This window comes from Hyperoodon ampullatus (assembly GCF_949752795.1).
Source record: "Hyperoodon ampullatus genome assembly, chromosome: 18".
Lineage (NCBI taxonomy): Eukaryota > Metazoa > Chordata > Mammalia > Artiodactyla > Ziphiidae > Hyperoodon > Hyperoodon ampullatus.
In genome coordinates, this window is record NC_136931.1 from 43,274,987 (window position 1) to 43,347,075 (window position 72,089).

Sequence of the window (72,089 nt, forward strand, 5' to 3'; positions counted from 1 at the left end):
AGGTCCTGAGTTCTCTGGCTACAGGGCTCTGGGGTTCCTGGTGGAGCTGGTGTCAGCCCACTAGTGTGTGGGGCTGAATCCTGGGGCAGCTGGCTGAGGGGCTCAAGGTGTGCCAGAGCTGTTGTTGGTGGGCCAGGCTGGGTGATCCTTGGGGTTGGTGCTAACCTGCTTGTGGGTGGGATGCATCCTTACATGGAAGGCTGAGGGGCTGCCGTGGTACTGGAGTTGGTGTTCACCCACTGGTGGGCAAATCTGAGTCCTGGATTCTCTAGCTGCAAGTCCTGGGGTTCCTGAAGCTGGTGTTGGCCCACCAGTGTGTGGGGCAGGGAACAGAGGATCCTGGAACTGGTGCCTGCCTCCTGCTGGGTGAATCTGTGTCCCCGGGTTTCTGGTTGCAGGGCCCAAGGGCTCCTGGGGCTAGCGCCAGTGTACTGATGTGTGGGGCCATGTTCTGAGCCCTCTGGTGGACAGGGCCAGGTGCCAGGGTGGCTGTGGGCTCAGAGGGTCTTAAGGAAGCCAGCCTCCTGGTGGGTTGCCTGGACGGAAACTGTTTCACCGACCAGCTAGTTGCTTGGTCTGAGGCGTCCCAGGACTGGTACTGACAGGTTGGTGGGCAGGACTGGTTCTCAAGCTAATAAGCTAGAAGGAGGGTTCCAGAATGGTGTTTGCCAGCACCAGTGTCCACATGGTAGAAGGAGCTCCCAAGATTAGCTGCTGCCAGTGTCTATGCCCCCAGCATGAGCTCCAGTTTAGCAGGAGCAGATTAGCAGGTGGGGCTGACCGAGGCTCTTTTCCAATATTGCTTTTGCCCTGGGTTCTGGATCACATGAGATTTTGTGTGTGCCTTTTAAGAGTGAAACCTCTGTTTCCCACAGCCTTCTGGGACTCTGGAAAGTAGGCCCCACTGGCCTTCAAAACCAAATGTTCTGGGGGCTTGTCTTCCCACTTCAGGACCCCTGGGCTGAGGACCACTATGTGGGGCTTGGACCCCTTGCCTCTCGGGGATAACATTTGTAATTATCATAATTATTGCAATTCTTCCTCTTTGTGGGTCACCCACCTAGGGGTGTGGGTCTTGACTACACCACATCTCCGCCCCTCCTACCATCTCACTGTGGCTCCTTCTTTATATCTTTAGTTGTAGATTTTTTTTTTTTTTTGCTAGTCTTTCAGTTTTTCTTATCAATAATTTCTTTGTAAGTAGTTGTAGTTTTGGTGTGCCCATGGGAAGAGGTGAGCTCAGGGTCTTCTTACTCTGCCATCTTGGCCACTCCTCTGTTGAGTGTATCTTTGATCATCCTTTTTAGTAGTTGTGCTTGGTTACATACATATCCATGTCTACTGGTGTCTACATTTTACCATTTCAAATGAAGTGTGGAAATTTTACCTCCTTTTACATCCCTTTACCTTCTCCATTTATAATATAATTATCTTAAATGTTCTCTCTCTATATACTGAAGTCACATTAGACTGTATTCCCTTTTCCTTCAGTGATAAAACATTATTTAGAGAACACAAGAGAAGTAAATTTTATTTTGTTGACCTATACTTTTGCCCTTATCATCTTCTTTCTTCCTTCCCAATATTTCAAGAGTCCTTCTTTTATTATCTCCTTTCTTTTTAAAGAACTTCCTTAGCCATTCTTTCAGTGTAAGTTTGCTGGCAACAAATTCTCTTAGTTTTCCTTCATTTGAGAATGCTTTATTCCCTCTTCATTCCTAAAAGATATTTTCACTAGATATAGAATTCTGGGTTAACAATTATTTTATTTCAGTTCTTGAAAAATATTGTGCCACTTCCTTCTGGCCTTCATGGTTTCTGATAATGAATCTGCTATAATTTGAGGTTTTTTCCTCTATAGGCAATGCACTGTTTTTCTCTAACTGGTTTCAGCATTTTTTCTCTGCCTTTAATTTTCAGATGGTGAATTATAATATGCTTTGCTTGGCATGGATTTTTTTGGGTTTATCCTATTTGGAATTTACTTAGCATTTTGAATCTGTAGGTTTATGCTTGTTGCCAAATTTGGGAGTTTTTCAGTCATTAATTTCTCCTAATACTTTTTCAGCACTTCCCTCTTTCTCTTCTTCTTCTGGAACTCCAGTGACACAAAAAGTGGACCTTTTGTTATGGTCCCATTCACCACCAATTTGATGGCACTTCGAACGCTAGTCTTATTTCCCAATATGCATAATACTATTTACTTTCAGAGTCATGAAAAAGCTGCTTTGTGCATTTTGTATAGATTTTACATTTGCAGTCAGTGGAAGAAGGAGGATAGGGTGTGCTTACTCCATCTTATCCAGAACTAGAACCTCCTCATTTTATTTTGAGAATATTAATCCAATTGGAGAGTCTGAAGAGAAAAAAAAAAACAATTTTATTTTCTAATCCTGAAAGTTCTTGCCTTTCTATGTTCTGTCTCAGTTTTGATTGCAAATTAGCTAGTGTTTACTTTAACTCTTGTCTCTCTTTTACGATTTTACCATATACAACTAGGTGTAATCAGCTAACACTTTCAAAAATCTTGCTACAAATCATTTTTCCAATGTCAAAAACAAGTTAATTTTTATCTCCCATGTTACTACAAGAATCAGTTTTTAACAGTTGTTTGGCCATTTAATAACATAAGTTGCCATTTTCCTGCTTTTGTTATGGGTTTCATTGTTGCTTTTCCAGATTTACTCTCTACCCAGTTCCAAAACTGATGCTACACATTCAGGGTTTTGTCAAAGCAGGGCCCCATTCTTAGATACTGATTTCCATATTCATTTGCTTTTGAGGTGTGACCACTCCAAAATTAAGTGGTTAAAAAACAACTGTTTGTAATTTCTCATGAGTTTACAGCTCAGCTGCATGGTTTTGCTTGGTGGATCTTAGCTGGGTCTGCTAATGTGTCTGTGGTCAGCTAGAGGGCCAACCAGAGGTGATGTAAATAGAACATCATTGATTTTTGAGGGCAACAGAGGGACACACAGGAAGAACATGGATGCCGCTCAGCAGGTTTGCATCCATGGGAATCATGTGGTCATGGAGAATGCAACATCTCCTGGTCCCTTAGAGTCCCCAAATCTTAAAGATCTTCTTACTTATTAAGGGAATACATTGCAGACTCTTCTGGACCTCTCTTGGTGATAAAATATTCACGGAGACATTCTAATCCATTTCTGGGAGGCTGTTAAAACCCATTTATTTAGTCTTTTGTGACTCCTGTTAGCTCACTAGGGACTATGTATTTGGAGTCTCCATGAAGCTGAACATGGCAGTTAGAAAGCTTTTGTCCTAATGAGGTCCTAAGTTTTTGTGCTACTGGCTTGAGTTATGCAGCTTCATATAATGGCCCTAGACACCCTGGGGTTGGCAGGTCCTTCTGTAGAGATACAGAGATAATAGAATCACACAGGAATGGTAGTAGACATATCCAAGATGGGGTTGGGTGTCAGAAAGTGTTCAGGGCCTTGGAGCAGGGAAGCCGTCCCCAGGCAGTGGGCTTCGAGAGCCACTGTCCTATAAGTAAAACACATTGTCCTTTTTACTTTAATTTGCCTGCTTTTTTTTTTTTTAAGTGAGATTAGGTCATTGCTTCTGCACTGCTTTCTCGAGAACTGACACATCCAGTGCGAATGAAGCTGATGATGAGAGACAATATTTTAATGTTAATTAGATATTCCATGTGTCTTAGTTCATAAGAGAACTATTGCTCTTTTATGTACCAGATGAAAGCACAGCTCTTGCTTGGAGGAAAACAGAATACACAGAAAAGAAAGTATTTTCAGTTTTCTAATTATTCAAATTATTGTTGCTCTTTAGAAAAATTCAGAAGACTTTGAGAGGGCAGAAGGATACTTAGCAATAACACAACTGCATGGCAGGCAGCCACTGCAGAGCCTCAAAGACCCTCTTCGTTCTCTTTCAGAAAACATTGTTAAAAGCTGTAATCTCCAATTAGGAAACAAGCTCTCCAAGAATTACTCAGAGTGGCCTTGTTAGACAAACAAGAGGTGGTAGAACCAAGCCTCCTTCTGAATGGATCTACCCAGGAGAAAAGAGCCAAAAGCATGCCAAAAGCCCCCTGGGGTCCTTTGGACTCTTAAGGTGTCAACATACAAGTTGGAAGAAAGACACTGGCATACACATGGTGAGTAAATACTTCTTTAAGGTCACTTAAAAATAATGATTGGAAAAAGAATGAAGGCAATTCTGTTCCCTCTGTGATTTCCATTTTCCCATCAATAAATGAACATTTTGGACTAACTCAGGAATTCTAAATAAAGGCTGTAGACTTTTCTTCTCTAACCTCTAAGATGTATAGTACAGTCACAGGGTCAGGGCGGGGTGCTTTTAAATTTCATGTGTCCAAATGAGCCCCTGTTACTGATGGGAATATGTTGCACCCTTCTGGCAGGTTGGAGGAGCAAAAAAGTTTAAAATCAGTGTACTGGGTTATCTAATTGTCCTACCAACTCTTTCCTTCTGTAACCTGAGAATTAGCTGACCTCACTTGATAGGTGAATAAATGAATGAATAAATGGTTGGCGTTTATGAATAAAACACTTATTGTTTTCATTTTTTACTTTTGAAATTTTTTCAAAAATTTGGAATAATTTTAGATTTACAGAAAATTTGCTAAGAGAGTCCTAAATACCTTTTACCCAGTTTTCCTTAATGCTTATATATTTTACATAAATATGGTAGATTTGTGAAAACATTGGTGAAGTACTATTAACTAATCCAAACTTTATTTGGATTTCACCAGTTTTCCCACTAGCATCCTTTTCCTATTCCAGTATCCAATCCAGGATACTACATTGCATTCAGAAAATATTTATTTTTGTGTGTAAATTTCTATGCCAGGTATTGTTTGCTTGGGTTTATGAATCAAAAGATGATTCATGGCCCCCACTCTCTAGAAGTTCATTAGTCTGGGAGGCAAAATCATGTGTGCAGAAAAATTCATGGGTCCTTGTCCCTAGATCTTCAAAACATAATGCATGAGGTTTGGGGGCAGGTCATTCGGCCTGGCCAGCTAAGCCTTATGTGCTGGCAGCCTCGGGATGTGGTGGGTATGCAGGATGCTCTCACCTTCCCTTAGGATGCTCTGACCAGAACCAGTAACTACCTGGGGTAAGTCAGTCAAATGAATTACTGAAAAAATAGTTAAGCAAGTTACTTTTTGTCATGTATCCAATACTTTATTTTTCTTTTGCTTCTTTGCATTAGGCAAACTCAACTTGAGATGCGTGGATAATTATTCATCATCAGAAAGAATAACACAAATAAAATTGGTAAAACTTTTAAAACGGTTAACATCTACTGTAATGAGGGTGTGGGAAAATGGGCACTCCATTGAATTGCCATTGGGAGAATGAACTGATGTATTCTTCAAGGTTATCAGGGAATTTGTATTTCATGTCATCAAATTATGCCTACTCATTGACCCAGTTAGCCAAAAGATACTCGGTACAGTGTTGTTTACAATAGCAACAAATTAGAAGCAAAATAAACCTTTAACCAAGATTGTTTAGACAAATTATAGAACGTACATATAAAATTAATACACAGCTTAAAAAAATAAATTGTAAAAGAATACTTCATGACACAGATGGTTATGCAATACTACTCCAAAGAAAGAACTTTACAAATAGTTATGTACAGTATGACATATTTTTGTTTATATATATTTGTATGTTGAAAGTTATTTTTACTAAATATATCAGTAGTGGTTTTTTCTGGGAAGTGGGAATTGTCAAAAACAGCTTTATTGAGATAGACTCCACATATCATACAATTCCTCTATTTAAGTTGTTCAATTCAGTTTTTAGTACATTTACACAGTTGTACACTTACCATCACAATCTAATTTTAGAACACTTTCTTCACCCCAAAAAGAAATCCTGCAATGTAGTCATTCCCTATTACACTTTTTTACAGCTCCTGGGAATGTGAGCCACTAACTTACTTTCTGTTCCTATAGTTTTGCCTGTTCTGGACATTTCATATCAATGAAATCATACAAGATATGGCCTTTTGTGATTGACTTCTTTCACTTAGTATAATGTTTCTAACTAAGGTTCAGCCATGTTGCAACATGTATCAAGTAATTCATTCCTTTTTTTATTGCTGAATTATAATATTACATTTTATGTATATACCACATTTTATTTCTTCATTCATCATTTGATTGTTTCAATTTTGTGGCTATTATGAATAATGCTGTTATGAATATTTGTGTACAAGTTTGTGTTGGAACCCTACATTTTTAATTCTTGGGTATATACCTAGGAGTAAATTGTGGGGTCACATGATAATTCCATGTTTAACTTCTTGAGGACTTCCAAACTATTTTGTAAAATGGCTGCACCATTTTCCATTCACACCAGAAATGCATGAGGGTTTCAATTTATTCACATTCTCAACACTTGCTATTGTCTCTTTTTAAATATAGCCATTGTGGTATATGTAAAGTGGTATCTTAGAGTTTCAGTTTATATAATACTTCCTTAAAGTCTAATGATGTTGAACATCTTTACATGTGCTTATTGGACATTTGTATATCTTCTTTAGGGAATTGTTTATTCAGATCATGTGTCCAATTTTTAATTGGGTTATTCATCTTTTTATTATTAAGATGTATGAATTCTTTATATATTCTTGCTATAAGTCCTTTATGAGATATATAATTTTCAAATATTTTTTTTCTCATTCTGTAGGTTCCCTTTTTACTTTCTTGATTTGCAACACAGAAATTTTTAATTTTGACAAAATTCAGTTTATTTTTTTCTTTTGTCCCTTTTGCTTTCGGTGTTGCATCTAAGAGGGCATTTCCTAAGACAAATTACAAAAATTATTCCATGTTTTCTTCTAAGAATTTTATAGTTTTAGCTCTTACATTTAAATTTATTACCAATGTTGAGTTAATTTTTGTGTATTGTGTGAGGTAGGGGTCCAGCTTCATTCTTCTACATTTGGGTATAGAGTTGTCCCAGCACCATTTGTTGAAAAGATAATTCTTTCTGCATTGAATGATCTTGACACCCTTGTCAAAACTCAATTGATCCTTGCATTTATATGCAAGGATTTGTTTACTGGACTCTCAATTTTATTCTTTATTCCACTACCACACTGTCTTGATTAGCACACTTTGTAGTAAGTTATGAAATATGTAATTCTGTAGTATGTTATGAGATGTGTGAGTTCTTTTCTAAGATTATGTTGGCTATTCTGGGACCTTGCATTTCCATATGAATTTTGTGATTATTCTGGATCATAAATTTCTGCGATTTCTACAAAATGTGGCTGGATTTTGATAGGGATTATATTGAATCTGAAGATCAATTTGGACAGTATTGCCATCTTAATTAACAACATTAAGTTTTCTTATCCATGACCATAGGATATCTTTCCATTATTTAGATATTCTTTGATTTTTTCAACGTTTTGCACTTTTCACTATACAAGTTTTGTACTGTTCTGTCCAATTTATTTCTAAGTATTTTATTCTTTCTGATTTTATTGCAGATGGAATTGTTTTCTTAATTTCATTTTCAGATTTTTTATTGCTAGTATAGAAATTAAATTGGTTTTTATATATTGATCCTATATCCTACAACCTTGCTGAACTCATTTATCAGTCCTAATAGGTTTGTGTGTGTATGTATGTGTGCATGTGTTATTCCTTAAGGGTTTCTATATGCAAATAGAAGCAGTTATGCCTCCTCCTTTCCAATCTTGGTGCTTATCTTTTCTTTTTTTAAGCTAATTTTCCTGGCTAAGACCTGGGTAGCGTATGTTGTGGAGAACTGGCAAAAGAGTCTTGTCTTATTTTTTTCTTCATTTTTCTTATCTTGATCTAAGGGTAGAATGCATTCCTCCTTCCACCATCAATTTCATTATTGCTGGTTTTTGAAAACTTTTTCTTCCTTTGCTTATATGTATTTGTTAAATTTTTCATAATGTACTAATCATTTTTGCAATTTAAACGTTAGTAAGAAAAAGGAATGAATGTCAAAGATCCTAGCAACTAACGTTATCAGGGTTTGTGGTGGGGCAGATATGAAAGGGGAACCCAAACGACCTGCTTTTGTTGTGGGGATCATGTGCTCAGTGATTTCACACTTCTGTTTTCCTGCTGATCCAAGGCAGCCAAACCACAAGTAGAAGGGGAGAGAGGAGCAGAAGCTATTCATAAATTTGAGAACCGTGCCACACTTTCCAAGGAACCAAAAGAGAGGTAGTCCCAGCGTAAGGAAAGATATTGCTAAAAAATGAATGGTCATAAGCAAAGGAATTGGGTGATGCCCAAAGCAAGTTGGGTTTCCCCAAAAGCCAACCTTGAACTAAGGATTTAAGTGCAAGTCACTTATATGGGAGTTGATCCTGGGAAGCACCAGTAGGGGAAAGAGGAAGTGAAACTGGGAAGGGAAGGCAGGCAATGCAGTGTGTCAATGTGTAAGATAAGTCAGTGGGCAACTGGGGACTCCAGAAACTGTGAAACACACCTCAGGGTTGTCCCATCTGAGGGTCAAGGAATCTGGAGTGTTGATATATCCTCAACTACCACTTGTCCTTTGAAAGACAGGTGGCATATACCTTGCCCAGTACATCAGGCCTGTCTGAGGGGCCACCATTCTCCTGCGGCCAGCAAGAGCCTGCAGGCAGAATCACGGAGCTGACAGTGAAAGCCCTATTCATGTTTGGGAACTGGAAATACTGAAGGGATATGCCATCTGCTAAGAGGATATCTACATTTGTTCAGTAGTCCTCTCTGGGCCCCCTTAACCAGCTGGGTTTTTTTTTGTTTTTTTGTTTGTTTGTTTTTTTGCTGTATGCGGGCCTCTCACTGTTGTGGCCTCTCCCGTTGCGGAGCACAGGCTCCGGACGCGCAGGCCCAGCGGCCATGGCTCACGGGCCCAGCCGCTCTGCGGCACGTGGGATCTTCCCGGACCGGGGCACGAACCCGCATCCACTGCATCGGCAGGCGGACCCTCAACCACTCTGCCACCAGGCAAGCCCCAGCTGGCTTTCTAATGAATTTAAAATATAGTGTGGTTTCAGTAGTTTAGATGATCATACTTCTAGCAAACTTTAAGCCTCCAGGGAAAGGGACCATTTCTTATCTAGCTCCCCTCCCCACTCCTCTGCATTTTGCCTGGGGTCAGAAATAGAATGGGGACTCCATAGAGTTTTGTAGAATTGATCAAGGAAGTACAAACGTGTCCAGGTCACACCTCTGTATTTGGCAAATGTGAGTCTGGGGCCACGTTTAGGAATAATGGTTTTAACTAAAACAGGCCAAGCACTGTGTCCCAGCAGCTGGGATGGGGATGGAGACAAGTGGGAGCACAGGCCTTCCAGCCTTTAAGAAAGGAGACCCCTGTGTGCTATATCCCCCTGGGGAGCTAGCCTTGTATTCATTAGGGCTCTTTCATAAACAGACCATAACTCAAACTCACCTCGAAGAAAAGGGAGCCTATTTGCTCATTCCACTGGGAAGTTCCAAGGATGCCCTCAAGCAGAGTCATCAGCAAATTCACTAGGACCCAACGCCTCTTGCTCCTCAGTTGTACTTTCTTCCCTGCGGGCTTCAGTCTCAGGCAGATTTCCTCCTGTGGTGTCCTCTGTCAAGTGCAGAATGATATGCTCCAAGTCTATCAAACCCAACTGGAAGAATGTCTTTCACATTAACTTCAACAAAAGGCAAGTTTTAAGTCACCTTGGCCTGGTTTGTGTCCTGTGCCCTTCCTGCAACAACACCACCAGCCAAGGGGATGGTGTTGTCGCACAGGACTAGGTTCTACATCCATTCCTAGAGGGAAGAGATGAGAGAGGTGAGGTCAGCTGAATGAAAACCATATGCACTGAGAATAAGAGAAGACATCCCCACCCCACAAAAATTAAAAGGGCTGCTGTCAGATGCACAGTTGACACTGAGCTCCCAAATGACTGAGCTCCAGGTTGCAATCAATGCCAGTGTTCTCTCTGCCTATGGATACCCTCTTCTGCATTTAAGACCCATTAATCCATTTATTCTTCATTATCTATTCTCTCTCTCTCTCTCTCTCTCTATATATATATATATATAGAGAGAGAGAGAGAGAGACTTAAACTTATATATATATATAGACTTAAAGCCATTATGTAACAGGCACTGAGCTAGCCAGAGAACTATCAATCATATTATCACATGGCTAAGTGTATATTTAAATGCAAACGATGCATAGAGATCAGAAAGCTGATCTAATGACTGATCACAGAAGTTATTCCTGTTTGCCTATTTAGGCATCCAGCTGATGGCATCCGGCTGACCCACCTCCATCAAGAGGGGTTGCCCTCAAACTCAAACTCATGGGTAAAAAGTCCCCAAGGTCTTCCATGGCTGGGCAGCTGACATATCCTAGAAACTGCTCTAAACAATACAAAATAAATATGCAAAAGATTATTTATAAGAGGTTGATAAATATACAATCATAATAAGCTATTTAATGCAATTCCCAATAATTGCAAAGAAAGCAACACAAAATATTAAGGATATAGGGCATTTGAACAAAGCTGATATGTTCATGGTCATATATACAGAGAACCCTAAAACCAACAAAAATAGAACACATAGTATTTTCAAGCATACATGAAATACTAACCAAAATGACAATATTCCAGTTCATGAAGTTTGTCCCAGAAAATGCCAAAGTGTTAATATCATAGACGCAACATTCTCTGACTATAAGGCAATCAGTTTAATAATCAGTAAGGAAATAAGTTAAAAAACAGTTTTAGGGGGAAAATACATGTTTCTAAATAACTCATGAGTCAAAAAAATAAAAACTTGACAATATTTAAAGTTGAACAAAAATGAAAATGCGACATACTAAGCCAGAGCAAAATATATACTCTTAAATATTTGTGTTAGAGAAGGAAGCCTGGAACATTATGAGGTAAGCACCATACTGAAAGAGTTTTAAAAAAATGAACAGTAGAGTAAATCAAAGATTACAGAAAAAGAAGCAATAAAGGTAAGAGAAAAGATTAATGAAACAGAAAACAAAGAAATGATAAAGGGAATGAAATCTTATCTGTTTTTTTGAAAAGACTATAAAAATAGACAAACCTCTGCCAAGACTGAGCAAAGCAAAAAAAGATCAAGTACAAATAATTTTAGGCCTGAAAGAGGAGCCACAACTACAGATATTGTAGAGATGTAAAAAATAGAAAATACTTGGAAATTTTATGGCTCTAAATTTGAAAAACCATTTTCTAGAAAAAAATAGACTTCTGAAAACTGGCTCAAGATGGGAGAAAATCTTCACTATATATCTATATCTATATCTATAAATAGATGATAGATTAGATAGATAGATAGATAATAGATAGGACTGTGTGAGGAATGCACAATTAACTCTTACAACTATTATTATATAAGAAGACAGCCTAATTTTTAAAAAGGCAAAAGGTTTGAACAGACATGTCAAATAGGAAGACATAAATGTCAATAATTACATGAAAAAGTGCTCAATGTTAGTATCTCTGATGAAATGCCAATCAACACAACAATGAAATACAATTTCATACACAGCAGAATGGCTAAAATTAAAGTTCCCCAAACACCAGATGCTGGTGAGGATGTGGAACAACCAGCACTCTCATGCATTGCTGGTGGAATATAAAACGACGATAAACCACTTTAGAAAACTCTTTGGCAGTTTCTTATAAAGTTAATCATGTGCATATCATGGGACTAAGCAATTCCACTCTGAGATATTCATCCAAAGAGTTGTACACCAATGTTTATAGTAGAAGTACCTATAATAGCCCCAAACTGAAACAACATAAATATCTATTGAGAGAAATGGATAAACAAATTGTGTATATTCATACAATACAACTTTACCTAGCAAGAAAAAGAATGAACTACTGATAAACCAGTAACACAGATAAATCTCAACAAAAATTATCTTGAGTGAAAGAAGCCAGACATAAAATAATGCCTACTATATGATTTTTTAAAATGATGTTTTACAAGAGGCAAAACTAGCTTATGATGAAAGAAATCATAGATGTTACTGTCTGGGGAGACAGTGGAGAGCATTGGCTGAAAGGGCACACAAAGGATTTTTCTAGAGTGATGGAAATATTCTATATCTTCATGGGGATGTGGGTTATGTGGGTGTATGCATTTGTCAAAATTCATCAGATTATATACTTAAGAACCTGCATGTCACAGTCTATGTTATACCTCACTAAAATATCTTAAAAACCAACTGAACGAAAGAGAAAGAAAATGAATCAGTGATCAAATATCTGCATACACAAATCCGTACACATACATACATACGGCTAGCAAAAAAATGGGCCTAAATGGTTTTACAAAGATCTACCAACCTTCAAAGGACAGATTTCCTCAGTGGTAATGATCTCACAAGCTTGGGGGACTTCCCTCCATGCCAATAGCAGGGGTCATGGCACCTCAGTGTGTGGGGTGGCTGAGGTAAGGAAAGCTCTTGGACCACAGAAAGGTGGGGGGATAGTGGACAAGAATGAGGCTGGAGGACTCCCGGGGCCATACCTGATGGGTCCTGGAAGCACATGTGGCAGACAGACATTGGCAGTTGACTACGAAAGTGTCACATTCCCCTAATGTCCCTTCTTTCTTGCTAATGAAACAATTTCATTGAGGTAGGAGTCAACATTGAGATTCAGGGAATGTTGGGCCCTACCTCACCTCCAGGAGATGAGTCTCCATTAGTATAACCAATGGAAACACCATTCTCCTTACCTTGATTGGTTTTAGGGATGGCAGGTGACACAATTCTGGCCAGTGGGATGTGAATGGAGTCTGCTAGTGGAGAGGCAGGAGTGGGTGGAGAGGCTTTCAGAAACCTTTCCTGGACTTTATAAAGGACCAAGAGTAGGGACATTCTGTCCTCTGGCTTTGGGCGCTGCTGTGTGTGACTGTGATACCTGGAGTTCCTGCAGACATTTTCATCCCTGGGGGACCAGCCCCAAGAGAAAAGCCAATGAGGAGGATGCCAGGAAAGCTGGAAGGATGCTACATCCTTGATGATATTACTGAACCACCAAATTAACCAAATCTGAACATTTCTTAACTCTGGACTTTTATGGAAGATCATAAATGCTCTTGTTGTTTGAATCATTTTGAGTTGATTCTGTTACTCTATCTCTTGCCGCCCAAAGCACCCTAAATAATTCTTCATAAGGATTTGAGTATTTATTTAATTTGAGTAATGAGAAGATACTGGTAAATTTTAAGCCAGGGATGGGACCGACGTGCTTAGGTTATGGTCTAAAATGATCACTCTGCCTGCAGAGTGGACAGGGGGAGAAGGAAAGTGGGCGAATAAGGAACCAATGGGAACAGCCCACCAAAGAGGTGAGGACAATGGCATTTTGAACTTTGATGGTGGAGTTGATGATGGAGATAAGTGAATGGATTCACATCTATTTAGGAAGAAAAATTGCCTATGTTGTCTCCTTCAGAAAGCCTTCTCTGACTTTCTCAACTAGACCCTGGCTTTAAACTCTCCATCCTCTAAGTCCTCCAGTGATGGTTGTGTGGCCTTCTCTTTGGGCACCGGTTCTGTCTTATATAATTCAAACATGCCCCTCCGATGACCTGTGAGCTCTCTGAAGATGGAAACCCAGTCTCGTCCATTTCTTGCTCCCGTGAGGGTCCAGTGCAGTGCCTGACACTCACGGACACTCAGCAATTGCCCAACTTGCCTGAAAGAAGTCAGACTTTGTGCTGCTCTGTGTGGTTGGCAGGCGTGCTTCACCGTTAGTTCTGGTCCACCCTCCCATCCATCTGTGCTCCCCCACAGGGAACCTGGCACTGTGAGGCATGGGACCAATTCAGTGTCGGGAGGAGCAGTGAGAGGGGCCCCAGCGCTCCATGCACGGTTGCACATGGGGAGACCAGCCCCGCCTCTGCCGCCTTGGGAAAATCATCTTTCCTGTCAAACAGGTGGGGCTGAGGGGAGGGGCTGATTGCTAAGGATTGACCCCGTGGTTGAGGGGGTGGCCTGTCTTCTTCACAGGCTCCCAGTGACTCACTTTAATCCTGAGGATTGAGTTCCATTGCAAGAAACCGGGAGCAGCAGAGTGAGGAACCTGCTCCAACAGAGAACAACATGAAGCTTTGCATAGTAAAATTTCTTTCTCTACAAATTCACATTTTGTGCTTTCAGTGAGAAATGGAAAGCAGGGCTCTTGGATTTTGAGGACTGTTTATTCCAAGGAAGCAGGTAGATGATGGCAATGGTGATGGATCTATTCTCAGACAATAGCCATGGTTTGTGGCCAGGCTGAGTGCGTGGCTGCATCCTGGGTCCCTGGCCTCCCCTGGGCCCCTCTACACCTAGGGAGCCAGAATGGACAGACCCTTCACAGGTTGCCCGGCTCCAAGACATACCAGAAGGACATAAATAATCAGCCACCAATTCTTCAGCTCGACTATAAAAAGCATGCATATGCTCTGTGCAGGTTTTCTTAAGGTAAGGGACAGAGCCTGGGCAACGCTGAGCTTCTGGAACTGCCCATATGGGGAGGCGGTCTTTCACCGATGATTCTGCAGACAGAAATTGCCCATCTGCACTGTTTGCAGGTGTTTTGAATGATTATATTATTAGCTCTGTTCAACTTTGCTTTTTTATGGTGGCTTTAGTATTGCAGCTAAAAAAAAAAGAAGAAGAAGAAGAAGAAGAAAGAAAAAAAAGAAATATAAAGGCAGCCATCTGGTTCCCAGTTCGTGATAGCACTCTGTCAGGAAGGAGGGAAGGCGCATCCCCTGCTATCTTGGGGGATGGGACAGACACTGAGTGACCCCTCATTGTGCCCTTTTCCCAGAGAGTGGGATTTTAGGAAAGCAAGATCTTTAATTTCACTGAAGGAAGCTGATTTATTTCCTCTTTTCTCCTCCCCCCACCAATGCGACGCTTTGCCCACTGCCTTGGAGCTCACCTGGGTACTGGAATTGGTGATTGATAGGTCCCCCAAAGCCCCAGCCTGGTCAGGAGAACCACCTTGTACATCAGTGTGGCCCCAGAGGGCTGTACGGAGCCTTCCATTCCACCCATGATTCTGGGCCTTAATCTGCTCTGTGCTGCGACCAGGGACACTTTGCAGGGCTTCTCAACTGCAGGTAGTAAGACAAAGATTTATTTGATTATCTGTGCATGGGTAATTCTTCAGGGAAATGCCCTCTGTGTCAGACAGTGCAGATTAGGGTTATTCAGTGTTGTGCAGTCCATCCAGGGCTGGGAGGTTGCCAGGAGCCATGAACCCAGCAAGATCACTGTGCCTCCATACCGCAGGAGATGCCAGGCAGGCCTCAAGTTACACTTGAGCCAGAGGGTGACACCTGCTTTTTCACTGTTTCGGGCAAAGAAAATGGAATTCTGTAGGGTTTTTTCCCTGAGAAGGACAGAAACAATGCTCTGACGTAATCTGAAGAAGCAAAAAGGGGTCTGACACCCAACCTGCTCTTCCCTCCAGGAGCCCCAGACCAGACAAACAATTGCCATTGTATATGTCATTGATCCCTGCAGACTGTCTTCTGCAACACGCAATCGTGAGGTAGGAGGTGACACGTGAATGCGTAGGTCAGCTAACGGGAAGAGGCAGCATTAGGCCATGGTATGTCTTAGAGATCCAGAAGGAGGAGGCTGAGAGGAAGGTTCCAGAGAAGAAAGGGGAGAGTCCCTGAAACCACATTTTGGTTCCGTGATTTTGATCACAATGAACAGAACCCCACCCAAAAGGGGTTCTGCACCAGAAAAGGAGGCTTCCTGGGAGCCTGACTGGGATGGGAATTGAATTCTGTTCCTTGCACTTTTCTCTCCCCACTGCACTTCACTTCCAAAAGCAAACCAGACACTTCGTATTTTCTTTTTCGGGTGCATGTGCATGTGCATGTTTAAAGCTGGGGGTAATCCCTCTTCCTTTGTTTTATGAAAGCTCAAGTCATGAGGATTGTGTCCGCAGTGGGAGTTCCTTAAGGGAGGTGGAGACCCTGGAAAGCAGCTAGGGAGACAGAGAGAGTCCCTCAGGCCGGAAAGAGGACAGACCTCGGTGGTCCTCAGGTGGCCACTGTGGCCCCCTTGCTTGCTGACCGTGCCTGGAGCTGGTAAGACTTTGAAGGGGGTGGCTTCATGGGGCACCTGGTGGGGATACAGCCAAGTCCTGTGGTCCTCAGCCTTGGCAGTGGAACACAGGAGCGGCAGAAGTAACAGACGTCAAGGGACCACGTCAAGGTGGACCACAGGCATCTTAGTGGTAACCGTCATGGAGAGAAGAAAGGAGGCCCCTTCCTGGGACACTTTGTTTTGTGTAACATCTCAGAGGCTTTGCCTGACTGCGAGGAGGTTGGTTAAGTAGCAAAGAGATGTATAAAATGCCTGAAATGGTGTCCTTCTATTGAATGAAATGATCAGGAATTAAGGGTCTAATATCTTTGATTAGAACAATATTGAGAAATGAGGTACTTCTGGTTTTTGAGCCTGGAGCTGCAAATTCACATCTGGTACTTGTGAGGTATCAGAAGAAAGTCCAGAAAAACACAACATCAGGAGCCACAAGACCCTGGAACAAGGGGGCCTGTGGGCCTCAGCAGGAGGAGTCTATGGAGTTAGGCTCTGAGGTCAAAGATGCACGGCGCTAGGTTGAATCGCAGAGAAATGCTGTATTGTAGGACCGAAACAGCAGAATATCAGCTGACAGTTTCATACTGTTGAGAACACGGCCTCAGGAGTCAGACTACCTGGTCTGAATTTTGACTTAGTGATTTATTAGTTGTTTAAACAGGAGTAAATCCTTCTTCCTTCCCTCCCGTCCTTCCTCCCTCCCTTCCTCCCTCCCTCCCTCCCTCCCTTCCTTCCTCCCTCCTTCCCTCCCTCCCTTCCTTCCTCCCTCCCTCCCTCCCTTCCTTCCCTCCTCCCTCCCTCCCTCCCTCCCTCCCTCCCTTCCTTCCCTCCTCCCTCCCTCCCTCCCTCCCTCCCTCCCTCCCTTCCTTCCCTCCTCCCTCCCTCCCTCCCTCCCTCCCTTCCTTCCCTCCTCCCTCCCTCCCTTCCTCCCTTCCTCCCTTCCTCCCTCCCTCCCTCCCTTCCTTCCTCCCTCCCTCCCTCCCTCCCTTCCTTCCCTCCTCCCTCCCTCCCTCCCTCCCTCCCTTCCTTCCCTCCTCCCTCCCTCCCTTCCTTCCTTCCTCCCTTCCTCCCTCCCTCCCTCCCTTCCTTCCTCCCTTCCTCCCTCCCTCCCTCCCTTCCTTCCCTCCTCCCTCCCTCCCTTCCTTCCTTCCTTCCCTCCTCCCTCCCTCCCTTCCTTCCTTCCTTCCTTCCTCCCTCCCTCCCTCCCTTCCTCCCTCCCTTCCCTCCTTTTTTCTCCCTCCCTTCCTTCCTTCCTTCCTTCCTTCCTTCCTTCCTTTCTTTCTTCCTTTCTTTCTTTCCCCCAAGATTCCTTACCTGCAAAATGAGAGTTGATAATGCTAGGATTGTTAAGTGGATTAATATATAAACTGCTTATAAAACTACCTGCGACAACGTGGTGAGTGTTCAATAAACACTACCTAGAATTAGTATGATTGTCATTATTCTCTGCATATCTGCTTCCTTTTTCCTTTCTTTATAGCAAGAGCAACATAGTGTAGAAATAAGAGAACAAAATTTGGAGCCATGCATCCAGGAATGCAGACAAAATGTGTTAATTATTTAATATTATTAATATCATTATCATCTTCATCATCAAATGGTTGCCCACCCTCAATGGTCTCTGTCTCACTCCTTCCTTTACCTTTGGCCTGCTGGGACTCCAGCTCACCCTCTGGGGTCCACCACTGCAGGAATCTTAGTTCCTTCCTTCCTGACCCATGTGCTGCCTCCTTTCAGGGCTCAACCCCCCAGTGAAAGGAAGGACCTAGAGAACTTTCTTCCAAGTCAACTTACCCGAGGCCTGAACAGAGAACACTCTATCTCCTTGGGTATAGCTCCTGCCAAGGAAGGTAAATCAGGACATTGACCAAGAGGCCAGAGAGCCTTTCTTGGGTGTAAAGTTTATATTTAACACGTTCATTCATCTTCAAGTTCTTCCCCATGACCTCATGCCCAGAGGGTCTTCCAAGCTTTCCCCAGACCTCCCCGCAGGAGGGCCAAGAGACATGACTGTTTACTCATTTGCACATGCTTTTGCTCCTCAGTGTAGAGTGGAAGCAGCAGTGAGCTGTGTGTGGCACATGCAGGCCAGCCCCCCGGTCAACCCTGTGCTGTCTGGTAACCCACAAGTACGCCTTTGAAGCCCCTCCCGGCCCCAGCGGCAGGAGAACACACGTGGTGCAACTTCCCCTTCCTCACATGTTCTCCCTCAATCTCTTCAGAGCCTTTGGAGACCTGTCCGTAATCCCTTGAAGACACTGATTTCAATAATAATTAGCAACAAAAACTGCTTTATAATCTCTTCCACCTCAGAATTCTCCCTCTGAACCATTTTATACACTCAGCAATTTGCATGTTTTTGACTTCATATGCCCAAGGCAGAAAATCAGATAGGCCCAACTCATCTATTCCAAGGCCACCTGCTGGCCCTCAGCCATGACTAGGAACAGGGTAGTGGCCCATGGAACAAAAGAGCCTGACTCCCTGGGAGTGCAAACTCCGCAGGGGAGCTGAGCAAGAATGCATCTCATCCTGAGTACGTAGCAGGCTCTTTCTAGCCCTGTGGTAAGCCCTTGCTTAACATTTATCTTTTTCACATGAGGAAAAAAAATATAAATGCTTGGAAAGAAGTGTCGCTACACTGTGCAAATTCAGCCACTTGGAGGCAAAGCTGGTCCAGAATCCTATCTCCTCCAGGCAGTTCAGGCCTCCTAAGCATCCTGCATGCCCTGAGGTCTTAGAGTTCTTTGAAGTCATTTGTTGAAGCCAAAATGGTGGCCACAGGCTCAGATATCCCAGTGAAGCTCTCTCTGACCCCTCCTCCAAGACAGGTTTTATTTTTTATTATATGCTGTCTTATGCCACAATTCTGTCTTTAGAAGCTCTTATGTCTTTATGATTATACATTCTTCATTTGATTTTTCTTTCATTCAACACATACTTATTGAGTGCCTATTATTTGCACTGACCCAAAGAGCAATGACTACAAGATAAAGTCTCTGCCCTCATGGAGCTTGTGATGGAAGAGAGAGTGGAGATGGGGCAACAGCACAACAAGGGGGAGGACAGGAGGGCTGAGGAAGAGAGGGCTCCTTTATACAGAGTGCTCAGCACAGGCCTCTCCGACCAAGGACACTGAAGCAGAGACTGGAATGCACTGAGGATGGGTGCTGTGACAGTATTTGGCAAAGAAATGTTCTAGACGGGGAGATGAGAAAGTACAAAAGCCTTTTGAGATGGGGTTCTTTGGACTTGTTTAGAAAGAGCAAAGAGGCCAGTAGTGTGGAAGCTGAGTGAGTGAGAGGTGTCTGTAAGCCAGACAATGAGACCACATAGGATTCTGCTCTGAGTGAGATGGGAGCTATGGAGGGTTCTGGCAGAGGAGTGCCTTGGATTCAAGGGATCATGTGGCTTCAGTGATGAGAACACTAGCTGGGAGACCTTTGCAATCATCCACGCAAGAAACAATGACTCTGTGTGATAGGGAGGTAGCAGCAGGGGGTGATTCTCTTATTGTGTTTAGCCAATGACTTGGAGGATTGTTTGTTACAGAAGCTAGCATGAATTATCCTGACTAATAAAAGCACAAGGTTCCTGCCTTCAGAGGACTTGCTGCCTCGTTGTGAAGACAGACATTAACCAAAGTTCATTTCTTGCTCAAAATCCAGTGTGGGTTAGACAGATCTTGTGGGAACTTTCTTCCAGGTGGTAACTCAGGGATTCAGGCTCCCTCCATATTATGTCTTTACTATCTTGAAATCTTTCACATCTGACCATGCGGATAGAAGGAAGATAGAGAGATCTAAGAAAGAATGAAGCCAGAGAGTCTCAGAGTCATAGAGGACACTTCTGGGGGGAAGAGGCAGAGGTGAGGTATTGGACATCTCAAACTCTGTCTCTGCTTTAATCAGAACAGTCCCACTTTTAACTGTTTTGTATATCAGGATTTGACATATGATTTTCTTTTTTAGATGAATTCTACTGCTAAAATTTGAAAGCCTCCAGATTTGATGATAATCCCAAGATTCTAGAATTCCCACATATGTGTTGGGGGGTGGGCATCGTAGAGAGTTGTCCTCAAGATAATTTGTTGTTTTTAACTCAGGTTCTAAAAATGATGGGAAAGCTGGTCTCTCTCACTCAAATAGTAATCAAAAGTCTTGTCTTTGTTTCAAGATGAATATTTGAAAAGGTCTAGAAAATACCAAAGGAACAAGCTAAAGACATAGCAACCAGGGGAGTGTAATGAAATGCTGCATGGTGGATCCAATGCCCTGGACCCAGAGCAGGGTGCCATGCCCTGTCAGTCCTCCAGTCCTGACACTGCTCCCTGAGCCATGTTACTCTGCCAGTTCTGCATTCCTCTCCTCCTCCCCTCACCCCACCAACCCTCTGAGCTGTGGGCAGATTTGGGACCACAGGGGATGGCTGTCACTGGGCATCTTGTCTGCCAGAGAGATGGAATGACTAGTGTTTTCCATCTCACTCCTCCCACACCCTTACGGGCAATTGCTCTGATGTCTACCTTGGAGAAGAGAGAGGGACCATTCCTTTGAATCGCTGCTCCCTGAACTGTGGAGCACTGGCTTGGGTGGAATGTAGTGGACCTAAAAAGGATCTTGTGGCTCCCACTCCTAGCATGGCACCTGTTATCTGTATGACAGTGGGCAATTCTATTAACTCTCCCCCAGATTCTAGTAGTTGAGCAGGGACCATTATTCAACTTCTACAGATGAGAACGCCAAGGCAGTGAAAGAGGAAAATATGCCTATAAATTCTCTGTAAGTTTTAAAATATTATGGGAAAGATCCTATAACATATAATCCCCAAATGATTTAATTAAAATCTAAATGTTGATTTCAAATTTTAGTCCATGCCTTGCAGGTAATCACGATTACTTTGAGCCTGATCAGAGTCCTTGGTTTGGACTTGCATCTTTATTTTTTATTGAAGTATGGTTGATTTACAGGTTGTGTTGGTTTCAGGTGTATAGCACAGTGATTCAGACGTAGATAGATAGATAGATATTCTTTTTCATATTCTTTTCCATTATAGGTTATTACAAAATATTGAGTATAGTTCTCTGTACTGTACAGTAGGTGCTTTTTGGTTGTCTATTTTATATATAGTAGTGTGTATATGTTAATCCCAAACTCCTAATTTATCCATCCCCCTGCCTTTTCCCCTTTGGTAACCATAAGTTTGTCTTCTATGTCTGTGGGTTTATTTCTGTTTTATGAATAAGTTCATTTTTTTTTTTTAGATTCCACATGTAAGCAATATCATATTTGTCTTCTTACTTCATGTAGTATCATGATCTCTAGGTCCATCCATGTTGCTTAAAATGGCATTATTTCATTCTTTTTTATGGATGAGTTATATTCCATTGTATATACGTACCACATCTTCTTTATCCATTCATCTCTCGATGAAGATTCAGGTTGCTTCCATGTCTTGGCTATTGTAAACAGTGCTGCAATAAACTTTGGGATGCATGTATCTTTTTGAATTAGAGTTTTCTCCAGATATATGCCCAGAAGTAGGATTGCTGGATCATATGGTAGTTCATTTTTAGTTTTGTAAGGAACCTCTATATTGTTCTCCATAGTGTTTGTACCAATTTACATTTCCCACCAACAATGTAGGAGGGTTCTTTTTTTCCACACCCTCTCCAGCATTTATTATTTGTAGACATTTTTGGTGATGGCCATTCTGACTGGTGTGAGGTGGTACCTCATTGTAGTTTTGATTTGCATTTTTCTATTGATTAATGATGCTGAACATTTTTTCATGTGCCTGTTGGACTTTCTTCTTGACCAGGAAGAATTTGCCCTACAGAAAACTGGGGAACCTCGCAGGAAAGATCCTCTTGGAGTGATTTCCAAGACACCTCCCTGGAGGTTTGGAAACTACCCAAGACCTCTGGGCATGGACTCCAATCTGATTGTCAGAGCCCTGGCTCACAATGGCAGTCTGGGCAACTGGTCTTGCTGGTCCTGTGTAGTGGTCATGGTGTGAATATCTGTGCACATGGGACGTCTACACACAGAAATTCTTATGATCCTTTCATCTCTCTCTCAGGACAGCACACTGAGCAGGGCCTGTAAAAAACCAGTCTCTTGGACAAGAGACAGAAATGTCAGCTTCCCACACAACCTCACCAATTCATATCCTTGGCTTTCTCTTTTATTCTGGGGGATTCTCTTATTGGATGCATTGAAAAAATAATCACCTAAAGTGGGTATGCTGAAATCTATTTTTCAGCAGTCGATTGTGCAGAAGACTATAGGTTTTGTTGTTGTTGTTCACAATTTGTCATTTCCAACTTGGTTTTTTGCTACCAGAACGCACACATTCTTGGGAACAGACTCCTGAGAGCAGCTGGAATTACATGATTTGGCATTTTCTCTTAGGTAAGTTTCTTGACATTTGGAGGAAGAATCTATAATGCTGAACATTTCAATTGTAAGCTCTACCTCACAAATCTGGCTTTTCCCAGATAGGGGTGAGATCTGGGTCCCAGCAACCAAGCTGTGGGAAGCCCCCAGCAAGGTCCAGGCCTGGGGCTCATTCCTCGCCCCATTTTGTTCTGGAAGCCCTTGTTCTCCACCGTGAAGGAGCTCTCCTGTGGAGGGACTATCACCCCACTAGTGATCCTTGAAAGAACACCCCCCACACAGACCACAGCCACATCAGAAGTGCAACTGATAAAGACATTGTCACCGTCAGCACTCCAGACACTCAGAATTAGCAAATGTGCAGAGCTCAGAGATTCTGAAATTGTCCTCAGGACCACACCCAGGCAGTGGGAATTTTCCTGATGGACAGAGTGAAGAAAACAGTCAACTCCAAGTCCTCTTTCCAGGGTCCTGCAAGTTGAAAGCAGACCAAGGCATGATCTTTCATACAATTTTATAAAATGCAATTGTCAAAAGCTGTATAATCATTTGTAAAATCTATCCCATCACAGTAACTATGGCTTTGGATACAAAACAGAATTAAAAACTGGGTCAACCATCCCTAGGCCTCACTCTGTGGTTGACGCACTCGTCCATTTATGTAATCAGCAGACACCAGCCAAGCATCTATGACGTGGAAGTCACCGCAGAGAGCAGAGAGAGGTTGGCTGCCCGAGGGAGCCCTGTGCAGGTGCCCAGTGTGGACCACAGCTCAAGGTGGGAAGAGTGAGGGAACAATAGAGAAGTTCAAGGGCATTTGATGTTCCAATTAGCAGAATTATTTGCATATATCTGTTTCATCTAGCAGGATAAACTCAGCTGTGACAGTTTGAAAAATTGGGAGTTATCTAGTGTGGTACCATGCAGATCTGACATAAAACCCTCATTTCTCTTCTGATTATCCTTTTGTTTTTAAACATCGGAGTGCTGTGAGCAGTGAGGGGAGCTTGCTCTATTGCTCTATAACTATTTCTTGCTCTTGCAAACCCTTCACTTCATGCATTTAAGTTCATTAGAGTTGTTATGAGTTGAACCTTTAGAATGCAATTGACTCTAAGACGGAAGTCTTGTTCTTGTGGGTGTCATTAGGGTAGAAAGGGAAGCATATACCCACTGTTCTCTCCCTGGAAGTCAGGCCCGAGCTGAGGCCCCTTTGCATTGCCTATGCTGTGACCCTCACCAACTTCTCTGAGCCCTTGGAACTCACAATATCCTGGGAGTACAGAGCAACAGCTAAATAAGTGCCAGTTTTACCTGAAGCTGGGATGTGGGCTGGGATTGGGCTTTGCCATCCCAAATTTAAAAAAAAAAAAAAAAAAAACAACAACAACAGGAAAGAAGAAATAGATTAAAGCACTCCATGGTTTATGTTAAAATTGTTGAACTGAAGCCATGAGACAGACATTGTCTAGCGAGCAGACTCTTCGGGCTGCCTTAAATTGCACAACCTAATGTCCCCAAATAAGCTCAGATTGAGGTTCTGCCCTCTCTGGTCTGTCTCTCCCTTTCTTCTCTTCTTTCTCTCATTCTTACCCTCTCTTTTTTGAAATATAGGTTCAATGGAAAAGTGTATCATTTTGGATGAGGAAAGGAGAAGGATTCTGGCTTCCTTTGAACCTCCAAATGGTGTTGAAGACAAAGCCTAGTATATGACAAAGGACAATGTGGAAGCCTCCACTTTCCTACCCCCACTACTGCTCTTCCCCCACCACCTCCCCTGTGCTGGCCCGGCTCCTGTCTCACCTCTGCATGGAGGAGGTGAAAGCACTCAGGCAGGGGAGCCTGGCAGAGTCCCAGGCTCTGCTACTTGCTCACTGCAATTGACACTTTGGTCAAGTGTCTTAACATCTCCAAGATTCATTTAACCTATTCATAAGTGGGTATAGTAAACTTTATCTCAGCAGATTGTTATCAAAACTAAAAGGCATGATGACTCTAAGGCACCAGCATGGTGTCATGTGTCATGCCTCTCAACACCCACACCCGACAGTACTGGGTATCCGGTAAGACCTATTGTGGGACCAGAGGCAAAACAGGCTTGAACAACATTAGTTGGCAGATTTTCTGTGAATGAAATGATCAGCTTCTGGTTGTATTTGATGAGAATGAAAGTGTCTGGGTCATATCCCCGAGTGGGGGTCTGAAAAGTGGTCCTAAGCATGTCCCATCAGGTTAGACCCAAGGATGTTCACTCTTAAGAGGTGGGGCCAGATGAGCAGGGCACAGCCATTAGCTGGACTATAATCTCAACTCTCTCCCCATGTTACCCAGGGGCCCTTTTGAAGTCAGGATGCTATTTGGGATGAGCAGTGGGCTGGTTGGACAAGGAAGGAGGCTGGTTTGGTGGAAGAGTGTTGAAGGGAGCCAAAAGGCCCCCTCACTCAATATGGACATGGGCAGGACATTCTGGGGAGAAGATGAAAGCACAGCAAGCTATTTGCTTTAATAAATATGAGGAATGTACACACATTTTAGCTTGCTGGTTGGGAGACACGAGCATCTGCTGGAAGAAAGGCAAGGTGTTTCTGTAAGGCTGTCCACCATGTTGCCTAGGTTCCCATGAGTGAGCCTGGCCTGCAGTGGGTCCCTAAGTGCCACTGATGACCACTGATCACAGGAGACCCTAAGTGAGGCCTGCCCTCTTCTTTGCTTCACTGTGCCGCTTAGTCCCACGTGCTGTGGGTGAGCCCTTCCCTCCCTTGGGTCTGTTTTCTCGTGTGTAGCATGAGGGTTCCCACTACACCTGGGGTGAGTGTCTTTGCTGGCGGTTGGTGACCGAGCCTTAGAGGGATAATCTCTCCCTCGAGTCCAGTGCTCACAAAGAAACTGCCAAGGACAAGGTGAAGTCAGAGAGAGTCACGGTGTGAACAGTCCCTGCCACTCTGCCTGGTATCCACTCTGGGCAAAGACTATCTATGCACTCCTGGGTCAACCGTCATCCCCATAGGCATCCATGCTTCTCTTTCAAGGAGGGACACAGTCCTCAGCTTAGCCCTGGACCTGGGTAGCATCCTATGGTCCAGCTGGCCACACACACACAATCAGATAACTGAGCTGACCATTTGCTTGAAAGTACTCCGAACCAGCCTGCCCAGTGTGCTTCCCCAAAACCCCCTCTTCCCATGATTCTCTAACGTTTAACCTGTATAGACGAATGGTCCAGTAAAATCCAGTTTGGCCTGGGTTGTGTTTCAGGTGTGCAGTATAGAAACACCCTAGGACATTTTTAAGGAATTTCCTTCTCCAGGTTACACTTTTCCCTTGTTGTGTATCTAGCTTTGCAAGAAGAAAAAACAGTTCACACAAGCAGCAATTTCTGCAGATTTACTGGGTATGTCTTGGAGAAAGTAGGGATTATTTGATAAAACTTTAGAGGGGTCTCTGTTTTTCGGGACTTCAGGAAATGGGCATAAACTACCCTGCGTAAAACTGCAGGAGAGGCTGATCTGGAGCTTATGGAACCTAAAGCGTGAGCTTTAGGTTCCATAAGCTCTTGGAGGAGACACCCAGGCAGCTGTAAGAACAATACCTCAAACACAATAAGATCTTTTTACAGCTGATATTTTTTTTTAGTTCTTGCTCTGGGTGGGGCCTTCTTTTAAGCAATACATGTTTATTAACTCATTTAATCCTCGTAACAGCCCTCAGAACTAGTTAAGTTACTGGATGCACAAGGCAACTCTTTGCTGCTGAACAGAGATGAGCTTTCCATTTTCCAGGAAACATGCCACATAGAAGCTATCCCATTTAAACCAGTTCACCAACCTCATGCACCGCTGCATGAGCTCTGGAGGCAAGACAGCTTTCCCTGAAGGAGTTTGTCTTCCCACAGGGAAATAAAACATCTGTATTTCACACAAAGAACTGAGAGGACACAGAACAGATATCAAGTCTATGACAAGCGAGGCACTCCTCTACGCTTCTATGCCCAGGGTAGACATCGCTAGTCAATCAGAAGCCTTCTTTCTTGAAGAATCCAGATTCAGCGTCAGTATCCTTCCCATATCATGTTCCTGGGAACCACTCTTAAGTGATTTCTGTCATTGTTTTTTGACCTCCCAGGGATGTGCTTTTACAGAACAAAGGTTTGTCTGTATCCTTTCTCAATAGGTCCACTGGCAGCTCTGTGAAAGGTGCAGGTAGGGGTCATCATCTCCAAAATACAAGGCAGAGGACTGATGGCCAGAGAGGTCAAGTGGCTTTCCTAAATTTGCGCAGCCACTTTGGAGCAGAGTCTAGCTGGCCTCACTTGGGCCACCTGCCTGCTGCTTGGCTAATTGAGCTGAGACACCTTAGTGTACAGCACACCAGACTGCAGGCCTGGGAGTAGAAGTCATTTCCAAAGAGACACCCATGCGCTTTTACAAAAACAAACAAAATAAAACAAATAAAACAGTTTAAATATTGAATAGTCAAAAAAAAAGTTCCCCTGTACCCAGAATCTGATTTCTACACAACCTAGTCCCACCATATCTTTTTAGCCCTGTACTTGAACTCATCCCAAGTTCTAGATCAAGTTTCAGCATTGGGTCTGTGTCTGGGCTTTGGCATTTCTGCACCAACCATGGGAAAGTCTATTCCCCTCACCTCATTTAATCCTTAGAAGAATCTTGTGAGACAGGTTTACTTTCCCCCACTTTCTAGGTGAGGAAACTGAGACTTAGAGATTTAAGGAACACATTCAAGGTCACTCAGCTAATAGGTTCTGAAACTAAATCAAGCGTCTTCTCAAGTTCTTTCCAGAGAGTCTAAGATCCATTTATAGAGATTTAAGGAACACATTCAAGGTCACTCAGCTAATAGGTTCTGAAACTAAATCAAGCGTCTTCTCAAGTTCTTTCCAGAGAGTCTAAGATCCATTTATGTATTATATAATTAATTCACTCATCATTTGTTAAGCACCGAATATCCTTTAGACTTGCCTTCTTTTGTGCCTTTGCTCAAGAAGGCCATCCCCTTGGGAGCAGCTCTATCTCATCCCCATGGAAACTTGACCAATCTTTCCAGGCCCATGTTCCTGGGCACCTTCTTCATACAGAAAATGACTTTCCATTGTTAAAACCTCTGTTTGAGCTCTTCTGGCACCAGCTCCACTCCTTATTTTGAGAATCTTGGTTTCCTCACCCACTGGTCCCTAAGTTCCTGAAGGCTGGTGCTATGTTCCCCTCATTAAACACAGGGCACCACAAGCTGGAAAGTTCAGTAATGATGGTTGATCTGAGCTATTGAGGTTGAACCATTTGAAGTTGACAATAACTATTTTTTCACCTAAAAAATACTGCAATCTCATATAGTTCAATGGAAATAAATTGCATCTGCCTTTATTGGGGTTTATGACTTACCAAGAAACAACTCTGAACTTTATACACTGGGATCTGTTGATCTTGTATGTTCAATATATTTCCTCATTGTAGAATCCTGTTATCAGGGAAGCATAAGTTCTACTTTTAGTTTTTCATGTTAAACATCTTAAAAAGTTAAAGCCATACACAAAAGTAAAGAGAAAAACATACTGAAGACCCAGACACTCCTCACCCACCTTCAAAACTATCAAATTTATGTCCAGTCTTATTTTATCTCCATCTCACTCCACCCACTTCCTCCTTCCCCCATCCCAATTATTCTTAAGCAACTCCCAGATATCAAGATATAAAATTATTGGAAGACAGTTCAGCATGTTTTTCTAAAAGATAAGGAATATTTTAAAAATATATATAACCAAAATATTTAAAAACAAATTAATGACGATTTCTTAATATTGTCAAAGATTCAGTACACACACACATATGACATAGAATCCAATAAAGTACAGTCAGACAAAGGATAGATTGTTTGAAGCAGGGTCTATATTAGGTCCGCACATTGTGCTTGGTGGACATGACTCTAAGTTTCTTTGAATCTTTATATTTCCCCTCCAAGTTATTCCCTTAATCAAATAGTTCCTTAACAGTTCCCATTGACTTAAGTGGACACTGGGGGCCTCGAGGTTAACTGGTTGTGTCCAATGTCCGAAATCAAGCCAATGGCACAGGCCAGGGATGGAACCCAGATGTTGGGTGGTGCAAACCTTCCTGCCCCTCACCCGGAGGCCCCACCCAGGTCCACTTGGGGGAGGCCCAACCTGGGGTCACCTCCGCTGCCCCCTACAGATCACCACTTCCTGTTTATCTTTCCAGGAGGCCGTGAGCACTGCCGAGAAAAAGGTTCAATGGGTTCCCTGACACACAAAGCCCCTTAAAGGCAATATTTTGATGATTTAAGTATAAATGATCAGAAACATGTGGATTTCATTTCCTTCAGAATACACTTGGGTATGAAAATTAAGGGGAAACGTACTTGGCAAAGTACAACCCGGGCTTCCTCAAACTCCTGAAGAGGTTTAAGATGTTTAGCGAATTTGAAGTGAAGTTCCCCTTTCTCTCTGCACTCTCACACCAGGCTCACGCTCATTTGTGCAGAATCTGCTACTGAGGGGGGCTGTGACCTTGTTAAGAAAGGCAGAGGGAGAGGAGAAGCAAGAGAAAGAGGAGGCAGGGCTGGGTGAGGGAGTCAGGGAGCTTTTCCTAACCGCGCTGTGCCTTGCCCAGAGGAGGTCTGGCCTGTCTTCAGAATCAGCTCCCGGGAAGTCCTGCCAGGTGCCCTCTGCCCTCAGGGACCAGTCAAATTCCAGCCACCTCTTTCCTTTCCCCTGAGGAATAACCATTCGGAGTCACACAAGAGGCAAAGCAAACACTTGGAGGATTTTTTTCCCTCTTTACTAGTGTTAAGATGGGATTGATTCCATGACAGAGGTAGATGGTCTTCAGAGCTCCAGGTAATCCAGAGCCACGAGGAAACCAGTTTCTGGTGTGGGAAGAGAGAAGGCAGAAAGAGGTTTTGAATAAAGGGGATTGCAGTGGAGAAAGAAAGAAGAAAGAAGGAAGGGAAGGAAGAAAAGGAAGTGGCAGGAGAAAAAAGGGAGGGAGGGAGGAGAAGTGTGTAGTGTTGAGTGGGCAAGGTGGCCTGGGGACCGCCAGTCAGGGCCGCAGGCTCTAAAATAGTGTCTTGGTCAGCAGGCATTTCCAGACATGCCCCTTTCTGGACACACTACAAAAAATATAAGAAGCAATTTTGTGAGGTAAATTTCATGAACCAGGACAGACTTCCTTTCTCTCTGTTTTTTTTTTTTTTTTTTAATCATCACAGTCAGCAAAATAGCCTCCAGAGAACTTGCTGCTTGTCCTGATGAATGGACCCCAGCCCTCTCTGTGTCCTGGGGTACCCACTGTGGTGAGGACTGTGCAGGATCCCAGTACCGCCACCCATGGGGCCAATGATCATGGTTGGGGCCTCCCAGGTGTCCCCAGCCAGGTCATTACAGAGGTGGGCACATCCAAGGTATTAGCCACTGCTGTGGGGGACCCTGAGGACAAGGCAGAGGACGGGAAAGGCCGGGCTTCCATTCCTGGGGGCTCACACAGGACAAAATACTTTTCTTGGTGGAGCAGCCAGGACAGAGCAGAAACATCATATTCCCAATCACATGCTGGCATGAGTCAAGGTGAGGGTGACTTGGGTTGGGGTTCCCCTAAAACACACGCCAAGACAAGGCTCTGGGGGCAAGTGGTGTTTGTGGGAGGTGACACCAGGAAGCACAGTGAGGGTGGGCAGAAGCGAGACAGAGAAGGAAGGAAAGCCAAAAAGGCCTTGTCAGTGAAGAGGTTGGTGCTGTGGGAAACTGAGGCTCAGTCACTAACATCGGGGCTCCTTGAACACCTTTAGAGTGCCCCTCAGGATGGTTCCATCAGGAGGTGAGCAGCTGGGGTGTATATCTACCAGCTCATTGGTCAAGGGTGACTCCTGGGGCTAGAAACTTCCAGCTCTCTGGTCCTCCCTCCCTGAACACGCTTCCTACGTTCCTAGAACACCCTCAGGTAGGAAGCTTTGGGTTGAACAGAACCTTCTTCAAGTGGCCTCCAGGGTGTGCCCAAGGGGGTCTGGGCAGGGGTTCTATACTAGCTCCACCTTCCAAGCAAACACCAACACTCGCCCACTCGCCCAGGTGGAACCTGTGGGTAGAGGGCAGGTAGCAGAGACCAGGAGCTGCACTTCTCCCTTCAAGAGATGGGCAAGCAGCCCAGCCTCAGGCACTGCCCTGCACAAACCTACCGCTGGTGGGCCTGGCCCCCATTCAAGCCACCGTGGCTCCCTGGACTCCAGCTCTTCCACCTAGAACCAGGCACAAGGAACAGGAAAGTCCTTTTGCTCTGCACTTTGGGTGGTCTGGATCAAGTTCACAGTAATTAGAAGGAAATGTGGAGCACGATCGTGTATGGCTCTTCAGTGGCCACATTAAAGGAATCACTGGTGAATGTTTTGATTTTGCAGAATTTTCATGAACAAGTGGCATTACCATCCATTATTTATCTCCTTTCAATTGCAGTGAACAGTTTCAATGACAAATATCAAATTTCCGTATTTACAGAAAACCGGCACATGCGTTGATAATGGCACAATCCAGTATTTATAAAGTGCTGACTTGTTTTTCTTTAATATAGACACTTGGTAATTATTACTATAGCTATTCATTAAAATGAGAAAGTAGCTAAATAATAAAATGATAGGCCATTTATTTTGTGCTCCCAGAAAAAAATAGCCAGCTTCTCTTTTGTAATCCTGGCTTTTTTAGATTTTGGACAATTCTGCTTCTAGGATCTGAATGAGCAATTAGGAGACAGCACACCCTTGGCACATGGCAGATGATCAATAAAAATACTTGGACAAATGTTCATTGGTTGACAAAACTACTGAGAATCGGCTTTATCCTTAAATCCTCTAGGCAGAGTTAATGTCACTCCATGAAGTTTCCACCACAGGTATGGTCGGCGCAGCCATACTAAATGACAAAATGAAGCCTGGTTGCACAGTTATCACTAGATCACACCTTTAACTTGGCAAAGATCTTGAGCAGGATCATTTTAAAAAGCAGTTTATAAGACTGAAGGTAAATAACCACAGTGCCTCTTAAGAAAATCCTCCAAACTGAACAATGGCTCCCATATCTGGGTCTCACAGCCTGAGAGAAATGTACCTATGACACTCCCTTCATTCATCCATCCGTTCTTTCATTCATTCATTTATTCTGATGGAATCTACTGCAGGAGAGTAGCACACCGGGTGGTGAGGAAGAAAAGGAGAACAATATACAGCCCTGCCCTCCAGAGACCCAGGGCTTGGAGAAAGGGACCCTCACACTGGAAAGTGTCATGGATACCAATGGAGTCTGAGCCAATCCCTGCAGGTGAGCAAAGGAAGGAGGGCCCTTAATGACCTGGGCATTCTGTCCCATGAGCTGGGTCTCTCTTATTCTCCGTTGTGACATTGATTTACTAAGTTCAGCCAGTGCAGGCAGATACAGATGGAGGCCAAAGAGACAAAAGTTAAAATGATTACATCAGTTTCAGGAGTCCAGTTGTAAGTTATGAACCCATTTACAGATACTTCCTCTTGAATCTAGTAGAAATGAATGCTGTATCCTGTAAGTTTCTGCATTGAACCCCATGTCTCCCAACTTTCTTACAATTTCAAAAATTAAATATATATATTTATATTTGTGCATATGTGTAGAGCTCCCTGGGATGTAAGGCCTGTACTGACAACAGCCTTTTCAATTGACCCAAAGGCTTCACCTTGGACTTGGTCCTAAAAATTAGCCTTTTGAATTTTTTTTGTTGTTTAAACAGCAGCTGCTTCCAATGACTTCTCAAGTTTTGCTTCCTGGTAGCTAACATTCCAAAGCACTCTAAAAACCAATTTTACACTTAATAAAGTTTAACTATTCAATATTTTTTTCATTTTAAAACTAAATAACAGACATTTAAAAGAATATTTCTTTCTTAATGACACTCATGCCACTATTTTATAAAGCCAAATGACATCCACCATGCATTCCTATCTCTTTAACTGCCAAGTACTATATTAGTCAAGTTTGCTCATATTTACAAGATTTTGGAGGGAGAAGGGGATGTTTTACTGCTCTCAGAAGATCTAACATCTGTTTCTCCAGGGATTCTCCATGTGTTTCTGTAGTTTACAACAATTGAAACCACTGTTTTTGAAATGCATTTGTATTAAACGCAATGTACTAAGACTGGATTTCACTTCACAGGAGCCCTGCACATACATCTGGGGCTCTCGCTCATGTAATTTTTCTGAATGGTGAGACACTCACTCTGAATTTAGGTGGGTGACATAGAATAATAGCAGACCCCAATGAAGTGCTTGTGTAAAATAATGTGGGCGAAGGCACTCAAGTGTGGGAGGGTTTTCCTGGTGTCTCTATTTCTGCCTGGAGCACCGCATTGGAAAGGGTATTCCCTTGGTATTTTTCCTTTAGAAACCAGAGCAACAGGGGCCCCTCCAGTTCATCTCCTTGCCTCCAGGCAGGAGAGGGAGTCTTTCTGGATATTTATCAACAGCACTGTCCAGTAGGACTTTCTGCCAATGAAGGAAATGGTCTATATCTGCACGGTCCCTTTGATAATAGGATAATGCCCTTAACCCCATGTGGCTATTGTGTACTTGAAACATGGCCAGTGAGACTGAAGAGCTGAGTTTTTCTTATATTTAAGTTTTTAAATTTTCGATTTAAATTCTAATACCCATTTATAGCTAGTGGCTACCATATTGGACCATGCATAGAGCCTCAGCTATACCAAAGCCAATCATTCTTTGAAGTGTCTGTACTGAGGTGTCTCATTTCTCTAGACCACCAGAGCAAACAGCACCATTGTCCCAAACTATTTACTACTGTGCCCAGTGCCAGTCTAGGTACCACTGATGGGCAGATCAGGAAAAGGGGCTCTTCCTAAAGACATTTTTCTCTCATTTGTTGCAAAGTGACATCATAATATGCAAATCTACCATGTCAAAGCTTCTGCCCAACCATACATAGGAGCCCTGCTTTCTGTGTGGTTTCAAATACTTGGATGTGGGCATGGAATGCAGGCTGCTGACTCCATGAGAACAGAGGCTAGATGCCCCTCACCCCACACCCCAGGGCAACATTCAGGGGTCTAGACAAACCAAAGAAGCTTGGTAAGAAGCTGACCATGGGAACAGTCTTCTTCCTGACCCAGAAGCCCATTTCCTAGAGGTCTTGTTTCTACTGGGATTCTGTGAAGAACTATCATAAACGCTTTCCTATAGGTTATCCCCACATCCTTTCCAGTTTCGGGAAACAGTTACAAAGCACCCCTTCAGCCTTATGTTCCTTGCAACAGGGGTCCTGGGGTTACTTGCCTCTGCTCCACATGTCTCTCTTCCTCCATCAGAGGAGCCCAGGCTTGTTCTTACGATGAGGCAGAGGCCAAAGTACGCAAGACCTCCTGAGGCCTCACTCAGAATGGACAGGCCATCACTTCTGCCTTGGGTTTTGGCCAAAGCAAGTCACATGGGGTGGAGAAATGCATTCTGACGTCCTGAGAGGAGTTCCAAAGTCACACGGTGGAGTGCATGGAGACAGGAGATCTGTCCATCACAAATTCTAAAATGATACTAGCCAAGATGTGAATAGTGTTATCTCTTGGGGGTGAAAATACAGATGATTCTTTTTACCTTTGCTTTGTTTATAGTTTATCCTTTTTTTTTCTTTTTACATTTTCAAATTATAGAATAGGTACATTTTCATGTTTGTTAACAAAGGGAATAGGCTTGTGAAAATAATTTGGAAAATATAGAAAAGAAGGAAAAAAACACCCAAACTGTGTTTTTCACCAAGACAGTTACTTGTATTATGAGACAGTATCTTGTTGGAGACTGTCACATGTATTGCAGGATGTTTACATTTTTGGATCCCCCAAAACCAATGGCAGTAATGGCTTATGTCATTCTGACAACCCATCCTGCCACCACTGCCACCACCACTCATGATTCCAAATGGCCTCTTGATTTCTTTCCCATTGAGAAACACTAAAAAACCATATTTACCCTTTGGTGTTCTTTCTTTTTGGTATTTCTGTGCATAGCATTGATTCATTCATTCATTTTAATAATTTTAATGTTTATCTTATTTAGTATTTTATTATTTTCCAAGGATAAAATACACCACATGGATAATTTTGATTACAGCACTTTTTCATTTAATTTGTTGTATTGTATTTTCTTACATACAACCTAAAAGCCCCAAAACTTTTGACCATCTAAAGTCATCTTTTTTTTTAATGGAATTCATTAAAGTGAAATGAATATGGAAAAAATAAAATAAAGTCATCTTTCTTTAACAAAAACAAATAACTTTAAGGTACCCAATTGGCTGCAAAAAGTCAAGTCAACGCCTTCCCTAGGACTTTTTGTGGATTTCTAGAAGGTGGGAGAGAGGCACCTGCATTCTCCTCATGGCAATGGCTGTAGTTACTTTCCTCCATTGGCTCTCCCACTATCGTCCCACACACCTCTGCTTCTGTCCTCATTTCTCACCTCCTTTCATGGACATTTCTCCTCTCCTCACTTATTTCCCAAGGAATGTTTTGCTCAAGGCATCCATTTCTATTATTAGATAGCAGAATTTTCCTACAGTTCTGGTGATAAGGGAAGGTGACAACTGTATGGACCTGGGAACAACCTAGAAGTGCATTTCAGGCATCTCAGGTGCCCAGGTTCACTGGCCATGACATGTTTTAGGGCACTCTTGGGGTTTGCAGGGAGAACTCCATCATACACTGCTTACCTGTAAGTTCTGAGTCGACTGAGAATCAGATGCAAGCTTTGGTGAGGTTAATTTGATATCTGCTAAATTATTGGAGAGAATAGCTTGGACCTACAGCCAAAGTCAATATTCTGGTATTCTCTCCCCCAAGTTTAGACTTTGGGAATTCTTACCCAGCCAGATGAATGGAGAATTATGACCCATTTCTCAAGAGAGGCCAGTTGCAGAGAACACATAGTTAATGTGTTAAGGGAAATGAATTAGAAGGCTGCATTCATAGCAACCACCAGGAAATTTCTTTCTCAACCCCTATCCCACCCTCTACACACCTATAAACTGAGCATCCATCATCTGAATCTGAGAAATGACCTCTAAGAAAAGGAAACCTCCTGGTAAGGGGTTAATAGGGGCTCATGGAAGGAGCAGAGGGAAGATAGTTTCTCTATAAAGTTTCTGTTCAAATGTTTTGTTCATTTTTCCGTTAGGCTATTTTAGATAGATAGAAAGATAGATTATAGTATATATCCTATCTATCATCTATCTATCTATCTATCTATCTATCTATCTATCTATCTATCTATATGTTTGAAAGAGCTCTTTACATGTTCTGGGTAGAAATCATTTGTTAGTTATGTGTGTTGCAAGTATAGCCTCCCACTTTGTGGCTTCTAAGTTGTATATGGTATGTTTCTTTTTCTAATTTTGATGTGGTGAAATTTATCAATCTCTTTTCTTTGTCATTAGAGTATTTTGTGTCTGTTTAAGAAGGCTTTTCCGATATCAAAGGTCATGAACATATGCTCCCAAATTATTTTTTTAAAGTTTTATAAGTTTTGCTTTTCACATTTAGCTCTATAATACACCTAAAATTGCTTTTTGTGAGTGGTGTGAGGTAGGAATCTAATTCCAATTTTTGCTTCTGTATAAGTACTATATTGTTCTAGAATAATTTACTTAAAAATAAATGTCTTTTCCCCATTGCTCTACAGTAATCTCTCTGTGGATTTTTCCATTCTGCTGTTTTCATCTTCTGGGTATCAAAGACTTATTATAAAGCCAGTGTGATGTTGGCCACAGATTGGTAAATATATCAAGTCCTCTCACCTTGTTCTTCCATTTCAAGAGCGCCTTGACTATACTCAGCATTCAATTTTTCCATATAATTTCAAAATCACCTTGTCAAATTCCACAAGATCAATTTTGGGGAAAAAATGACACATTAAACATATTGAGTTTTCAAAACCACAAACACTATTGTTTTGTTCAGCTTTTATTATTTTGTTTTAAGTATGATTTAACAAACAGCATGTGAGATTTTGTTTGTTAATCCTGAGAGTTGCTGACCATTCTAGCAATTCCAGCAGCTGCTGGAGTTCGGTCATTTACATTTAGGGGAATCATGAATGTATTTGGTTTCGGTTCCTCCATCTAACTTTATGTTTATTGCTTGTTGCACACTGTGATGTCCTGTTTCCTTTTCCTTATTTTCCTGGTTTGATCATGTTGCTATTCATTCCACTTTTGCCTTTGCTATTAGGAAGATCTACTGTACCTTTGTTTTACACTTGTAGCTAATTTCCCTTCCCCTGCTCTTTGATTCAAATACATATTACTCCACCATTATTCAAAAGTCAGTTACCATTTATTTCCCCATCAAGATGCACTGTTTCTTCCCTCATGAAGCCTTAATTTCCCCCATCTCAGAATTAATAATAATAATAATTAATAAGATGAGAGCTATAGAATAATTTCACTTCCCCCACCTCTTCCCATGCCTTCTTCTTGCTTAGTGTACGACCTTTGATATGTTTCTTTCCTCCCTCTTCTCTACCTATCACTCTCATTTGTAGATTTTATTAAAATAGTTTAGTTACTATGTGCTTTTTATTTTGTGCCTTTACAAATATAATTAAACTTGCCATATATATGCATGTATATGTTGAATATTTGATATTTCATATATTAGCCAGGTTCATTGCTCACTGCACTTTCCTCTTCTTTTTATCTTCCCTCATCTTTATTTTTTTCATTAGAGTCATTTTACAGTATTCTCCTCAGATGAGATACTTGGGTGATGTACTTTCTAATGTTTTTAGTACATTTCTTTCACACCATTAGATTTATGATACTTCACTGGGCATAGAAATTTTAGGTTATAGACCTTTTCTTACTCATCTGTAGAAACAATTCCACTATTTTCCAGCTTCTAGTATAGCAGATCAAAAATCTGATGTCACTGACTTTTGCTTTCTACTTGGAAATATGTATAACTTTAATTTTTCTCTAAAATTCAAGAATCTTACCAAACGGGTCTAGACATGTGTTTGTGTGTATATGTGTTTTCTCATTAATTTAGTCCAACTTCTTTAAGCACTTTAAATCTGCAGACTTTTCTCAGTTCATGGCATTTATACATCTGTTCAGGTTTAATGACTGTCTCTTGTATATCAGCTGCTTCTTTTCCCATAATTTCTGTCATTCACATGTTAGATCTCTGGGATTTATCCCTTAATCCTCTTATCTTTTCCATCAAGTTCATAATCTTTTTGTATTTTTTACTCTGTTCTTTCAAATATCTCTTGCTCTTGATTTGTGGCAGCATTAATTTAATCTTAACAGTGATAAATCTTTCATTTAATTTATTTACTATTTTTTCACTTTAAAATAATATTTTAAGCCTCCCAAAGTATTTTATTATGAGAATTAATTTCCTTAAATCTCATAGTTCTTTTTTATCTAGATATTCATCAGCCTCCTCCAGCAGTCTTTTTTTTACTGGGTTTGCATGCTAATTGTTCTTCCTGATCCTCCTCATTAAGGTTTCTGGGCTCTTTTAACCAGGATATTATTATTCTTTCTGGTTTATACTGTTGAGTTAGCCATGGCTGTTGGAGTTCTCTAAACAGCAGGGGTTGTGTTGTGTGGCTGGTAAAAGATGTGGTGGTTCCAGATCCCAAGAGCCTTTAAAGTAAAAGCAGCTGTCACCTACCATTAAGGTACCTGGAGAGATCCCTTGCTCTTTGATGTCCCAACACACTTCCAGCACTAAGAACAGAAAAGTCTCAGTTCACCCATCCATTTTACACTTTGACCTTCAAGAATGTCCCTAGACAGCTCTCCCCAGGTCCCATTACACTCCTGTCCTCCTCCTGAGTAGCATAACATCACTGCTGCTTGGTGACTTATTCACCACCTATGTCCCCTGCCAGGGCCGTTACTTTCCAAAGACTCATGCCACCAAGCCAACTCCTATAGGTTTCAGCAGCTCTGTGGTTAGGAGAGGCTGGTAGCTTGGATTAGGTAGTGGAGGCAGAAGGGAACTGGGTTCACTAGAGTCCCCTTCACACCATTGCCCAGGATGATCCAAATAATCAGAAATTTTGCAGGTAAGGATTCAGTGGAGCAAGGTCCATAGACTGTAAGAAAAGAATTTTGAACCTAGAAATCTATATCCAACCAACCAACATTACATTGGGAGGGGATAATGAAAATGGCATCATCTTATATACTTGTAAACAGATGTTTATTGCAACTTTTTTTTCATAACTGCCAAAAACTGCAAACAAACCAAATTTTATTCAACTTGTAAATGGATAAACAGTGGTACATCCATGCAGTGGAATGCTGCTTAGCAATGAAAAGGAATGAACTATTAATTCATGCAAAAACTTGGATGGCTTTCAAAGGCATTATGCTGAGTAAAAGAAGCCAGTCTCAAAAGGTTACATACTATATGATTCCACTTAAATGACATTCTCAAAAAGTCAAAATTATAGTGATGGAGAATAGATTTGTGGTAGACAGGGATTAGGACTTGGGGGATGGATGTGACTAACAAGAGATAACAACAAGAGAGGTTTTTGGGTGATGGAACTCTAGTGTATACATGTTGTGGTAGTGGTTACATGAATCTATGCATGTCTTAATTTTTTAGAAATGTCCACAAATGTCAATTTTACTCTAAATTAATTTCAAAAAGAAAATAAAGGAAAGGAAAGAAAGAAGAAAAGTAAAGAAGAGAAAAGAAACAACAGTATAGTGGATCCAACCTGAAGCTATGCCTTTGGACTAATAAGAATTCCAAAAATGGAGAACTGAGAAAACAGAGGAAATGAAATTATATTAAAAACATATAACAAATTTCTCAGAACAGAATCTTCAGTTGGAAGTACTCCACGATAAATGAAAATATACCCACACTTAGACTTACCATATCAGTATATTCAGAGAAATAAGACATCCTCTACAAAGGAGCAAGCATTAGACTGGCATCACTAACCCTCTCTACTAGACACTAGAAAAAAAAATGGAGCAAAATCTTCCAAGTTCTGAGGGTGGCTTGTGAAATGACTTTCAAATTGGAGGCGTATAGCCAGACAAACTATGAGTCAAGTGAGAGCGAAGAATAATGATATTTTCAGACTGCACAGACCTGAAAACTTACCTCAAGTACACTTTTTTTTGTAAATTATTTGATGACTCTAGCAAAACAGAGTAAACCAAGAACCAAGAAAGAGAATGCTGTGGAATCCAGAAAACAGTGGATCCAAACTGAGAAATAATGATGTCCTATTTCAGAATCCCTGCAAGCACCAAGCCCAGAGAGGAACAAGTTCAGACCAGGGTAGGAAGATGGCTCCAGAATAAAGGAACAATTGGAGGATTATGTAGAATGATTAAGGCATTAGAAAAACTATGGGACATGATAAAGACAATTGGCGATGTTAGTTTTTTGAGAATGAATTTAAACTTGACTCTGGGTACATTCTTCTTTGAGTGGCTTTGTGGTCAAGAGGTCGGTCTCTTTGTGAAAAAAATGAATCCTGGTACTTTACTTTGTTCTGCTGTAAGCAACATTCATATAATCATAATAAAATGAACATCCTTTATGAGTCTTTGACTAGCAGACTCACTCCATAGATGAATCACAGAAGCTCCAACTTTTATCACATTGCAAATATTACAAATCTTGGCCAAATAAAAGTAAAAGTTCATTTGAAAGAGGTTGGGAGGTGGAAATACTACCCTCATTTTACAAAGTTAAAATGCAAAAGATTTAATTCAAAGATTGAACCTATCGTTGATTGAATAAGAAATAGAGACAGGGGGATGGTATAGTGGTTAAGAGCATGGACTCTCTGAGTTTGAATCCCAGCTGTGCCATTTATTAGCTGTGTGACCTGGGACACATTACATAATCTTTCTATACTTCAGTTGCCCCATCTGTAAAATGAGGGTATTAATCATAACCACTTTAAATGAATGCATCTATCTAAAACACTTAGAATAGTGTACGGCACATAGTCAGTATTATGTACATATTTGCTACAAACTCAGAGATGAACAATAGAAAAATTAATAAAAGTGAAAAAAATATTTTGGGAAGAAGAAGGATAGAAATATTACAAGATATCATGTAATTGAGCAAAAACATCATTAAAACATGCGAAGAAGTTAGTAGACAATATCTACAGCCAATAAGTCAAAAATGGTGAACTAAATTTCTAGAAATAGTAATAAGAAGATTTAGAGAGGTTAAAGGGTTCACTTCTGGAAAATCGGGCTGGGATTGGGAAGTGTAAACTTCTTGCTTTCAAGAGTAAGGGCTTCTGAACCATTTGATTCTTCAGCCAGGTCCATGCATTATTGTGACAATTTTTTTTCAAAAGTAAGTCAGACAGAGAAAGACAAATATCATATGATATCACTTATATGTGGAATCTAAAACGAAGGGCACAAATGAGCTGATATACAAAACAGAAGTAGAGTCATAGATGTAGAAATCAAACGTATGGTTACCAGGGGGTAAGGGGGGAGGGATGAATTGGGACACGGGGATTGACATATACACACGACTATGTATAAAATAGGTAACTCATAAGGACTTACTGTATAGCACAGGGAACTCTACTCAGTACTCTGTAATGACCTGTACGGGAAAAGAATCTAAAAAGAGTGGGTATATGTATATGTATAACTGATTCACTTTGCTGTACACCTGAAACTAACACAACATTGTAAATCAACTATACTCCAATAAAAAATTAAAACTTACATACATCAAAAAATATGTACAGGGGCTTCCCTGGTGGCACAGTGGTTAAGAATCTGCCTGCCAATGCAGGGAACATGGGTTCAAGCCCTCGTCCAGGAAGATACCACATGCCGCGGAGCAACTAAGCCCATGTGCCACAACTACTGAGCCTGCGCCCTAGAGCCCGTGAGCCACAGCTATTGAGCCGCGTGCTACAACTACTGAAGCCTGCGTGCCTAGAGACCGTGCTCTGCAACAAAGGCAAGCCAGTGCAATGAGAAGCCAGTGCACTGCAACGAAGAGTAGCCCCGACTTGTAGCAACTAGAGAAAGCCCACACGCAGCAATGAAGACCCAACACAGCCAAAAATAAACAAATATATAAAAAATTAAAAAATATATATATACAGATGAATAACATAAATGTGTAACTTCTAAATCACTTTTGTGATGAAACTGAACAAGGAAAACTTAATCAGTCCAATAGAATGCAAGAAAGAAATACAAACAAAAGGTGGAAAACATACAATGATAGGAATTAATCTAAGCATTAAATAATAGTGATCAACGGCATGCATCAGGGGACTCAGATTCCCTGTGATGAGAACATGGTGAGTGACAGCTCCCTCTGTGCCATCTCTAAACCCTCCACCACGTTCCTCCCAAGGCTAAGCTCGCCCTGGGCAGCTCCCAAGGGTACTCATGCAGACCACTTCTACAGAACACGGGACCCCTGGAAGAGACGGCTTTGGCCGTGGGCCTCACATAGGCCAGGCTGGAACTTTCCTGGACCTGCGGAGGAGTCAGAGGCTCTTCCTCCCCAGTCCTTCTTCCTTCCCCTCTGCTACCATATGGGGCAGACCTGTTTTGCTATAGAAAGTCCCTCCCTGCCTTTTCCTATTTATGACCCTTTTATCTTGACCTGCACTCCCCCAATAAATGTGGTGCATATTACTGTCTTCTTTTGTTTGCTTCTTGGAAGACCCAGTGGATCTACCAGAAGACAGAGTTCCCAGACTTAGTGATCAAATAAGATGTGGTATGTAGCTGTCCTTGGAGGTACAGCTAAACAAATTAGAACAGAAAGGCTGAAAATAAGGAGATGGAAAAAGTGCATAAGGTAGAAGTTTACAAAATAAACAAGGAAATCCAGATAAGGATGTTAAGCAAAACAAACAAACAAACAAACAAAACCCAAAAAAACAATGCAGCAATATTGATGTCTAAACAAATAGAGAAATGGACAAATCCTTGATTATAGACAGACTTTAACACAACTCCCTGAGAAAATATAGATCATGTCAACTGACATATGCAAAGATATGGAAAGTATGATTAACACAAACAACATGCCTTAGTCACGCATGCAAACACACTCTTTTCCATCCCCCAATTTTTAACACCCATGGAACATTTACAGAGTTGTGTAATGTAATTAAAATCAAAAATTTTAATATAAGTTACAAAAAGCATAAATCATTAAGGCCATTTTTCTCTGGCCATAAAAAAATTAAGTAAGAGATTAATATCAAAAGAAAGCAAGTGTGTGGGGTGGGGATCAGGGGGTGAGGAGCAGCAATGATCCACCTGAAAAAAAATCATTTTAAAAATCTCTTGATTTAAAGAAAAATAGCCCCAAATCACGAACAAGTTATAAATGAACAATAATAAATATTCTACACTTCAAAATAGATGGAATGTGACCAAAGCAGAACTCAGAAAAAAGTCATAACCATAAATGTTATTTTAAAAAGACAAAACAAAAAAATCTTAAATTAAAACAAAAGGTAGGCATAAACAAGGAAGTAAATAACAGAAAAAATAAATTCTAAGAAAGTAAAAAAAAGGAGATCATGAAGGATAAAAAGTAATGAAGTAGAACAGCAATATAAAAAGTTACACCTTAGTAGTGAATCCCAAAGCTGGTTCTTTCTATGACAGCAAGAAAGACAACAATCAGAACTGCATGGAGCCTGATTATTCATGCACATGCATCAGGAGTGATTTACTTGCAGTAACCCACGTCACCATCTCCACTATTAATGTGGATGCCTCCAGGTGGGTACCATTATGTGGCATGAATTTTGTGTGTCTTTATAATCCTGGTTTCCCTTTTTATATAGTGATGATTCACTCATTCATCTATTCATTCAACAAATGTCTAACACCTACCATGCACTACGGCATTTTGGGGAACTGGAGACTTGAATTAAAGAATTGTTCCATAAGGTCATTTTGGGATTGCATTGAAAAATATTGATCATAGCTGTCACATTACTATTTAAATTTTTATTGAAACTCACATGTTTTTATATTTATAAATATTTTCCTATTGATTTTTATTGAGGTATAATTCACATTAGATGCAAGTCGCCATTTTTAAGTACATAGTTCATTGTAACACATTACATGTACAGTTGGGTAATCACTGCACAATCAAGATATGGAACATTATTTTCAATCCCCCCAAATTTTTCCTGCCTTCTGCAGTCAATCTCCTCCTCTACCACAGTCCCTGGCAATCACTCATCAGTTTTCTGTACCTATAGGTTTGTTTATATAAAATATTGTATAAATAAAATTACACAGTATGCAATCTTTTGTGTCTAACTTCTTTCACTTAGCATAATGTTTTTGAAATTTACCCATAATGTAGCATTTATTAGTACCTAATACTTTTTCATTACTGAGTAGCATTCCATGGTGTGAATAAAACACAATTGTTCATTCATTCACCTGTTGATAGATGTTTTGGGGGTTTCCAGCTTGGGGCTATTATGAATAAAGTGCGATAACAATATATGTGCTTACAGGACTTTGCGTGGACATATGTTTTTATTTCTCTTGTAAAAATACATAGAAGAGGAACGGTAGGTTTGGATAGTAGGTATATGTTTAACATAATAAGAAACAACCTTTTTCTTTGCAACATGGGTGTACCTTTCTGCATCCCTACTGCCAGTGTATGATGGTTACAGTTTTTCCACATCTTTGGCAACACATGGCATTTTCAGGTCTTTTAATTTCATCCATTTTAGTGAGTGTGCAGTAGTATCTCTGTGATTTTAAATTGCATTTCCCCAATGAGAAGTGTTGCCATTTGTATATCTTCTTTATTAAAACATCTTTTCAATGCTTTTGTCCTTTAAAAAAATACATATATATATATATATATATATATATATATATATATATATTTGCTTTTCTTATTATTCAGGAGCAAGAGTTTTTTTTACATATTTAGGATAAAAATATATGTTTTGTAAATATTTTCTCCCAGTGTGTGGCTAGCTCTTTCACGTTCTTTCCCACCCCCACAAACTCTTGATGCTAACTTTTATAGTCCCTAAAATTATGGTTTAATTAAAGCTGAACTTAAAGAAAAAAAGACATATTATGCATACAGCTGGTAGTTATGATTTTCCACTTTGTACCCCATGTAACCAAATTTTATTATACACACACACACTTTTTATATTATTGGTTAAGTTGTTGTGAAAAACTCTGGTATAGATTTTAGGCTGAACTATTGAATCACAGTCTCACCAGGAATTTGTCTTGTTCATTCACTATCTCTTTTGTCCCCACATTCATAACCAAGTCTTTTGATGAGCAAAATATTGTAATTTTGATTAAATCAAATTCACCCTCTTTTGTTTTATATTTTATACTTTTTGCATCCTATCTAATAAATCTTTACCTAACTTGAGGCCCCCAAATTTTCACTTATATTTGTTTCTAGTTTTAATTTTTACCTCTTACATTTAGGTGTTTGACCTATTTTGAGCGTGTAGTGTGAGAAGACAGTTGAGATTTTTGGTTGCTGTATTTTTCCATATAGATATCCAATTGTTCTAGTATCTTTTGTTGAAAGACTATCATTTTGAAAAATATTATCCTTCCCTCCATTGAATTACCTTAGTACCATTGTCAAAAATCAACTTACCATACATGTGTACGTCTATTTTTTAGCCCCTCCATTCCCTATTTTGAAGCTCTGTTGTTATGTACGTACCCATTTCAAATTATGTCTTCTTAGTGAATTACTCTACCATTTTGTAGTGTCTTTCTTTATCACTGATAACACTCCTTGTTTTGAAGTCCATTCTGTTGTATTAATATAACCACCTTACTTTTCTTAAAATGAATGCAGGCATATTGAATCTTTTTTTCCATCCATATATTTTTAACCTATCTATAATCTTTAAAGCCGCTTTCTTGTAGATAGCATGTAGCTAGGTTTTGCTTTTTATCTAATCTGACAAGCTTTGCTGCCTTTTTTTTTTTCTTTTTGCAGTACACAGGCCTCTCACTGTTGTGGCCTCTCCCGTTGCAGAGTACAGGCTCTGGACACGCAGGCCCAGCAGCCATGGCTCACGGGCCCAGCTGCTCCGCGGCATGTGGGATCTTCCCAGACCAGGGCACGAACCTGTGTCCCCTGCATTGGCAGGCGGTCTCTCAACCACTGCACCACCAGGGAAGCCCTTTGCTGCCTTTTAAATGGGGAATTCAGACCAATTATATTTAATGCAATTACAGATATTGTTGGATTTAACTGTATTACTTTGCAGTTGTGCTTTTTTTATTTCAACTGCTATTTTATCCTTTTTACCTCATTATGGATACTTTTAGATTAAGTACTTTTATGATTCCATTTTATCTCCACTATTGGCTTGTTATACATCTTCTTAAACCTTTTCGTGTTTTCCCTGTGGTTTCAAAATACACCTTTTAATTTATTACATTCAAATTATTTTATTCTGCTTCATATATAAATTAAGAAACTTACTTTAGTACCCTCACAATTCCTCCCTCCCTTTTGTGGTGCTATAATTACTATGAAGTTTCCTTTTCATGTTAAGTTCCACAACTCAGTCAGGTGTATTTTAGAGTAATTAAAAATAAGGAAAATACCATTTTAATATTTACTTCGTTTTTGCTGTTTCTAGAGATCTTCATTTCTTTACATAGATCGAAATTTCTGTCTGATGTTATACTCTTCTGTTTGAAGGGTTTTAGTATTTCTTGTAGCTCCAGTTGGTTAACAGTGAATAGTTTCAGGTTTGTTTTAGCTTCTTATTCATAAAAAGGCTTTGTTTCACTCTCACTTTGGTAAGTTATCCTAGCTGGATACAGAATTGTGAGTTAATAGCGTTTTCTCCTCTGTACTTTAAAGATGCCATTCCACTGCTTTCTGACTTCCATTGTTATTGACAAGAATGCTGCTGTAGCAGACTTCTCTTTGTTCCTCTACAAAATGAGTCCTTTTTTTTTTTGCTGCCTTCAAAATTTTCTCTTTTTCATTCTTTTCTGCAGTTTCACAATGATATACCAAGGGCATTTTTGTTCTTGCTTTTGGAATTTATCTTGATTTGGGTTCCCTGAGCTTCTTAGACCTTTGGTTTGGTGTTTCTCACTATTTTTAAAGAATCTTAACCATTCTCTCTATAAATATTTTTTATGCCCCATTGTCTCTTCTCTTTCTGGGATTCCATTTATATATATGTATATGACAGTTTGATATTGTCCCACAGTTCTTGGATGCTTTGTGCTGTTTTATTTTTCATGCTCTTTTTCTCTTTGTGTTTCAATTTTAGTAATTCTATTGAACTATTTTCAAGTTCAATGATTCTTTCTCCAGCTGTTTTGAGTTCATTGAAGGAATTATTCATCTCTCATACCATATGTTTAAAAAAACTCTAAAATATTTATTAGACTTTTTCTTAGAGTTTTCTTCTCTTTGCTAAATTTCCCCATCTGATCATGCATGAAGTTCATCTTTTCTACTATATCCATTAAATATTAATTACAGCTTCATTTTTAAGTTGTTGTCTCATGATTTCAGTGTCTGGGTCATTTATGAATCTGACCATGAATTGTGTTTTTGTTTTAGATTGTTGTTTTATTGAGAGGGCAGGGAAAGCAACAGTGTTGCTTTCTTATGTTTCTTGTCATTTTTCATTAAATGCTGACATTGTGTGTGGACCAGTAGATGCTGAGTTGGGCTTAGATTTTATTGTTTCCATAGTTTACCCACAGTGCACCATGGGTTTCAATGTCCATTATTAATGGGCTGTCATTTTTTTGTACTTAGGTGAAGGCTGAGTAGCCAGAAGTTATTTCTTAGAATCAGTGCTCCACCTTCAGATTTTCAGCTCTCTTTGCTCACTTGCACCACAGAGGAGGTCTCTCTCCATGCTTTCGCCTCTTCACCAATGGTAGATTACTGTGCTTGGTTTTGGTGTTTGCTAAGCAGATAGTGGGTGCCTTCAGGCTTCTCTCTTGTCCTTTTCCAGTCTTAGTCCTGGAAGGGTTTTTATGCCTGAACCTCAAGCGAAGAAGATACACGCAAACAATCACATACAAATATACTTGACTTCATTAGTCATTAGAAAAATGCAATTTATTTTTCCAGCTTTATTGAGGTATAATTATACATATAATTTTATTTATAAATTTATTTTAATAGCATTTATTGAAGTAAAATTACATATTTTTACTTAATTTTATTTATAAATGTATTTATAAAATATTATTTATAAATTTATAAGTAATATTACTTATTGAGATATAATTATATATAAAATTTTATTTAAAGTACATAATGTGATGGTTTCCTATATATATACATATATGAAAGTATATATATATACAAATATATATACATATCAAGCCATCACATATACTTTAAATATATATATTGTGAAATGTTTACCATAATCAAGTTAATTAACACATATATCATCTCAAATGGTTTCCTTTTATAAAGTGTGAATATGGTGAGAACTCCTCAGATCTACTCTCTTAGCAAATTTTAAGTATATAAAACAGTATTATTAACTATAATCACCATGCTGTACATTTGATCCTCAGAATTTATTCATCTTATAACTGAAGTTTGTACCCTTTGACCAATATCTCTCCATATCCCCCACTCCCAACCCCTGGCAACCACCATTCTACCCTCTGGAGAAAAGGTTATTTAAAACCACAGTGATGGGGGCTTCCCTGGTGGCGCAGTGGTTGAGAGTCCACCTGCCGATGCAGGGGACATGGGTTCGTGCCCCTGTCTGGGAGGATCCCACATGCTGTGGAGCAGGTGGGCCCATGAGCCATGGCCGCTGAGCCTGCGCGTCCGGAGCCTGTGCTCCGCAGTGGGAGAGGCCACAACAGTGAGAGGCCCGTGTACTGCAAAAAAAAAAAAAACCCAAAACCCCTCCCCAAAACACAGTGATATACTACTGTATGCCTACTAGAATGGCTAAAAGTAAAAAGCCTGAAAATACCAACTGTTGACTAAGATATGGAGTTACTGGAACTCTCCTACATTGCTGTTGACAATGCAAAATGGTACAGCTACTTTGAGAAAACAGTTTGCCAGTTTCTTATAAAGCTATACATAATTCCATGGAACTGAGAAATTATTTACACAAGAGAAATTAAAATATATGTCCAAACAAAGACTTTTTCATGCATGTTCATGGCAGTTTAGCCCCAAACAATCCAGGTGCCCATCCACTGGTGAATAGATAAACAAACTGTGATGTCCATACAAGGCAATATTACTCATCAATAAAAAAAAAGAGATTAACTACCCAACACTATGGAAGAATATCAGAAGCATTATGCTAAATGAAATAAGTTAGACATACAAAACTACATATTATATAATTCTGTTTATACTGCCATTCCAGAAAAAAACAAAAAAATGAAACAAAAAATCAAAAAGCACTAATGAAAGTAGTAAAGTGGTTGCTTCCTGGGGCCATGGTGGGGGAAGGCATTTATTGCAAAGGAGCCTGAGAAAACTTTTAGAATGATGGAACCATTCTACATCTTGATTGTGGTGGTAGTTTCAAACTATATATATTTGTTAAAATTTTCAAACTGTACACTTGGAGTTGTTGAATCTTATTGTATATAAATTATGCTCAGTATATATGATTAAAATAATAAGAGAAAAAAATTTAATAAGCAATGAAGTAATGAATTACTTCCAGGAGAGGGGCTAAAAAAAGTGAGAAGAAAGTTAAGTACTGGATGAGAAATCAGAATTAGAGAAATAAAGCTAGAGATTGAGGAGAAGAGGATGTGTGGAGAGAGCAGTGGAACTTGAGGGTTAAACATCAGAAACAGGGAAAGAAACCTGAAGAGAGGAGCGGAAGGAGTGGGAGGCTTTAGCAGGGGATGGATGGAATAGGCAGAGAAGCTGCTGTTTTCTCTCGTCTTCCATCCTTGCTAAGAGGCTACTACTGGCCTACTCATCTGCCAGTCATCTCTCTGGAGTAGTGTAGACTTGGAACTGGGTGGTCTCATTCCATCCATATTAGTGTCCAGGGTTACTAAGTCCTTATTTGACTAATTGTCACCCAGGTGTCCAATCAAAAAATAAATAGAATAAAATAATGAAATTAAATAAAGTAAAATGAGTATGGGGAAGTGAGAAGAAAATAAATATGAAATGTAGGCCTGCCCTAAGACCAATAATAATAATAGTAATAATAATAATAATAAATAGATGTACTAGTTAAGTCAGGGCGCAGGCATTGGTGGCAGGTCTATGCTGGTGCATCCTTCTTGAGCTGAAGTGCCTCTGAGGAATCACTAAGCTTCCATAGATCTCAGTCTAAAACTCAGCAGCCTAGTTTTCTTCACAACTATTGCAGTAGGGGAAAATGAGAGCTAGAGAGGATGTGAATTTCCCAGATCATATAGTTCCATAATCTCAGTTCAAAGATTTTAGCCAGAATTACGTAAGGAAACAAAATATTTTTAAGGAGAGAGCCAATTATTTTCCATTTATCTCTTTCATATTCTCAATATTTTTTGAGAATCAACTAGCTACATGACATTAAGCTAGATACTAGAGTGATACATAGAAAAGTCACAAATCTGGTGCTCTAAGTACTTTCTTTTTTTTTTTTTTTTTTTTTTTTGCGGTACGCGGGCCTCTCACTGTTGTGGCCTCTCCCATTGCAGAGCACAGGCTCCGGATGGGCAGGCTCAGCGGCCATGGCTCACGGGTCTAGCCGCTCCACGGCATGTGGGATCTTCCCGGACCGGAGCACAAACCCATGTCCCCTGCATCGGCAGGTGGACTCTCAACCACTGCGCCACCATGGAAGCCCAGTACTTTTTCTGAGGAATGAAGTTCACATAGTATTTATATATCTTTTCCAAGAGTGAGTCCATTCTGATTACACAGGCACACCTTTTACTACAACAAAAAAAATATAGAGATTTTACCTCTTGAAAGTCATCCCCTGCTTCAATCTACACTGGGCATAGTGCACCCACGTATCACTGGGGAAGTGCTCAGTGAAGGAGCTTGCTTTACTAGGAGCTGCTATGAGAACAAAGCATCAGGGGCAGGAGTTGGGATGTGGCCAACTCTTGGAGACTCTTAGACAGGTGACTGCAGTGGAATGTGGGATTAGAGAAACTCATCTCTTCTTCCAGGAGGGACCACCACCTCTTTTCTGGAGTTTCAAGTTTGCTTAGAAAAATGATCACAAATTCAGAACACTGATTTTAAAAGTGGTGACTCTGGGACTCTCTTGCTTTTTCCTCTTTCCCCAAAGAAATAATTCTTGGGGTGGGGTGCTGTCATCAGAACCACTCCTGTTGGTCCAACATGGCCATGTTTACCTATCAAGCTCCTGCCTTATTTCCTTTGGGCCTTGAGAGTTATATGCCTCATCTCAAGCTCACTTAGTTGCTGGTTTTTTTTTTTTTGTCTCTTTCTTTGCCTTTTAAAATTTTTTCTTTCATACTTTTTTTTATTCCTGAGGGTGGAGGATTGGGGAGGAGAAAGTCATTGTCAATTAATAGAGAGACATTTTCACCAGGTGTTTCTCAATTATCACATTGGCAGCCAGCCCCTTCTGTGTAAATTGTATTAAAAAAAAATCCTTCCAGTGCAGAAACCTTACTTGGGATTGTAACCAACTCAGTGTCTTATTTTCTCTGAAGAAGGATTGTCCTTTGGGAACAGCCCTGCTTAGAACTATAAGGAAAGCCAAGGTTGCTGCTTCCTGCAACATCGTGATTTAAATGTGTTAAAGTGTGTGATTATCATTAGGTCTTAAACACTCTAGATTTGCTCCCTCATTCTGCACAAGTTTGAGAAATAAACCTGAGGCCAGTCTCCAGGAGAGATGGATGCTTATTCTGTGTCAGAGGCCTGGTCTCCAGATGTCCCCATAAATTTGTCTGCGGGAAGACCATAAACATAATTCTGAGCATGGAAGTTATTTTGATTTGAATTAATTGCTTTTTCAGTTTTTTTTCACATATGCAAATTGGAATAGCCAAAGAAACATGCTCATAAAAAAGCAGTCCATTCTCCTGGAGAGATTCTGGAGTGTCCTTGCCAAGGTGACCTGCCTCTTCTCAATGAAAAGGCAAAGGTGTATTTTTTAAAATGATGCATGTGTGTGTGGGTATTTCCTCTTGATCTGGCATCTTCCTAGTCATTAAGTCTAGGGTTTTGTGTTGCTCAGAGCCTCTTTGACTTCAACAAGTTACCACAAAATGAAACAGGGCTATCAAGTCAACTGTGCAGAGGAAAATTCTCCTGGCTAGCCCTTGCAGCCTGTGAAAAAATGATTTTGTAGTTAAGGCTGGATACGAATGCAGGAGAAGACTCTCTCATTGTCTTAAAAAGTTATCCCATGACACTGGTTGGGCAACAACCGCTCTTCTCATCAGGCTCCTTGGTGAGATCAGGAATGTCACCGCTTAGAGCTGCTACAGCACAGCAGCCTGGCTTTGACGGAGACCCCAGGAGCCCACTTGGGGGGAAACATGGTGGCTCATCTGGACCACAACTTTTGTAAACATCCACAAACTGGGAATATCCTATAAACGTTCTGAGCCTGGAGAAATGCCCAGTTTGTGCCTACTCTTGTATAACAAGCTCCAGATGTTTTCTCTCTGCTGCACTGGGCGGGATTCCCCAGGCTTTGTCCCCAAACCATTTTGTCAGAGCCCAAAACCAGGGGTGGGAAGTCATAGGGTCAGATCCCTGAACAGGGCAGCACTGCTCAGCCTTTGGTCATCTCTGCTCACGGTATGCCTGCCCAGAGAAGATGTCTCGTGTTCAGACAGAGGAAAGAACTTACCCTCCCACCCCGCCCCCTGGCTTCAGTAGGGAGTAATCAAAGGTTGCCTGGGTGATCTGAGTAGTCAGGTTTTGTGAAGACTCGAGTCAAAGTCCTGAACCAGGAAATACAGAGGTCAGAGAAGGATGGAACTGTGAACTCCACTCATTGCGATAGGTCAGGTTTCCAGGAAATGGATGCTGAGATGGGGATTCTGTTGCTGATAACTTCCTGGGAGAGTGCTCTCAGGGGAACCAGAAAGGGGTGAGGAATGCAGCTCAGGGCAGGGGACCCAGCCAGGCAGAGCTCTGGTTTTAGCTGAAGCATGGCCTTGAGCACACAGGAAACTCTAAGAAGACACATGCTTCCCAAATCCCCAGAGTTGTCCTGCTCTGAGGTGAGGGACTGAACTTTATGCCCGCATATCAGTCGCCAACTGGGGATGACCCTACCCCACCCAGGAAGGAGAATGTCAGCTCCAGGTACTCAGGACAAGGCAGCCTCTGAGGGCAGTTCTCTGGAGAGGGGTGTGTCTGGGAGCCATGAGCAGCCCATGCTGGTCATTGACTGTGGGCGCTGGGCCCATTAAAGGGCTTCTGAGCAAAGCATTAGGACACTGATGATACAGCTGTAGGGAAGAACATGGTTTAGATGCATGGCCACAATGGACCTCCTAATACAACTCCCCAAGTCTCAGCCTTGGGGGCCACATGGGGTGGGTGGGATAGGGATGGGATTTGGGTTTCCCAGGCAGCTTATGCAGGACCAGGGTCTGGCTCACCCCAGTGGAAGGCAGAAGTGTCCTTAAGCTAAAAGTCTTGTCTGATGAGAAACCCATGGATGGCTGAGTCTTGCCGTGCAACCAAGTGGATGAGTCATTACACCTATCCTCTGTGTGACAGCTGTCCCTGGAGAGAGAGCACAGGCAGCAGTTCCTATCCAGTTATTTAGAAAAGACAAGGGTTGCTCCTTTCAGGTTTGGGGGGAGTGTAGGACGTGATCTAGAGAGAGAGCAGCAGAGTTTAGCCAGGAGGGAGGAGGCATGACAGGAAGGATGCCCGGATTGACATCGATGTCCACCCTGCTTCCCTGATACTTGAAGTGATGAGACAACAGCTCTTCAGACACACTGGAGAAAGGCCATGGGCCAGGCCTCAGTATCACTTACACACTAGGGTCTGCAGGCCCTGAAGTTGGGGAGTCTGGAAGTCCTCAAGGGCTACCTCTGGAGCAGAGCTGCATCCTGCTGTGAAAATCGTGTGTGTGTGTGTGTGTGTGTCAGTGCTTACTTAAAAAAGAAAAAAAAAAGAAACCAAAAGCATGAGACAAAAGCTAAAAATCAGGAGATTTCACATAACACTAGGCTTTTAGGTTTTGCTGTTACTACTTTATGAATCTGAGTCCTCGTCATGTGGTCTCGTCTTCCACATGACTGACTGAGCCTCTTATGCTCGGCACTTGCTCTCCAGCTCATCAAGAATCACTGCCTGGCCCTTGAAAGTGTCCAAGAGTGTGACCCCGGAATACATGCATGGACTGGAGGTTGGCAGATGGACACACACCAGCATTTGCAAGCTTATGTGGTAAGAGCAACAAAGAGGGGCCCAAGGCTGCCCTGGGGTGGGGAGAGGACACACAGTGTGGCCAGGAGGTAAGACCTGGTCCAGATGGATGATCAAAGCCCACAACACGGCCAGTGTCTATGTCTCCATGGTGACCTGCATCAGCCTCCGCCCCCCGCCAGGAGACTCTCCAAGACCAGCAGCCGTGTGGGTGACAGGGTCTTACTGCTCCAGTCTGGTGTCAGGTCAGAGCTTCAGAGGTGGGAGACCCGAGTTCAGGACACTGGACCACTAGAGACCTCCTGGCCCCACATAATATCAATCGGCAAGAGATCTTCCAGAGATCTCTGCCTCAATGCTAAGACCCAGCTCCACTCAATGACCAGCAAGCACCAGTGCTGGACACCCCATGCTAAACAACTAACAAGACAGGAACACAACCCCACCCATTAGCAGAAAGGCTCCTTAAAATCATACTAAGCTCACAGACACCCCAAAACACACCACCCAACACAGCCCTGTCCACCAGAAAGACAAGATCCAGCCCCACCCACCAGAACACAGGCACCAGTCTCCTCCACTAGGAAGCCTACACAAGCCACTGAACCAACCTTACCCACTGTGGGCAGACACCAAAAACAATGGGAACTATGAACCTGTAGCCTGAGAAAAGGAGACCCCAAGCACAGTAAGTCAAGCAAAATGAGAAGACAGAGAAATACACAGCAGATGAAGGAGCAAGGTAAAAACCCACCAGACCAAACAAATGAAGAGGAAACAGGAAGTCTACCTGAAAAATAGTTCAGAGTAATGACAGTAAAGATGATCCAAAATCTCAGAAAATACAAGAAAGTATTAACAAGGACCTAGGAGAACTAAAGAGCAAACAAACAATGATGAACAACACAATAAATGAAATTATAAATTATCTAGAAGGAATCAATAGCAAAATAACTGCAGTAGAAGAACGGATAAGTGACCTGGAAGATAAAATAGTGGAAGTAACTACTGCAGAGCAGAATAAAGAAAAAAGAGTGAAAAGAATTGAGGACAGTCTCAGAGACCTCTGGGACAACATTAAGCAAACAAACAGTTGAATTATAAGGGTCCCAGTGAAGAAGAGAAAAAGAATGGGTCTAAGAAAATATTTGAAAAGATTATAGTTGAAAACTTCTCTGATAGGGGAAAGGAAATAGTCAATCAAGTGCAGGAAGCATAGAGAGTCCCATACAAGATAAATCCAAGGAGGAACATGCCAAGACACATATTAATCAAACTATCAAAAAATAAATACAAAGAAAAAATATTAAAAGCAGCAAGGGTAAAGCAAATAATAACATACAAGGGAATCCCCATAAGGTTAACAGCTGATCTTTCAGCAGAAACTCTGAAAGCCAGAAGAGAGTGGCAGGACATATTTAAAGCAATGAAAGGGAAAAGCCTACAACCAAGATTACTCTACCCAGCAAGGATCTCATTCAGATTCAACAGAGAAATTAAAACCTTTACAGACAAGCAAAAGTTAAGAGAATTCAGCACAACCAAACCAGTTTTACAACAAATGCTAAAGGAACTTCTCTAGGCAGGAAAAGCAAGAGAAGGAAAAGACCTCCAAAAACAAACCCAAAACAATTATGAAAAAGGTAATAAGAACGTTCATATCAATAATTTAAATGTAAATGGATAAATGCCCCAACCAAAAGACATAGACTGGCTGAATGGATACAAAAACAAGACTGGTATATATGCTGTCTACAAGACACCCACTTCAGACCTAGGGTCATGTACAGAATGAAAGTGAGGGGATGGAAAAAGATATTCCATGTAAATGGAAATTAAAAGAAAGCTGGAGTAGCAATTCTTATATCAGACAAAATAGACTTTAAAATAAAGACTATTACAAGAGACACAGAAGGACACTACATAATGATAAAGGGATCGATCCAAGAAGAAGATGTAACAATGGTAAATATTTATGCACCCAACATAGGAGCACCTCAACACATAAGGCAAATGCTAGCACCCATAAAAGGGGAAATTGACAGTAGCACAATCATAATAGGGGACTTTAACACTCCACTCTCACCAATGGACAGATCATCCAAAATGAAAATAAATAAGGAAGCACAAGCTTTAAATGACACATTAAACAAGATGGACTTAATTGATATTTACAGGACATTCCATCCAAAAACAACAGAATACACTTTCTTCTCAAGTGCTCATGGAACATTCTGCAAGATAGATAATATCTTGGATCACAAATCAAGCCTTAGTAAATTTAAGTAAATTGAAATCATATCAAGTATCTTTTCCAACCACAACGCTATGAGACTAGATATCAATTACAGGAAAAAAACTGGAAAAAATACAAACACATGGAGGTTAAACTTACACTACTAAATGACCAAAAGATCACTGAAGAAATCAAAGAGGAAATCAAAAACTACCTAGAGACAAACGACAATGAAAACATGATGACCCAAAACGTATGGGATGCAGCAAAGGCAGTTCTAAGAGGGAAGTTTATAGCAATACAATCTTACCTCAAGAAACAAGAAAAATCTCAAAGAAACAACCTAACCTTACACATAAAGCAATTAGAGAAAGAAGAACAAACAAACAAACAAAAAAAACCCCGAAAGTTAGCAGAAATCATAAAGATCAGATCAGAAATAAAAGAAAAAGAAATGAAGGAAACAATAGCAAAGATCAATAAAATAAAAGCTGGTTCTTTGAGAAGGTAAATAAAATTGTTAAACCACTAGCCAGACTCATCAAGAAAAAATGGGAGAAGACTCAAATCAACAGAATTAGAAATGAAAAAGAAGTAACAACTGACACTGCAGAAATACAAAGGATCATGAGAGATAACTACAAACAACTATATGCCAATAAAATGGACAACCTGGAAGAAATGGACAAATTCTTAGAAAAGCACAACCTTCTGAGACTGAACGAGGAAGAAAGAGAAAATATAAACAGAACAATCACAAGCACTGAAATTGAAACTGTGGTTATAAATCTTCCCACAAACAAAAGCCCAAGACCAGATGGCTTCACAGGTGAATTCTATTAAACATTTAGAGAAGAGCTAACACCTATCCTTCTCAAACTCTTCCAAAATATAGCAGAGGGAAGAACACTCCCATCCTCATTCTATGAGGCCACCATCAGCCTGATACCAAAACCAGACAAAGATGTCACACAAAAAAGAAAACTACAGACCAACATCACTGATGAACATAGATGCAAAAATCCTCAACAAAATACTAGCAAACAGAATACAACAGCATATTAAAAGGAGCATACATCACGATCAAGTGGGGTTTATCCCAGGAATGCAAGGATTCTTCAATATACACAAATCAATCAATGTGATACACCATATTAACAAATTGAAGGATAAAAACCATATGATAATCTCAATAGACGCAGAAAAAGCTTTTGACAAAATTCAACTCCCATTTATGACAAAAGCTCTCCAGAAAGTAGGCATAGAGGGAACTTACCTCAACATAATAAAGGTCATATATGACAAACCCACAGCCAACATTGTTCTCAGTGGTGAAAACCTGAAACCATTTCCTCTAAAATCAGGAACAAGACAAAGATGCCCACTCTCACCACTATTATTCAACATAGTTTCAGAAGTTTTAGCCACAGAAATCAGAGAAGAAAAAGAAATAAAAGAACCCAAATTGGAAAAGAAGAAGTAAAGCTGTCACTGTTTGCAGATGACATGATACTATACATAGAGAATCCTAAATATGCTACCAGAAAACTACTAGAGCAAATCAATGAATTTGGTAAAGTAGCATGATACAACATTAATGCACGGAAATCTCTTGCATAACTATACACTAATGATGAAAAATCTGAAAGAGAAATTAAGGAAACACTCCCATTTACCACTGCAAATAAAGAATAAAATACCTAGGAATAAACCTACCTAAGGAGACAAAAGACTTGTATGCAGAAAACTATAAGACACTGATGAAAGAAATTAAAGATGATAAGAACAGATGGAGTGATACACCATGTTCTTGGATTGGAAGAATCAACATTGTGAAAATGACTATACTACCCAAAGCAATCTACAAATTCAATGCAATCCCTGTCTAACTACCAATGGCCTTTTTCACAGAACTACAACAAAAAATTTTACTATTTGTATGGAAACACAAAAGACCTTGAATAGCCATAGCAATCTTGAGAAAGAAAAACAGAGCTGGAGGAATCTGGCTCCCTGACTTCAGACTATACTACAAAGCTAGAGTAATCAAGACAATATGGTACTGGAACAAAAACAGAAATATAGATCAATGAAACAGGATAGAAAGCCCAGAGATAAACCCACGCACCTATGGTCACCTTATCTTTGATAAAGGAGGCAAGAATATACAATGGAGAAAAGATAGCCTCTTTAATAAGTGGTGCTGGGAAAACTGGACAGCTACATGTAAAAGAATGAAATGAGAACACTCCCTAACACCATACACAAAAATAAACTCAAATGGATTAAAGACCTAAATGTAAAGCCAGACAGTATAAAACTCTTAGAGGAAAACATAGGCAGAACACTCTATGACATAAATCACAGCAAGATCCTTTTTGACCCGCCTCTTAGAGAAATGGAAATAAAAACAAAAATAAACAAATGGGACCTAATGAAACTTAAAAGCTTTTGCACAGCAGAGGAAACCATAAATAAGATGAAAAGACAACACTCAGAATGGGAGAAAATATTTGCAAATGAAGCAACTGACAAAGGATTAACCTCCAAAATATACAAGCAGCTCATGCAGCTCAGTATCTAAAAAACAAACAACCCAATCCAAAAATGGGCAGAAGACCTAAATAGACATTTCTCCAAGGAAGATATACAGATTGACAACAAACACATGAAAGGATGCTCAACATCACTAATCATTCGAGAAATGCAAATCAAAACTCCAATGAGGTATCACCTCACACTGGTCAGAATGGCCATCATCAAAAAAATCTACAAACAATAAATGCTGGAGAGGGTGTGGAGAAAAGGGAACCCTCTTACACTGTTAGTGGGAATGTAAATTGGTACAGGCACTATGGAGAACAATATAAAGGTTCCTTAAAAAACTAAAAATAGAAATACCATATGACACAGCAATCACACTACTGTGCATATACCCTGAGAAAACCATAATTCAAAAAAATCATGTACTACAATCTTCATTGCAGCACTATTTACAATAGCCAAGACATGGAAGAAACCTAACTGTCCATCGATAGATGAATGGATAAAGAAGATGTGGCACATATATACAATGGAATATTACTTAGCCATAAAAAGGAATGAAACTGAGTTATTTTTAGTGAGGTGGATGGAGCTAGAGACTGTCATACAGAATGAAGTAAGTCAGAAAAGAGAAAAACAAATACCATATGTTAATGCACATATATGGAATCTAAAAAACAGGTTATGATGAACCTAGGGGCAGGACAGGAATAAAGACGCAGATGTAGAGAATGGACATGGGGAGGGGGATGGGTAAGCTGGGACGAAGTGAGAGAGTAGCATGGACATATATACACTACCAGAAGTAAAATAGATAGCTAGTGGGAAGCAGCTGCATCCCACGGGGAGATCAGCTGGGTGCTTTGTGTCCACCTAGAGGGGTGGGATAGGGAGGGTGGGAGGGAGACGCAAGAAGGAGGAGATATGGGGATATACGTATACATATAGCTAACTCACTTTGTTATACAGCAGGAACTAACACAACATTGTAAAGCAATTATACTCCAATAGAGACGTTAAAAAGTAAAAGAAAAAAGCCCACCACACATACCCATGACCTCATACTGTCCTCACTCTTCTAACACAGGATAGAGAGTGAGAACATACAGGGCAAGAGAAATGTGGCATGGCCCAGGGCGGGGTCGGTCTCCAAGTGCTGCTCACATCTCTGCACTGCTCTCCCTCTGTGCCCAGACCTCACAATCGCTTACCTGGATCAATGCCCTCGTCCCCACAGCCTCCTCCCTGGCCTCCTCCTTCTCCCCACCTCCAGCCTCACCCAGCTCTGTCCCAGCCTCCACAGCCATCTGCTGTCAGCTCAGCCCAGATCATATTCCTCCTTGGGAAAAGAAACCTCAAGGACCCCCAAAGTCTGGGGTGTGGTTCAGACTTCTTAGCCTTAGTGGTCAAGACCTAATGAAGCTGACAGTGGGTCATGCATGTCCAAGATCAATCCCGATGTCCCAGGATGCTACACCTCAGGAAACATCAGGTTCTCAGTTAACCCAGTGAAGTAGAAAGTCCTAGCAAGTTCCCGGCTCAGGAAGAGTCTCGTGGGGAAGAGACGCAAGGGGGCCTCACAGAAGAAGTACATCCTTTGCCTGTATTCTCCACTGAGGAGTCAAGGGGAAAGGCAAGCAGGAGAGGTTGTTGAGGATTCTGGGACCTATCCTGGGAGGAGCCACACCCCCCTGCCCAAAGCACAGGTGCGAGAGCTGAGTGTGCTCTGACCCGGCGACCGACTCACAAGGCCCCTAACATGCTGAGGGGAGGGAGACAGTGGAGCAAATGGGAACAAGTTAGAGCCTGAGAACAGGGCTGAGGAGACTTCTCCCAAGCACCAATCCACTCTGGTAAGTGTGGTTGTGATATTATCTAAATATCTATCTGTCTATCTACACACAGTATAATACTGCCTTCTTTCTTTTGTAAGGTGCTTTATGCAAATGTGCATTCCCAGTTATGGGTTCATTTGGAAACTTCCAAAACTTCCAAGTTCTCATTCCAGGCTCAGCCAACCTCAACCACGAGTGACTGCCTCAGTGATGGAGGGAACATTGTTGCCAGGGCAAATTTCTCTCCTATCAAACTAGAGAACTTCAGGTACATACCTCATCTAAGGTCATGTCAGGTGGGGTGAGGAGGGGAGATCATCTCTCTGCAGAGGAGAGGCCCCTTCCTGGCAGCTCACTGGGGCTCCCTGGAACTCATGGTGGCCCAGGGGCAATGACAGATCTGGGGTTCAGGTAAGTACCTGTATCCCTAATTAATAGATGATGAATCTGAAGATAAGGGAGTTTAGGAAAGCTGCTTAAGCCAGAAAGCTATACTTAAGTATATAAATTCAATGTAATCCAAACAAAATTATCTTTTTAGGAAACTGATAAGATAATTGTAGGTGCTATTTGCAAGAATAAACAGAGGCTAAAATGATGATTATGAAATTAATCAAACATAATAATAATGAGCTGCAATCATGATTACAAAATTAATCGAAAGTAATAATAATGGAACAAACAAAAAAAGAGTGACAGAAGCTTGCTCTCTTGCTAACAATTAACACACAACAAAGCTACAGTAACTAAAATAGGGTCACACTAGTGAAGAGATGTAGGTCATAAGCTAAAATGGCAGTTTTTAGCTGTACATTGGGATCACCTTGGAGTTTAAGAAAAAAATACAGATGTTCAGGTCTCAACCCCCACCCAAGAAATGCTGATTTTATTGGTCTAGACAGGGTGTAGCATGGGCTTCCCAGTTCAAAAGTGCTTCTTAGGTGATTCTAATGGGCATCCAGTTGTTGAGAATGACTAGCCTAAACAGAATCAACTGGAGAGCATATTACAAATGCATATTCCTAGATCTGAGCGCACTGATTCAAGATCGCTGAGAAGAGGGTTGTATTGAAAGCAAGGTACACAACACACACTGAAATTTTATAATCACTAGAAAAAAATAGTCCTGAGTGCATGGAGGAATTTAGTAGATTATAAATGTGACATCTTAGTACACTGGAGGAGAGATTATCAAGGATGTGGGTTTAATCGATCAACCACTGGTGATTAAGGTGGATCTTGAGTTGACTTCTTTCAACAGAAACCATAAAAGAAATAAAGCTGACTAATTTATTATGTGGTGGAGTAAGCCCTTCTAGGCTTTCTAAGAAAGCCAGAAACTTTATATGAAACAGAAATTTGATAGATTTAACTACATAAAAATGAAACTAAATTATGAACTGCAAAAATACACAAATAAAAGGGACAAAGTGCAAAAGATAAAGTTGCCACACACATTACAGAAAAAAGCTAATAACCCTAATTTGCCAAAAATATTTATAAACCGAAAGGAAAAAAAATTCAGTAGAAAATTCAGTAGCAAACGCAAAGAGGCAAGTGACAAAATAAAATGTATAAATTGTCAATATATACCATAAGGTATTCTACCTCATTAGTTATCAGAAATGCTAATAAAAGTAAAAATAACTCATGTTTTTTCACCCATCATATTAGAAAGGAGTAAAAGATTGATAAACTCCCAAAATAGCAGGAAAATTGAGATTCTCTTGCAAATTGGTATTCTTTTCTGGAGAGAAGTTTGTCAACAGAAATCAACTTTTTTTGTTGTTGCTGTTAAAGAAGCATGTCTTTGACCCAGCAATCCATACCCTTAGGAATTTATTCTAAGGAGATAATTGCTAAAGGGTGCAAAGATATGGGCTTGATGGCATCCATTAATGCTTTTATAATGAAATTCTGGAAACAACCTAACTATCTGTACATAAGTGAGTGTAACAATATACACACAAAAAGCCCTCATATTTGAAATAATACATCATGTATAGGTTTCCATTTATTAGAAACATGGTACTCTCTCATACCTCCTCATTTTGTATACACTATTCCTTCTCCGTGGGCTGCCACTCTCCTCCACTTCCACATCTGGTTCACTACTGATCCGTCCCAAAGCAGCTCAAATTGTCCTTTCCTCTGTGAAGTCTTTCCTGCCCTTCTGAGCCACATGAGTATCTACCACCTCTGAACACTCAAGACATTCCTTTGCTACTTCCATGTTAGCATTGTTTAATCACTTAGTCCAGAAATATTTTATTGAGCACCTAGTACTATTTTAAGCACCTCTAAAGTAATTGACTCTTTACATGGCCAACTCTCCCACTGGATTGTGAGGCCCTGTAGAGCAGGAGCTGAGCCTGATTCATTCTGTTACCCCAGATTCCAGCCTGGAGCCTCAAATGAGAAATATAAGCTTATTGAATGAAAGGAGGAATTGATAGATGATAGATAGATAGATAGATAGATAGATAAGGGACAGATGAATGGGTGGCTAGATAAATGTAGGATGGATGGATGGAGGGAGGGAGGAAGGAATGGATGGATGGTTAGATGGAGTGAGTTAGTGATTTAGTGAGTGGCAGGGTGGGTATATAAATGAATGTAGAAAGATGAGCGGTTGAGTAAATGGACTAAGTGCATAGATCAGTGAATGGATAAGCAGATGGGTCAGTGAGTGGACGGAAGGGGTGCAGTGTCCCTGAGTCCACCGGTTGCCATCCTTTCTCAGGAAGGACACTCAGAGAACTCTTACCATTTAACACTATTTGCACAGCCATGTATAGGACCCTACAAAGGGTTCAAAGTTGTGACGATCGGCTCTACCATATCAAAACAGAACAATACGAAAACTCTATCTGCCAGGGTTCAATTTGGAAAACAGAAAGCAGAGAATCTGTTTCACAGACCTTGGAAATACTGAGAAGCCAACACAGGAGAGAAAAGTAGCCCAGAGATTGGTAACAGCAGGAATCCTCTACCACGCCCAGGCCGGGGGGAGGAGAGGAGGGCTCAGTGTTACTAGATCCAAGAGGCAGAGTCATTCAGTGGCAACTGGGACCACAGTGGGATCCACCAGTGGGAGGTAGTCACAGAGGAAATGCAACCAGTAACCCAACAAGTGGGGCTTTTCCTCCTTTCCTAACTCCTGGGCCTCCCACTGGCCAAACCCACCAGGGACCCAGCTGACAGAGGAACCTGGGAAAGTGGACATAGGCATCGGCAGAGAAGGAGGGGTGAGGAAGGGATCTGAGGACCAACTGACCAGCACCCTGCACATCCTACAAAATTGAAATCCATACATATTTAAATGTATCTGCAATGTCACATCCTTTATGTCAGCCAAGCAACTGCAAAGGAACACTTACATACATTATGAATAAATTGCTGGGAGTGTGTACATTTTAATATGTCTGATGTGATGGGAGTGGGAGAAGGGGATGCTGGGGACAATGAAGGCCTAAGGTGACACTCCTGACACTCTCTGCCTTTTGTGCACGTTTCAAGGCCCAGCTTCCTCTTCTCTAGTTGAATGACTCTGGGCAAATTACACAGTTTCCTCATTTTTAAAAATTCATGTTATTTTTTTCCTGAATCCTGTGAAGTTAAAGTGAAGTTGTTTTGTGGAAATGCCCTGAAGTGTACCTGACATGGCAGAAGTCACTATGGTTTCTGAGAGACAATGGCTCAACCAGAGGAAGCAGGCATAGGGTATCTAGGTGGGCCACTTTGTATTAGTATCAAAGTCTTAACATGTGTTTCTTCTTTGAACTAAAAATCCCACCTCCATCAACTAATACTGGAGAGATAATGGTGGAAAGGGGCAAGATTTAATGACAAGGACACTCACCTTAGTGTATTTATATTAGTGAATACTTTATATTCCCATATGTTGAGCAAGAAGGGATAAGGTAACTTAGGGAGCATCACCCATGATGGAATGTAGGGCATATATGTGTTTATGTATGTGAACATAAATTGTTTTCAGTTGTAATCTCTACAATAAAATTATGAGTAATTTTTCTTTTCTCTGTTTTTTAAAAATTTTATCAGTGTTCTAAAAAATTCTACTTAATAACTTTCATAACTTTTGTAATAAAACTGCAATATATGTTTAATGACAGCCCCTCTCACTCAGAGCCACTGCTCAGAAAAGGACAATGGAGCAATAGGACTACAGGAACTAAGGGCAGATAATGATTGAGGTCTTTCTCCATGTGGTTCCTCTGCTTGGTGATGAACTAGACACTCATGGCCCCCATGTGTTGGAGGTCACAGTCTGGCTGGAAAAGTGGGTCTTCTAAGCTGTACCTCCAGAGTCTCTCTCTCTAGTCTGCTCCCTGCATGACCACTCTTTGGTGTCATAGGTAGAAACCCTCATGGTCCACAGGGACATTAAGTCCCTGCATCAGGGCCATTCACAGGGAGTTTAATGCAGCCACAGGCATACTAGATAAGGTTCTATTTCTCTGAAGAAGTCAAACCAAAGGGAGAATATATATATAGGAGAATATATATATCTATATATATATAATATCTATCTATCTATATATATAGATATATATATATAGAGAGAGAGAAAGATATAAGAAATTGGTTAACTTGATTACGGAAGTGGTGGGCAAGTTTCAAGATCTGCAGGGTGACTTGGCAAACTGGAGACCCAGAGAAGCTGATGGTTTAATTTAAGTCTGAGTTCAGTGGCCTGAGAACTAGGAGAGTCAATAGTGTAAGTTCCCGGGCTTCCCTGGTGGCGCAGTGGTTGAGAGTCCGCCTGCCGATGCAGGGGACATGGGTTCGTGCCCCAGTCCGGGAAGATCCCACATGCCGCGGAGTGGCTAGGCCCGTGAGCCACGGCCCCTGAGCCTGCGCGTCCGGAGCCTGTGCTCCGCAACGGGAGAGGCCACAACAGTGAGAGGCCTGCGTACCACAAAAAAAAAAAAAAAAAAAAAAAAAAAAAAAAAAAAAGTGTAAGTTCCCATCCAAAGGCCAGCAGGGTAAAGCCCCAGAAAGAGCTGATATGATATTTCAGTTCAAGTCCAAAGTCAGTCAACCAGGAAGAATTCCCCCTTACTTGGGGGTAGGGTCAGTCTTTTTGTTCTATTTGGGTCTTCAACTGATTAGATGAGGTCCACCCTCATTGGGAAGGACAATATGCTTTACTCAGTCTACCAATTTAAATGTTAATCTCATTCAAAAACATTCTCACAGAAACACCCAGAATAATCTTTGACCAAATATCTAGGCACCCTGTAGCCCAGTCAAGCTGACACATAAAAATAACCATCATAATACCTAACATGTTTGTAGAGATTTTGTATTTTTCAATTTACCTTTATTAATTTATTTGTTTATTTATTTTTAATTTGAGAAAGCTTCAGTGCATTCCTGGTATTCAGTACCTGCTAAGAAAATGCTAAAGCAGGAGGTGGTAGATGAGACTCAGGAAGCTTCAACTGAGTGCCTTTCTTAGCAGGCTTGTTTGTGGCCTTGGAAGAGCCCTGGGGAACCCCTTCACCTGCCTGGGTGTCAGTGTCTTTTCTGTGAAAGGAGGGATGGGCATATAGCCCTGGATACCCTGCCAGTTCTCTAAGGTAAAATGCATCCTCTGAGCCTACATTCAATTTTGACTAAGATTGTGAAGCAATGATCTAAAGCAAGCATCAGCAAACCCCTTTTTTTTGCAAAGGATCAGATAGTAAATATTAGGCTCTGTTGCCCAGATTGTCTCTTGCAATTATCCAACTTTGCTCTTGAACACACACAGTTCCACAGACAATGAACAAATAAATCAGACTAGCTATGTTCCAAGAAAACATTATTTACCAGTCAGGTGGTGGGTTGGATTTGGCCTGTGGGCCATAGTTTGCAGACCCCTGGTCTAAAGTAAGCTGTGTTTCCAAAGGCTTTAATTAGTGACTTCGATAAAAATTCAGATGAAAAATAATGGTGATGAAGAGAATACATACCTATTTTTTTTTCCTTTTATATCAGGTGTATGTGTTTCTCAGATGTTAAAATTATTTTTTTAAATTTTTAACTGTGTTCAGCAGAATAATATCTCCTGCCCTCAAACATATCCATACCCTAATCCTCAGAACCTGTGACTATGTTACCTAACATGGCAAAGGAGATGTTGCAGATGTGGTTAAGGTTATGGCCTTGAAATGGAAGATTCTCCTGGATTATCTCAGTGAATTCTGTCAGATCACATGAGTCCTTAAAAGTGGAGAACCTTTCCAGTTGACTCAGAGAGATCTGAGGGCAAGAAGGATTCAACCCTCTGTTGCTGACTTTGAAGATGGAAGAGTGGGCCAAGAGAGCCAAGTAATGCCAGGGGTCACTAGGAACTGAGAAAGGCAAGGAAAGGATTCCTTTCTTGGAGCCTCTGGAAGGAGCACAGCCCTGTCTAGACCTTGATTATAGCCCCTTGAGACCTGTAGAACCACAGGATAATAAATGTGTTACTTAAGCCACTAAGTCTGTGGTAGTTTGTTACAGCAGCAGTAGAAAACTAATACGCTAACTCCTGAGAAAAAATTGGAAAACACTAAGTCTAAACTATCACCCATAAAGCCACTCAGGGATACCCACTATGAACAGATAGGTAATTTTTTTCAGGTTTTTCTGTATGTATTCAGAAAGTTAGAGAAAGAAAGAGAGAGAAATATGAATACATTAGGTACATTGGCTATAATTCATATCCTATGTTATTTCATTTAACGTTTTAACAGAATTGTCCTGTGCTAATAAATTTTCTTCATAAACATGTTTTCTAGGGCTTCCCTGGTGACGCAGTGGTTGAGAGTCCGCCTGCCGATGCAGGGGAAACGGGTTCGTGCCCCGGTCCGGGAAGATCCCACATGCCGCGGAGCGGCTAGGCCCGTGAGCCATGGCCGCTGAGCCTGCGCGTCCAGAGCCTGTGCTCTGCAACGGGAGGGGCCACAACAGTGAGAGGCCCGCGAACCACAAAAAAAAAACAACCATGTTTTCTAGTATAGATGAGTGATAATTTATTCACTTTCCTCCTTTTTCATTGCTTCTAATCTTTCCACTAGAATAAAAATTGTCAAGGAGAAAATTCTCATACATATTGAAGTGTTAGGGTGTTATAAGGTTACTGTCTCTTTTTGCCATAAAGGTTGCAACTATTTTTTTCCAGTTTTGTTTGATGTTAATTTATTCAAGGTCATTTTTGATGGATAGAAATCTTACATTTTGTTTTAATCCAATAGATCAGTGCTTCTCCATCACTTCTTTTCTTCCATGGCTGGAAAGGCAAATTCCCACTCTCAGATTTGTGTTTTCTTCCAGTTCTTTTAAGAGTTTGTGTTTTCAATTTTATCTTTGGTCTAGCTGGTGTTTGTTTAACTTCCCAAATAATTATATACCACTAAGCAGTGTTTCTATCAACATCTATTACATGATTCTTAACTTTAGCATTGGATATTTGAGACCCATACCATACCCTACTGCTTGTAAAATGCAGATTTTCCCCATGTTAGCCTCTCTGAAATCTGGAGGACCTTATAGTCGCTAGTGTCTAAGGTCTTTGCTGGCTCCACTTGAAGGCTAGTTCTTCCAGAGGTTTGCACTGGTCTCGCCATCACATGAGGGCACTACAGGCCCAAGACCAGTTTAGGTTTACAGCCTGGAGTTCTTTTAGACTTCACTCTGCAACACTAGATGAGTATTAGCTCCAATTCTAGTTCTCAGGGGAGAAGTATTCTCCACCCTCCACTCAGTGCCAAGGTAAGACACACATACATTTCTTTTTTGTCCCATTCTGCATGATGGGTTTCTTTCAGGTGGACATTTACAGAAGATGTAGCCAGAGGAGTTCCCCTATTAGATTCCACCCTGGGAATTTTTCTTGTTATTGGTACATATAATAACACTGTGTTTTATAATCAATAATGCATCTTAGAGTTGAGGAAATATGGTATACCATATATAACATGTAGTGTATCTTGGGTTCAGTTTCTGGATTACCTAGTCTGTTTTACTTTGCACCAGTATAATGGTGCTTTGAATTTTTTTTTTTTTAAATATCTAGTAGGACAATTTCTTCCTCATTACTCTTTCCTTCTAAAATGTTCCTGACTATTTTTTTTTTCATTCCAGATTAAGATTAGAATTAATGCTTCAAGTTCTCACACATCATCCATATCAATAAATTAATAATTTTTAAAAAAGCTCTGTGAGATCTTTATTGGATCTTTATTAACTTTATTAATGAATATGGGAAGAATTGATATCTTCACAATATTCAAAAGCTAATATATTTCTTAATCAAAGATCAGTATATTTTATCATTTTTAAGACTCATATCTTTTGTATCATTAACATTTTATTCATATAAGTTTTTTCATATTTCTGGTTAATGACATTTTTTCTAGTTATATATTTTAGTGCTACTGAGAATAGATTTTTGTTTTCATTAATTTTCTATTTGGTTATTTTTTGCACACAGGATAGCTGATTTTTTTTTTGTATTTTGATTTTGTAACTAGCTACCTTTTTGAACTTTCTTAATCATTCTCAAGTGATTGTAAATAACCTTCAACTTTTAGATTGATCAAAATTTTTAAATACAGATTCTTTAGGAAAACCAAAGAAACACTGCCATGTTAAATGAATGCATTGTTTTAAAAAAATGCATTTTGATATTTTAAAAGTCCTACATCTTAGAATGAAGGAACTTAGATATTATAAACAGAACAATCATATTATTGACATATAATGATAGTATCATCTGTTCTCCTGGTTTCTCCTCTTATTTCTCTCTTACGTGTTATTTTACTGGCTAATATTAGTGATATTGTTCTTGATTTTAATAAGAAGGCCTCTAGTGCAGTGGTTTATAATTACCTAATTTTTCTTGAGTGTGGGGAAGGTCATGACCCTTTTCAAAATCTGCTGAAAGATGTGCAGATAAAAGCAAATGTGAACCCACACCCAGACTCCGAGAGTCTAAGCTTTCAAAATTCTCCCAACCCCCATAGACTTCCACGAACCACGAAAAGTCCATGAAACCTGATTAGGGATTCTTTCTCTAGGATTTTACCTCTTGGAGGAATGTTAAATGTTAATTTAAGATAGATAATCTTTGCCTGATTAAGCCATTCTCTTTATTTCTATTTTATTTTTCCCCTTAAAATCAGTAATCAATGTTGAATTCCTGTAAACACCATCTGGGTATTGCAGTGGGATGCATCACTCCTCCCATTTCTCCAGCCCGCCCTGTATTCACACACTTTGCAGTTTTTCTGACTAGAGAAAGAGTAGGTTTCTCTGCCCCATTGTCATTGGGCTCAGATTCGTGAACTTCTTTGGCCAAATGGATGTTCAAGCAGAAGTTCACGATGTACATGTGTGGCGGACATCCCATCTTGTGCTTCTGTCATTACCACAAGAAGAGCATCTTCCAAAGTAAACCTCTACTACAAACAGAAAGAGAGATAGATGAACAGACCCGGCTCTAAACTTTAGGGTGGAGCCAAGACATAGTCCAGGAACTGTTCCAAGCTCCTAGGGACCACCTTTGGCGCCACCTTCAGTTCCTTGTCATGTGGCACTTTCCAGGGAGCCATGTCTCACCACAAGGAAACTTGATTCTTCAAAGCCAGCAAAAGAGGGTGGGGGGGCTAGGGAAAGTGAGAGTCTCTGCTCTAGATCCTTTTATGAAGGGCTTACCCGATTAGGTCAGGACCACCCATAATAACCTCTTTCGATTAACTGGACACCAGCTGATTAGGAACTCTAATTACACCTGCCAAACCCCTTTATCTTTGCCATATTCTATTGATTAGAAGCAAGTTACCATTCCCACCCATAGTCAGAGGGAAGAAATTACACAACTTCATTGGGGATCATCTTAAGATTCTGCCTACTACAATCATGTATTTGTTATTTTTATCTACTAATGTTATTATTTTCCTATTTACTATGTCACTAATAATAGTTTATCTACTAATATAACACATTAATATAGTTAATGCAAATTAATTATTATTAATTAATATAGTTAATTCAAAGTGGTTTAACAGGTAAAGATTACATTAACATATTAATATAATTAACCATATTACTGGATGGCTAATATGATTAATTATATTAATATGTTAGTATAATCTTTACCTGTTAAATCACTTTGCATTCCTGGAATAAATCCCATTTGGTCCTAATTTATAATTTAAAATACTGCTAATTATATTTCATTGGTAGTTTCATTTGTTCTTTTATTCGCATATTCAAATAGGAGATTGAGCTGTAGATTCTTGGCCATCCTTGTTGAGTTTGATTAAGAAAAGTGAGGATAACATTGTGAAACACATTCAGAAATCTATAGTATCCTTCAGGGCTCAGTGAGGAAAAAAGAACTACCACAGATATTAAAAAAGAATGAAAAATTATATGGTCAGGAGAGGATCATGGGAGTGAAAGGTGAGGTGTGGGGAAAGTTGGAGGATCAGAGAAACCATTACTGACCTCTTCAGCCTTACTGGCTGGCTGGCTGGGCAAATTAGAGCTTGTGGAAAAATCTGAAAAGCCATAAGTACCTGTAGCTAATGTAGTGTATGTGGTCAGAGGTCCTGAAAGAGGTCCTTCAGGGGGAACTGTGCCTCTGCATGCTTGCAGCCAAGCAGTGGTGTAGTCTTGGGGAGTGCTATGGGAAGATAAGCTAGGAGTAGAGTGACAGTAGAGTGAAGCCATCCTGGGCACCCGCAGGCAGCTCTGCATTGGTCTGTCACTTTGCCTACCTCAACCTCTGCTTCCTTCCCACATTCCAGGCTGTTCTGAGAAATGCATGTCCCAGCCTCAGACAAGAACAGCAGAGACAAGTTGACATCACACAATCCAAGCCCATCTACTTTCATTTTCTGAGGTCAGAAATGATTTAAACAGCATGAGAATGGTAAACTCCTTGAAAGATTGAAAGGACTTACTCATAAACCTGTGGATGCTGGACAGGGTGACAAATAGGCAAGAAGCAAGAGACACATAGGAAGCAAGGTTGCAGGTCTGGCAGGGAGAGGGAAGACTCCAGACTAAGTAGTAGTTCTCTGTGTGCTCACAGGAGTTTGGGCTGACAGCTAGCGTAATGGTCAAACTACTGCCTCGAGCAAAAGACAGGTAGGTCCATGCTTGAAGAGTGCATGGAATGGGAAAATCTGCTTTCCTTCACCATCTTTAGAGTTGTAGCCTTCGCTTATCAAATTTTAAGTTTTTGTTTTTTAAATAGAGGTTTTAAGCAAAGAAAAAGAATATTGTCTTTACTAGGAAAGATGAATTCATTTCCTTTTATTGTCAATTTTTTGTTATTGAGTTAAAGATCTTAATTCAGTCAACTTGTTCAATGATGTACTCCTGCCTCACTGGTTCTTTACTTTATGCTTTCTGGATTATATATTCTTTTAAAGCCTTTTCTTTAATTATTTTAAATGTACACATGATGACATTAATTCTAG